The following is a 72,089-nucleotide window of genomic DNA, read 5'->3' on the forward strand; positions in this document are numbered from 1 at the left end:
ATAGAAAAAAGAGACACAAACCCACATGAACATACACAATCTGCAACACCATACCACACCATGACCTGATCAGATGTACTAAGTTTGCCCTCCAAATGTTATCTTTTGATGGGTAATTTCTTTACTCTCCAATTTTATATTTAAATCAGAGTAGAAAGTAGCCAGAGTATTATCCTTTGTAAAATGGGACAATGGTTGTTCTCATATTTACAGAAGTTCGTATGTATTCAGCATAACACTGAGATACCCAAGATGATACTTTCTCTTCCTTTCTTTTTTTTACAAGTCAGTTTATTTTTATCTCCACCAACCTAATCACTGAATATATTAACATATTTGAAAAATAGATATATAGATACTGTTTTCCAAAACCTGTTTTGAATTCCCAATGGAATACTCTTGATGTGTTTCCATGGCACTGGTGCATGATTCACTATGGTTACCATAGCAATAAAATGCACAGTATCCTCTAGAGATATGAAGAACTATTTTTAATGCAACCAATATGATTCCTTTAAAGATTTATTTTATCTCTTAATTAAAATTATTTTTCAAGGCTGCATTTGTATATGTATCCAGCACTGATAATGGGAACAGAAAAGAAAAGCAGAAAATTTTATTAATTTTTCTTGTGTGTTATTAGATAAACAAGAAAAATGGAGGATTAATAATATCAAGTCAGAATTGTCTGTAACTTTTCTTTTAAATGTTGTCTCAGGTGCTCCTTAGATGTTAATTTTCTACATAGTTCCTTATATTGTATACTTTTATAATCATGGGAAAGACAGCAGAGAGGAAGTGCCTGATAAAATATGTGCTCCCCAAAGACCTTTCTCAAAAATACAGTCCCAAGTGGAAAATATTTGCATACTGTAGATTCTAAAGACCTAAAGCTACTGAGATCATGATTACACAAGATATAAAATAGCAGCAGAACCAATTGATTCCTTAAGGCTACAATCCTAGGGAGAAAGTGCCACTCAGCACAGAGGAACTAACCACTTTCAAATAAAATTCTTCTGTTAGTAGTCTTTGATCAGAAGTATTAATTTAAAAAAATTCTAGATTATGTTGAAGATGTTGCAAATAGACAGTACATATTACCACCTCTAGAGGCAATGGTTATTGGATTACTGATATTAAGACTTGTGGCCATAGTCCCTGCCCCCTCTCCTGAAATAAAAATGGTGATATATAATTTAATTGTTCTAATTAGCTGTCAGATTTACTATAGCAAAGCAGTAAAAAAAAAACCAAATCTTTAATCCAATGTATATCAAGATGAAAAAAGGTAAATATTTTCATATGTGATCTAGAATTTATGGTGCTATGAGAGAATACAAGGTTTAACTGCCACTTCTTTTGTGGCTTTTCTTGAAATTTGATTGCTGAAAATTTGTAAAGTAGTGTCTTTATGCAGAAATATAATGTACACAAATATTAAACTTATCAACTTTTCCCTCTAAGGTTGGTGGGGGTGGGGGACAATTACTTAGCATTGTTGCCTAATCAATTGCAGCCTTTTCCCCTTTCTAAAATGTTATGCAATTCCTAGCCACTTTTATATTTTTAATTTTAATCTTGGCCTTCACTTGTTCAATGTTTTATTTCTTTCCTCTCCTGCTTAGTTCTGTCTAGATTTCCCCCCAGTTTATGAGTCCTCTCTCATAAGGGGAAGGAAAAGGTGCTGCTATCCTCCAGTCCAGTGAACCAATATTAGTATAATGGAGGGATGAAGATGCTGGACTTGGAGAAACCCCAGTTCAAGTCCCTACTTAGACATATTGCTTGCAGAGTGAATGTGAACCCTGACTTCTTCAGCCTAACATGTCATCATAGATTACTGTTATGCAGATAAAATAAAACCCAAATTTCCACTACCTTGAGTTTTCAAAGAAAATGCAATGATTTAATTTAATAAGCAATTTATCCATCATTTTGTTCTCTCCCAAAAACATTATCTTGTTTTTAAGTTCATGAAAGAGTGTTTTCATCAGATTGTTATTCTGTACATGAGTGGAACAGGTTGCTGAGGACCAGGATGGGTAATTTAGATGCAGGCAGTCCCTTGGGAAAGCATTAACAAACCCATGCAAGCAAGATACTGGCTGAATTCTCTCTTTGTTCCAGGACCAATGTATATCTGTATTTAAAGGAGAAAAGCAGTGAATGTTTTCCTTTATATCCTAATAACTGTATGTAATACTACTAGCTCTTTTGTTTTCAGAGAACGGAGACAAATTAAAACATGATGAGGGACTCCTTTATTTTATTAACTAAAGTCTTGGTAACTTTTGTTTTCATTCTGTGCATCACTTCAGCAGAGAGCACAAGCAACACCTTTACAGGTGAGTCACCATGCTACAGTTCTAATGGTACCACAGTAGTTTCATTTCAAGGATAATTTTAATTTAGAACCATAGATTTTGTTTGTTATACAATGCAGATGGTCATTCATCCTGAGCCCCAACGCTAATCATGGATTTAATATTTCGAACACTTTGATGTCAATGATTACTATACTTTCAAAATGATATTTTGTAAAAGAGATGTCAACATCTTTTGTCTCACATTCTTTCCATTCTTCTCTGAACTTGGTGAGACTTTGTTTCATTTAAATTTGTATAGAATGTTTAGATGAACAATGTAAATCTTGGAGAAGATTGTCTTTAGTGCTGCTGAAACTTCTATATATATCATTTAGGAATTCCCATTTTTTTGAGCTAAGGGACATATGTAGAGCTTTGAGAGCATGTTATAGGTATTCTCATAAAATGGCTGCCAAGATGACTATTCCAGTTACTAATCAACAGTTTAACCAAAGACAAACTGCTGAGCTTACTCTCAGCTATCTATTTTAGCCTTCCAAATGACCATTTAACATCTCTTTTTATTTTGTTTTGTTTGCTGGGTTGGTGGACACACTTTCAAAGCAGGCATTAAGCTGTACTTCCTTTAATTATGTCTTGTTAATTGTGTATGTATATACCAAATAAATACATTTTGAAAGACAGTACCTCTTGTTAATTTTCATTTTCTGAGATTGGTTGGAATATAGCCAGGCCTAAAAGTATTATTGGAATAAAGATCATACTTTAGACTGATGTTTTGCTTTGAAGCATGATAGTATCCCATTTATCTATTTTAAGTTAAAAGAACTTAACAAACAAACTAAATTAGGGTGCCTGTAGGTTGTCAAAGGATGCCAAAGGACATATCTCCTGATATATGAGAACCCTGTTTGGGATTCTGGATAGTTTTGCCTGTACAGTTTGCCATTCTAGAATCTTATTAGCACATTCCCACTTTACAGAACTGTCTGAAACAGTAGAATGAACAAAGCAATTCTGGTTGAATGCCTTATTTTAAGGGAAAAAAATGAAAAATGCATTTTCTTTTCCTCCAATACTTGCATTGCCTTATTTGTTGTAAATTAATCTTCCCCAACTATTAGCATTCCAGGAGTTAAACATTTCAGCCTCTCTTCCTAATTTGTTATATCAAGATAGATGGAAAGAGGCTATGAGATAGGGAGCTGTAGTTCTTTATTTTCAACTTTAAAAGATTCTTTTTACTGGATGGCTTGGCAATGATAAGTTTTCTGCACTGTTTTTTTCTCCATTAATAATTGTGTAAAAGAGACTGTAATGAAATCCAAAATATTGCAATAATTATTGAGGTTATATTTTATAATTATTCTGTTGAATGAATTATTTGTATTGCATTTGATTTTACTTCAAATTACATTCATGGATTTGTATTATGGATCTGATTATTTAATATACTAGCCAATAACCTGGCATTGCTCCGGTATTTATTTATAAGGGGAAAATTTCCAGATCAAATGTAATTTCTAATGTTGGATTTACCCCCTTATCAGAGGGAGCCCCCTTGTGGAGTACTGTGAAGCCGTTACCATGGCAACTAGTATGGCACAACAAGCTGTATCTTAACAGAACACCCCCCCCCCCAAGGGGTGTTAGGGATGTTTTACCTCCACAGTATTTTTCTCCAGAGAGTAAGTCATCTGTGTACCAAGTTTGATTGAAATTGCTCAGTCACCTCACCTCATAGGATTGTTGTTTTGGGGAAACAGGAGGAGGTGGATATGTTCGTCACTTCGAGTTATCTCTAAAAATAATAAAGGCAGAATACCAATAATTAAATAAATAGGCTTTATTATAACAATACCAATGAAGAAAGATAAGCAGTTTACAGCCACAATATATTTTATACTGAATATATAGTATATTTCAAAAGTAATTTAACCATAGTTTTTCATTGTTTAAGAAAAATCTTAAAACTGTTACTTGAGCAATACAATTTGCCACCAAGGATTGTAAAATGTTAATATTTTAAAGGCAGAGTATTTGCCTGGATTGTCAATGTCAATAAAAGATAACCTGGTAAAATGATAATTAGCCAGTAATTATAAACCTTGTAAATATCCAATAAATTTCCAGTAATTGTAGTGGAAAATTCAGCTCATAATTGAAAGACATTCACACCACATGCACCCATACCAAAGCACATTTTAAATTAGCTTAATGGCAAGCTAAGTCTTGTAAATAAGAGCTATACAGCTGAAAATGCTAATTTGTAAACAAATTTTGCTTAGCAATTCTGCCCAGGGGAACAGTAGTTTTCTGAGAGCTGGGCCTCTAAACTTCAGTGCTTGGTTTTGTTGCTGGATCCTAATTGATGCTAGCAGGATTTTAGACTGCAATTATTGTTAACTTCGATATTTATTGAGAAGTAAAAGTTTTAGCATTTACACTGAAGCAAATTTATTTTGTAAATGGCTTGGACAATGTGGCTTCCAATCAAAATAGACAGAATATAGGAGTATCAATAGCAAACAATAGGTAATAACAGACAAGCCTAAACGATTTATCGTGAAAGTTTTAGGAGTATCAGACATGCCAGCATCAAGAAGAATATACCATGGAACTCTTTAACATGTGTGAAAGCCATCCCAAAGATTCTCAATTGCGTGTGTGTGTGTGGGGAGGGGGAATCTTGATCAAAAAAACTTCTTCAGGAGATTACCATGTTCTGCTGAATGATTGTGTCAGATTTGGGTTGGCTTGCTGTATTAATAGGTATGTAGTTATACACTTATTTACTTTATTTTATGTTCCCCATTCCTGAAGGTTCTGAGTGGATTTTGGATAGTTTCTTTTAACATTTGTCATTTGTTGATCAAACGTGATCTTGCATGATTTCCTCTGGACCTTAGACCATATTCAAAATCATTAAAATATTTATTGAAAGATTACATGTTATCAAACCAATGTCAACTCCTAGTGACCACTGAATGAATCTGTACCTAATATAGTCTTTCTGTTCTTCTAGTGGTGTGTATCGTTTACCACTGCAAGTGTATCCTACCATTGTTCTCTTCTCCTTTGTTTTATTTTTCAGCATTGTGAATCTACAAGGATAACAAAATCTTATGTTAACAATAGTGAACTTGAACAACATTCAGTTGTTTCCAAGTAGTTTGGTGGAAAGGTCTATGCCACTAATTCCATTCTAATAGATCACTCTGCTTTCTTTATTTTAGAGAAAAGTATCTCTTTGCTTGGTTACCATTTATGCAATTATTCTGTGATAAAAAATGTGAGCAAAACAGTTGCATATCAAAAATCATATGAGAAACAAACACCATGTGGAGGATGGATTCCTTGGAGAATGTGCACCACAACCTATTACAAAGAAGAGTACCATCCTATTATGGTCCAAGAAGCTGTGATTGTGACAGATTGTTGTGCTGGGTATGAACGAGTGGGTCTATATTGTTCTTTACGTAAGTATGACACAATGAAAAGACTATGGCCTATGAATTGCAAAACCAATAATATACATTTAATTACAATATAGAGTCAGCAAGTTAGGTCACTTGCAAATATCTGGATGACTTCTAGATAGCAGCAAATAAACTGACTTTTGTGTATTTATAATCTAGTGCTTATTCTTTTCTTTTCATAAAACACATCTAGTAAATATGGTACATATGTAACTATAGCTAGCTGGCTGGCTTATTGATTGATTTGATTTGATTTCTAAAGCTGCCCATCGCAGCCAATGGTTTGTAGTATATTTTGGGTATTGTGATATAGGAAAAGTATTGTTGGCTTTAGAGAGCCAGTTTGGTGTACTGGTTAAAGATCTAGGCTAGAAACCAGGAGACTGAGTTCTAGTCCTCCCATAGGCATGAAAAACCAGCTGAGTGACTTTGGGCTATTTTCTCTCTCTCAGCCCAACTCATCCTATGGGTTTGTTGTGCGGAAAATAGGAGGAGGAAGGAGTATTAAATGGGTTATTTATACCAGTAATAAAAATAAAATAATAAAGGAGGAAGGAGTATATTATATGAGTTATAACAATAATAAAGCAGGATAGGAATACTTTAAAAATACAAATAATTTTCTATGCATTGAAGAAAATATCTGATGTTCCTTAAAGTTGGTGTATCTTGTGGAGAAACATACTGAAGTCCAGGTTTGCTCTTATATGGGTAATTCTTTCCAGTAATAGTATGATTAGGTCATGTATTCATTTCAGTGAAACCTTCTCATGGATTTTATTTCAGGTTTATAGCCATATGTTTGAAGATCAAATGAATTGCCATATTTGACAAGCTGACAAGTTGAATATTAAGTGACTTCCTTCCAATGTAAATCAAAAATCTTGTATGTCACCATTATCTATAAATATTCAGCAATTTTAAGACCCTTCCCGTCATTTTAAATTATTCATTTTGAATTATTTTAAAAAGATAGTACATTCCATGGTAAACCAATCAATAAATAGAAGCTTCAAATCAGTGTTAACTCCTCTTACATTTTATTTGGAGATATTTTTTGAAATATCTGGCCATTTATCTTCCTAGAGCTGAGAGAGTGACTGCTTTGTGCCTAAGGCAGGACTAGAACTCACATCCCCCTGGCTTCCAGCCTAGTGCCTTAGCCACTAGACTAGACTGGCTCCAATATCACATTGTCATTATTACTTAAACTCCTATATTATCCTGAATGTATTTTATGCATTCAGTATAAGAGTACTGTAGCTATTCTCTGAGGTGCATATAAACCTATATGCAGGGGTAGCTTCTGGCCAGTGTTATTGCTGGTTGGCTCGTGCGTGCACATGTGCAGTTCATTAGAAATTGTTCTGCACATGTGCAGAACTAAAAAAAAAAAAAGATGGTGGCAACAACGAATGGGGAACTGGTTCGGAGGCGTGTCCAGCCTGGGTGGCTGCCATTTCTGTGACCCAGGCCAGCATGCCACTACTGGTTCGGGCCAAACCGATAGTAACCCACCTCTGCCTCTATGCCATTTCTTCAGTTTCATGATAAAAAACCTAAGATAAAATAAAATTGTTTTGAAATCAGGCAATGGTCATGTTGCTATTATTTGCTAGTACTTATTAATTTAAAAATAATTAGTTATAGCCTAAAATACATTCATTTAGGTAAATGACATAATATGCACATAAAAATTCTCCTTTGATATATAACTAAGCCACAGAACAATATTTCTATAAGTCCGACTATAGGCATTGTGTTTGTCCTTTCAAAAATGTTTATTAGTACAAGAAATGGCTCTTCCATTATGCAAATGTGCTCAGAGGTGCCTTGAAAGATCAACACTACTCAAAAAATTATATTTAGCTCTTTTTTCCCCTTTCAGTGAAGAGGGGGTATTCAGCAGCTTCTGACCAGTTCTGGAGAACCGGTAGTGAACATTTTGAGTAGTTCCGAGAACCGGCAAATACCACCTCTGACTGGCCCTGCCCCCATCTATTCTCTGCCTCCTGAGTCGCAGCTGATTGGGAGGAAATGGGGATTTTGCAGTATTCTTCCCCTGCCATGCCCACCAAGCCACACCCACAGAGCCGGTAGTAAATTTTTTTGAATCCCACCATTGTCTTAGTGCCAGATACAAATTCTGCCTTGATTACTATTTTCAGCTATTTCATATATTTTACAACTGGGAATTTTTATTCCCAATGTACTATATTTTTCTAATCATTTTAAAGGAGGAGATTGCATCATTGAGTCATTATGACTGACTAGTTGAAATACAATGTAAAGTACTATTTATCAAATTCTAATATTGCACATCCTACTTTAGTTTTTATATTCTGTGCAGGGGTGGGTTCCTGCCAGTTCTAACCTCTTCTATAGAAGAGGTTCCACAAATCTACCATGCCGTTTAGAACCGGTTCCAGCTCCCTCCCCCTGCCCATCCGCACCACGCTTGCCCCGCCTGTCGCTCACTGATTGGCTGGCTCACCAATCGCCCCGCCCACCTCTAAGAGTTCTGTCTAAACCTCAAAGTCTTAAAGCTGTCAAGTTTGAACACTCCTGGGTTTTTTTTTCTAAAGGGTTAGGGGTGCAAGGGTCTTGTAACTTGACAGCATTAAGACTTGCGTGCTTCAAATGCCAGTGTTTTTGAGCCAACATTTTGGTTGCTAAGCAAGAGCATTGTTAAGTGAGTTTCACCACATTTTACAAGTTGGCCATGCCCACCCAGTCACATGACTGCCAAGCCACTCCCACTCAGTCACATGGCTGGCAAGCCATTTCCACCCGGTCACATGGCTGGCAAGCCACTCCCACAAAGCGGGCCACACCTACAGAAGAGGTTCTAAAAAATTTTGAAACCCATTACTGATTCTGTGATATCCTTTTCTTTCCTTCTGTTTTGGCATTTATTATGTGCAAAATATTATGATTTCTCATTTCGTCTCTCTAATTATGCCCCATTTTTCTGGACCATAATGTCCCATTGAGTTACAGAAGACTGTAGAAATTAGCTTTCATGGAATGATATTGATCAGTCATTCCATTATATTGCTAACAAGCCAGTCCTAAAGCAGAGAGTGAACACATATAATTACTGCATAATCAATGCAAAATTATGAATTTAGTTTGTGGCCTTTTCCTTTTACTTCATATTTGGTAGATCTATAATACCTCAGATTTAAAAAGTTTATATGTAATTTAGAAGAGAGAGCCAGTCTTACGTAGTAATTAAGGCACCAGTCAATTCTTGTCACATGCAACCATCTGTTGATCAGAAAAGCAGCCCCTGCATCTGTGGGAAGATGCTAGGAAGAAAAAAAAAGTCATTTAAAATATTCATATATTTCAATTACATTGTTCACCAATATGCATCCATGCCAATTTTCTTTAATTGTATAAACATACTGTATATTTGGAATTCTTCAGAATACGTGTCAATGCTAATAGTAACTCTAGCAGTTGAGACTATGCTAAGGTGACCAGACGTCCCGCTTTTGGTGGGATAGGCATGCTTTGTCACAATTTTTCCCGCGTCCCGCGACGTTTTAAAAAAGTCCCGATCATTTGAGTGGACGAAAGGACATCGGCAGTGTAGCCAGGACCCGCTGTGCGAGGGTGAGGGAAGAGCAGGGCGGGGCTTGAGGGAAGCCGGAGGGAGGGGGCTCGGAGGGAGGGGGGAGCCAAGATGGCGGTGGCTGAGGTGGAGGAGGTCTCGTGGCCTCTGCTGCCACCGCCGCCGCCAAGGAATTGCAGGATAGTGGCTGTGCGCCAGGAGGATGGCCTGCGGGGCTGGAGGTACGCGCTGCCGAACACTAACAGGAGTCGCGGGGCCGGCTGTGTTATTCCAGATAGGATAGAATATTGCCTTTTCCACTTTCTCCACTCCCCCCAATGGCAGTTAAGAATCAGCAAAAAATTGGGGCAGGTGTCTGCGGGAGAAAGAAAAGAAAAGAAAGGAAAAGGAAAGAAAGGAAAAAAAGAGAAGAAAAGGTCTTTTTCTCTCCCATGGTTGTTTCTGCAGGGCCGCTTGGAGGTGTTTTCCCCACGGCGCGCGCGCATTCTCCTTTAAAGTTGCGGGGAGAAAGCGAGAAGTGAACCCCACTTCTCTCCAACGTGTCTGAAACACATAGGGGAATCGCTGCCCTGCTCAGGTTTCAACTTCGGGGGAGTGACTGAGTAAAGGAGGGGAGAAGAGGGGAGAAAAAGGGGTTTGTTGTAGAGTTGATAAAGCTTTAAGAGTTTGGCGGTGAAAGGATTCTGAATGGATCCTGAATGATCGGGACTCAAAACAGCTCTATTACGTCCTGCTTTTTGTGGGGGAAAGAGAGAGAAAGAGGGAGAGGAAAAAAGTTTTGGTGAATGGCCGTAGCCTTCCTCATCTAGATCCTGGAGTGAAGCGTGGAGAACAACACAAAAAAAGTGTTGGGTTGGGTTGTTTTTTTTTGATACTCTGATTTTCGTCTCTCTCGTTACTGTTTTCAATTCAATTCTTTTTTCCTCAGTCTTTTTTTAAAAAACTGAACGCTTCTACCTTCACCCCTCCTCCGCTGGGTTTTGGAGTGGAGGGGAGGAAGAGGTTTTGAGGCGCGGGGATGGAGGTGGTTGCCGCCGAGTCCCCCCGCCCGGGTTCCGGTGGAGAAAAGAGGACAGGGGTGGGGGGATCGGCTGGCCAAGGTGGCGTAATCCCCCACTTTCCAAGCTCACAAACAGCACGGATCTCTCCAACTCTTTCTTGCTGTAAGTATTTTACACTGAGGTTTTTAGCTCCAGCATCCCTGTTTTTAAAATGCTGAAGACCCATCCTGATCCTCCAATGACGTTCCAAATAATGAAATATGCATGGCATGTTGTAGTAAAAAAAAAAAGTTGCCAATTATCATGGTTGAAACAGGATCTGAACTGTAGATCTCCAATTTGCTTGGCATAATGTTTAAAGGACTTTGATTTGAAGAGAAGAGATTTCAGAGGAAGAAATGACTGTGGCTTCAGAGGAACAAGTGGCCGCCTCAAGTTACATGAGCTTGCCATATGTCATAACTACATGCTTGCAAATTATTTTACTTATTGCACCAAAGACCCAGCTAGAAAAAATGATAACACATGGAATCCTTTAGTGAATGCCATGCAGCAGTATGTGTATCAAAAGCATAGATTTACAGGAGCTTAGTAAAAACGTGCTGTAGTACTAATGCAAATCAAAAGCAGAAGAATTTATCCTTGAGGATCTTTACTATTTTCAGCCTCTTCCCTCTTCAGGCTTCAGAATTTAAGGAAAGAGAAAGGGGGAGGGAGGGAGGAAGAGAGAGAGAGGGAGGGAGGGAGTGTGTGCACGGAGGGGAGATTTTCTAAACCCCATTGAATCCAGAGAAGGGGGGGGGAGAGAGAGAGAGAGAGAGAGAGAGAAAGGGAGTGTGTGCACAGGAGGGGGGATTTTCTAAAAGTCCCATTGAATCCAGAGGAAGAGTGTGTGTGTGTTTGTGTGTGTGTGTGTGTGTGTGTGAGAGAGAGAGAGAGAGACTATCACTAAGTGTTGTAGCTTATGATTCTTGATGAATGTATTCTATTTTATTTTTTTTATGTACACCGAAGACAAATTCCTTGTGTGTCCAATCACACTTGGCTAATAAACTACTCTACTCTACTCTACTCTACTCTACTCTACTCTACTCTACTCTACTCTACTCTACTCTACTCTACTCTACTCTACTCTACTCTACTCTACTCTACTCTACTCATTTCTAATAAGAAGTTTAGCTTCTCTCTCTTGAAAATGTAAGCTAGCATAAGGCATTATAATGCAAGCTAGCTTTAGCTTTCAAACAGTTCATTTAGTGACCAAAGTTACAATGGCATTGAAAAATGACTGATGACCATTTTTCACACTTAGCGACCATTGCAGCATCCTCATGGTCATGTGATCAAAATTTTGATGTTTGGCAACAGATTCATATTTATGATGCTTTCAGTGTCCTGGGGTCATGTAATCGCCTTGTGTGACCTTTTGATAAAATATAAAATTTTTAATCAAGTCCCCCCCCCCCCGCGCAATGGTGTCCCTCTTTACCAATCTAAAAATCTGGTCACCTTAGACTATGCTAATGGTACTGGACCAAACTGAAATCAAAATTTGCTAGATTAAGTAATCTATTAATGTGGTTCATAGATATTCATCAGAAAAAAGTTTCCTTGACCTTAAAAAATGCTACCCTGTGACTATGGAGATTTCTGAGTAGATGTTACATATAGTTTCATAGTGATCAAAGAAAATTTCAGGAGAAAATGATTAGGGAGGCTTAGTAGAAGAGATATTCTGAATTTCTATAATACACATGCACAACCATCTCCATCTGGAGAAAAACACTTAGAGAAAGTAGCAGGACTTATAATAGAGCACCTGAAGCTTGCCAAAGATAGATTTAACAAGGTAAACTTATCTTCAACTGCACACAGGTATAGGCTGCCCTAATCAGATTAGAGGTTCTTCATTCTCAGGAGAACTTGCGAATTATTCTATATGTGGGGATATACAGATCTATCTTATTTATTTCCCTAGTAAAGGCTAAACCATTTTCCAGACTGCATAGAGCTAATATTTATGAATAGTATTATCTAGACATATTCTTTATCAACTTTTTCTTTTCATTATTTATTCATCAGTGGACAGTATTAAGAGTGTGTTACTGAATGACTCTTTAATGTTTCCCTTGATATTAAAGTACGTACTTATGTCTGGATTCAAAATAATTAGAAATGAGAGGTGTTTAGAGCGCTTTAGATTTTCCCTGGATGCTATCACTTGAGAGTCTATTCTTTGGATGCTATATTTGTATCTATATAGCATACCCAAAAGTCACTTTAAGTAGCAGATCACTTTGGCCACTCTGTGACTCTCTTTATTCTATCATAACTGAAATCGCTTTATTTAAAATTAGGAGGAGCTTATTAAATACATGATGAATTATATTAATTTAATCAATTAGATTTAACAATAACTAATTAAATTAAATTAAATGGAATTAGAGTGTTGTCCTGGCTTTCCCCCATACTTTTAGAAATGTAGCCCCTGTGTTAACATTTTATTTCTTTTATGGGGTGCTTTTCTCTTTCTTGCCACTATTAATTTTATTGATTAATTAACATATAGGAAAATATTCCCTGGCAAATTGTGATTGGCTGTGATTTTCTGAGATAGAACCTCTCAAGAGGTTTTACATTTATTGCAAATGGTTTGCTAGCAAGCAACAAATGAATCAGCTACATAAAATGTGCACCAGCCATTTACTGGCTTTCTGCATGTAGTAGTTGTCATGGGAATATGAATCATACTGAATTGTCCTTGTCTCATCTTAGCATATCAGGCTGCTTATAAATATTTATCTTACAAAAGCCATAATCTCTTAGTCAGAAAAGCTTTCAGAACATACGACAGACCTGGCAGAGTTCAAAAAATAAATAAAAAAATGCAGTAAATAAAACCTTTTGGAAAAAAGCAGAAGCACCATAACAATACTTTGTATTTCCATTATTAGTACATGGTTTTCAGGAGGTTTTTTGCTGAAGGAAGACACTGACTAGGTAACATTTTTGCAGGGATCTCTGAGAATTGACTTCGCTCCTGAGAATGACTCCTGTAATAATGACAACTTGACAGTCTTTTCAGAAACATGCTAGAGGTTTATGCTACAAGTACTAGACTAGGATTATAATATTATTTGGGCATTGATATTTTTGTTATCAATAACTGATATAGATGCATTAGCTCTCACTTATTTTGTATGATTCTTTTAGCTTGAAGCTTATCTGTTTTGAATTAATTGAAGTTTTGTTAAATTATTTGCATATGGTTGCTTTGTGCTTTTTATCTTTTTATTTTCCTTTATTTCTTGCTTATTTCTAGCAGTCAAGAGTGGAGAATCTTTGGCTTTCTGGATGGTATTGCACTATAATTCCCAGGATAGCCAGAAGTGAGGGATGCTGGGAATTTTTGTTCAGGAACAACTGAAGGGTCACAAGTTTCCCCTCCCTGGGTGCAATTAACTTTGGTGGAAAAAGCCTCACTTCTGGGTGATTAAATGCACTTCTAGAGCTGATTAAATGAAATGCTCATAACTATGCTAAGCATTCTAGCAGAAGGATTCATACAAAATAGCATCCATTGACATTGATATACTCTAGGCCAGGGGTAGTCAACCTTTTTATACCTACCGCCCACTTCTGTATCTCTGTTAGTAGCAAAATTTTCTAACCACCCACCGGTTCCACAGTAATGGTGATTTATAAAGTAGGGAAGTAACTTTACTTTATAAAATTTATAAAGCAGAGTTACAGCAAACCCCTACCGCCCACCATGAAAGGTGGAAAGCCCACTAGTGGGTCGTAGGGACCAGGTTGACTACCACTGCTCTAGGCAAAAGTCATTTCTTAAATGGGGGGGGGGAGTACTGACTGTTTATTAATCATTAAGGTCAAGGGAGTGGCTGACATTCATATTTCTCTGATTAGAGTACTGGAATGCTGTTAGGTCTTGTTATCAGTGACGTACAGATGTGAGAGGCTGGCTTTCATTTTCATCTGCTTAGCTGGCATATAAAGATTACTTGGAACTGGATTTAGATTTCTTCATTGCTGGAAACTTTAGTCACCTAATTTTTGCACAAAACGTTGCTGGCCTGCAAAGTTTCTGATCAAGTCAGATATTTTTTTACAATTGAAATATAATTGCCATCATTTATTGCTCCTTTTATTATTGGTACTATGTTGATTAATAAATGTCTACATTAAACCAGGGAAATTGCCTTAAAATAGTGGGATTGATCTTTGACATGAGATCTTTGATATCAGCTTTGATATCAGCTCAGGAAGGAACTATGGCCCTTTTATGACTTGTGGACTTCAACTCCAAAAATTCTGGGAGTTGAAGTCCACAAGTCATGTTGAGTGCAAAATGCATAAGAGGTCACAACTCTTGCATTGTGATGTCACAACTTATTGTGACATTTTCATGCCATAACAGTTTGTATGAGTTACTACAGTGAATCCCTTCCATGGGCTATTTCACTGCTATTCTGACTCTTAGGAATTGGGGTGAAATTCTAATAATTATTATTATGAAAGGGTTAATATTTTCCACATTATTGAAAACTGATTATATAATTATTAATCACCACTAATGGTAATTCTATGTGTTGTTGCAATCATGTAAAATAATATGATGAAATCTATAAAAATCCAAAATAATTCAGTATAATATAAAAAATCAACTATATTTGAAAAAGGTAAGAGTCAAAAGAATCAAGCAATACATATAGGCACTAAAACTGCTAAACTATCAAAAGTATTAAAATAATCATCTTTAAAAAACACTGGTGGTGCCAAGAAATAAATAAGTTGATTGTCAGAATGAAAACTGAACTTTAGCAGGTTTCTCTGGAGAAGGCCTTCCATTATCAATGTAGAAACCTTTCCAAGAGAGCCCCTTCAAACCTCAAAATCACTTTTCTTAAAAGTTTAGAAAGGAATCATAAAAAGTAAAGAACTAGAAATATACTGGGTTTCCAAATAGTGTACAGCTCTCTACTTCTGTGGATGGAAAGCCCATATTTCAAATGTTTCAAAGAGAGCTGGAAGCTAGTGTGAGAAAGGACCGGCATAACTTATGTAAAGTGTCTGATGCCAATTCAAAACTCTTTTGACTATCTTTTTCACCAGCAAAAGATTTGTTTCATCTTAAAGACAGACTACTATCCAAATAACAATGGTTTCAGGCATGGCATTCAACTTCGATAAGGTTTATTACCCTAATCCAGAAATAATGCAAGTTGCAGCAAGAGCTTCTGCTATTGTTTAATTAAAGATCTAAATCCACATTTAGGTTTCTCAGAGGGGAATATAAATACAGTCTGGACAGAGGTATGGAAGCATGGACTTTATTCTTGCTCTCTCTCTCTATCCCTGCCTTCATGTTTTGCCTTGACATTAGTCATGACTTAGACAAGGTAACAACAATTAAAGAGAGACGGAACACTAGCAGGTGTCTCCAATGGCTGACAATTGACTCTGGGACTAGAACCTATGGAGTTAAGAATATTTTCTTCTCTGCTTCTTCAAAATTCTGTGGAAAGGAACTTTTGAATCTGATGTTCATAGGGATTGGCAAAGTTTGATTCAAAATAAATTCCATTGAGGATGGTTAGGCTCTTAGATGTACCTAAAGAAAGCAGAATCTTGGCCAGTGAATGCAATTTTCTTGTAAAATGTTCTATTTTATAGCCATAAACAGATCCAGCGAGTTTGCTTCAAAACCTGGTGCCTGTCCCATGAAGATAGGGGAAGCAGTAAAGAGTTCATGTGTGTCTGACATGGATTGTCCAGGATATAAAAAGTGCTGTAAGACATCTACGGGAACCCATTGTTCAGATCCTGTTCCAGAAGGTATATTAGTACAATACTGTCATGCTACTTATTCTTTTCTTCTTCGGATATAGGGGAATTGAGGCAGAAGATCTGATTTGTGGGTCTTTACTTCTTGGGCAACCTTGATCTGATATTTCAGGTGCGTTTCAAAATTCTGTCAGGGTTTTCAAACAAAAGAGATCAATTATGATTCAGAATATATGAATCTCATAGATAATTCTGATCGGTTGATTAAATGCATACATTGTCACACCTTGTGAGTCTCAGCAGTTAATCAAGACCACTGAAAATGAGAAGACCACTATGTTAGTTCAGCACCTATGCACTAATGTAAAGTTCTGACTATCACCTGATTGTTTTCTCTTTCCAATTCTAGAACGAACAGTGACAAAATACTGGTATAATGTGTCAGCCCTTGTGAAAACGGATTTCAGTGAATTATACAAAGTAGCTCCAAGACTTCTGAATCATTCACGTTTTTTGCACTCTGTGGTATGAATCAATGGAATAATAATATATAAACTGTACTGTATATTTCTGTTGATGTAAGAAAGCTCAGCCTACATTGGACTGCCACCTACTGGAAAAGAAGTTATAGAGTATATAGTTCCTCTTACATTTCAGATAAACCCCCTTTTTGGTGTGTTTACAGACAAATAGATTGCTTGAACATGAAAATAAATCATTATTCTTAAAATGAATAATGTTGAATATTTATTAAATATTGTTAAAATTGTTTAAAATATATTTCAATGTAATTAAAGTAATAAATTATAAATTTCTGACTAAAATAATGCCTCTTTAATAGAGTTATCCTGTCTTAAGTTAATATTGAAACATAGTTTTTATAGTGTTAGAAAGGATCTAATTTGGATTGCATTGTTTTTCATTTTATGTATAGAATTAAAAGAAAAACTATTTACTTGCCTACAGTGGTATTTTATAAGATTTAAGAAGAGTTTCTTTTTTCCAGATTACTGGAGCATTGTGGCCCATGAATATCTCTGTGTATCATATCCAGACAACCAAGTCAGAAACTTATGCAAACACATTAGCGTCTCGTTTCCTGCTTGGTCTGCAGCAACTGGTTCCATTGGACAATATTTCTTCTTTGCTGAAGAAAATTGTGATCAGAGTATCTGAAGTTATTGACATTGTTGTAAAAGGTTATTATTTCAGACATATTTGACTGAAGAGCAGCTCTATAAAATGGAGAGATTTTTTAAAATTTCTGGTTTACTTTGTGTTTGGATCTTTAGGATTAGAAAACAGGGCCTCTAGTGTGACAAGGCATTTTCTAGGATGTGAGGAGGGGGGGGGGGGGTTAAGAAAAGAGTCAATCTTTTATATACATTATGTGACTCTCAAGTACAGTTTGTCACATGTGATAAACTAAAAGCTGAAGATCACAATACAAATTTATCTTTTGCGACAGCATTTAGTCACATAGTAAAATTAACATTCACATCAAGGACTGCTTTCACTTCAGTGCAAGGACAGAGTTAAATCAGCACCTACACTGTTTCTTAAGGCCTTATTTTGCTTGTTCTTTAATCTGGAGGGAAATGTAGAAAAAAACCTAAAAGTTTGTATAACAAATAATCTAAAACTTATTTCAGCAAATGCAATTATTAATCTGTAGACATGCAATCTAATATTTATCTAGGGCAAATATATCCTGTCTGTAGGGGGACAAGGAGAAAACTTGTAGTTTGATTAGATACCATGGATCAAAAAGGTTACCATTGAGGGTATGGCCAGTCACAACCCCCACAATTTCTGAAAGGTAAACTAGTGAAGCTGCTTCCTACCATCCTCTTTATCTCGTATTCCCAAGATGCTCTGTCATTTTACTTTTATCTTTTGTTTTTCTGAATAACTGGACATATTTCTAATTAAAGCATTTGGCTACAATTGCTGTTCTGTGTCTTGTAAATTACATGAGATCAGAGGCCACAACATGGGTTTTTTTAGCATTCTAATTTCCCATTTATTTTTCTTAATCAAAATAATAAAAAATAAATTTGAGGGGGTGGCAGGAAACCTGCAGATGTAAGTGGTGTGTGTGGTGACCTGATTTTAACATTGGTAAAGCGGGATACCATTGACGGGGGGGGAGGCTCGGAGCACCTGAGCTGGCACCGCGTTACCCCTGCCTCCTCCTCCTCCTCCGCTGTGCTTTGAGAAGCCATGGCGCCTTTTTTTCCGGCTCCCGCCCCCTCTGCTGGCTTCCTTCTAGCTCCCGTGGCCTCCTGGCTCATGTAGTCCCCACCACACTTTTCTTTGCAAAAAGCGCCCCCTCCCTTTGCAAAAGTGTTTGGGGGTGGGAAGGAGAGAAAGGCAAAGGTGGACCCATTGCCTTGCTCCTTTTTGTCTAGGGCAGGGCTCCCCAAACTTGGGCACTTTGAGACTTGTGGACTTCAACTCCCAGCATTCTCCAGCTGGAGAATGATGGGATTTGAAGTCCACAAGTCTTAAAGTGCCCAAGTTTGAAGACCTCTGCATGTCTAGGGCAAGGGGGAGGGGGGCCCTCTTCCCTGCCCCCCATTATTCCTTTAGATCCTTCCTCACCCAGAAGACAAAGGTGTAGATGAGGAGGACGCTCTTCAGGCAGGTGATGACTGGCTTGGTCTGCAGCCTCCATGATGGGGATGCCATTGTGCCGAGCCCGGATGCCGCCACTCCGCCGCTTGTCCAGACCAAGCCAGAATCCCAACTGTCTGGACGGAACGAGCCGAGCCTTTCCAGAAAATGCCAAAACACACACACACACACACACACACACACACAGAGAGAGAGAGAGAGGGAGGGAGGGAGGGAGGGAGGGAGGGAGGGAGAAAGAGAGAGGCATCTTCTCCCAGCCAATCACAAATCCGGTCGGACCTGCCAAGCCTGTCCGCTCATCAAAACAAGTCTGGGGAGATCCTTTGCGGGTGGCCAGTTCTAGCCGCCTGCAAAGGACCTCCCTAGCTTCCAGAGCCTGTGACGGTAGAAATCACTGCGCGGCAGTTGCAAACTGCTGCGCGGTGTTTTCTTGCCATGTGCGTGGCCGTGCGAAAAATTGGGATTTTTTAAAAATGCCACGGGATGCGGGACAAATTATTAAAAATTGGGACTGTCCTGCCAAAAGCGGGACGTCTGGTCACTATAGTGTATTCAGTAGATTTCCATAGATTTTCACAGGTGTAGGTATGCTTGTCTTGTTGTATTTGGGTCTTTTCCCATGTAAGATTGAGATTGTCTTGGCAACGTTTTGGTGAGGTCTCACTCGCCATCTTCAGGCTGGGTTTTGGGCTTAAAGTGTGATCTAAGCTGCTGTCTTTCTATAAATCTTGGTGGAGGGGTGTGGAGTGCTGGCTTTGTTTCAGTTAGTGGAATGATTGGTTGTGTGGTTGTATCATGATTGGTAGATTGGTGCTGGCTGTGTGTCCGTTGTTGTTTCATATTTTAATGGCCTGGGTGGTGGGTGGGGCTCGTTTGTAGACTAGGGCTGGTTTCTAGATGTCTGGTAGGCGGGAAGTATCATCACGTTTATTCATGTTGTGGGGGTGTTTCTCTATTTTGATAGCTTTCATAATTATTCTCTTGTTGAAGTGTTCAGTTTTGGAGATTAACCTGGTTTCTTCAAAGTTAATTTCATGTCCTGTAGCTTTAAGGTGCTGGAAAAGGGAGAAAGTTTTTTCTTTTTTTCTGACTGTGTTCTTGTGTTCTGTGATGCATGCATTTATTCTCCTGTTCGTTTGTCCTATGTATGTTGCAGGGCAGATTTTGCATGGTATTTCGTAGACTCCTTGGTTTTCTAGCTGGATTTTGTCTTTGGGGTTTCTTAAGATGTCGGCTATTTTTGGGTCAGTGTTGAAGGCTGTCTTGATATTGTGTTTGTGAAGAATTTTGCTGATTTTATCTGTGCTGCCTTTGATGTAAGGGAGGAGGGTGATGCCGTTATCCTGTTCTGTGTCTCGGTTTTTTGGGGGGAGTGTCCCTTTGGATTAGGTTGGTTATTGTTTTTGTTTGGAATCCGTTGGATAGTAATATGTTTGTGAGTGTGTGTAATTCAGTTTTCAGGTGGTCTTTGTTGGCTTGCGTTTGGTTCCGGAGATGAGGGTCTTGGCTACAGAGTTGATCTTTGCAGGGTAGTGATGGGATTGTGCATTTAAGTAGCGGTTGGTGTGTGTTTTTTTCCGGTAGAAGTCCTAGGGAGCCATTGGGTTTTTTGTAGATTAGGACATCCAGAAAAGGAAGTTGGTTGTTTGCTTCTATTTCCATAGTGAATTGTATTTTGGGGTGTAGGCTGTTGAGATGTGTGAGGAAGTTGTCCAGTTTTTCTTTCCCGTGTGGCCAAATCATGAAAGTGTCATCAACATATCTAAGGCAGAGTTTGTGTTTGTGTTCAGATTTATCTAAGGCGTTAGTTTCAGAATGTTCCATGTATAAGTTTGCGATGACGGGTGAGAGAGGTAATCCTTCTATTTGTTTGTATCTTTGTCCATTATGGATGAAGTATGTGTTGGTTAGGCAGTGGTTGGTCAGGTCCAGGATGTGTTTAGGGGGGTTGTGTTTGTTATCCAGACCATTTGTTATCCAGACAACCATTAAAAAAACCCTCTCTTTTTATTCCTTTTCCTTGCTTTCAAAGAGCAGAGCATCAATGGAATATCCTTTGAGTTCCAGTGTTTATCAAAAGATACAAAGGGATATATTATCTGACGTTGAACCATTTTGGGGTCATTTTTCACTAACACATCAGAAGTAATAGGAGGATAGGTAAATGTTAAAAGAAGGCAGAAATAAATGTGCTATATAACAAACCATTGTCTCTATATTGTCTCTACATTCCACAGCTGGTTAAATATTGCACCTAGCTTTTAGGAATACCTTTACTGGCTTGTGGTTATGTTTCATTATTCTTTTCTTTGATCCAGATTGTGATCATGATATACCCAACATTTTGATTAAAAATACGCATTCTTCTAATTTGTTGAGAAATTCAAGATCTGCAGAACCTGAAATTAATGTATCAGTAGATTCTGAATGTGGTAAGTTGCTTTATATGTTAAAATTCATTTATTTTAAAAATTTGTTTTCTTTAGGGCCTGTAGGATCTACTTTATTTAAGCATGTTTGCTCTTTTAATTGTGTCTACACTATCTTTTATTTAGTATTTCTCTGTATATAAAGGAACCAATGAATATTTATGTAAATGAAACAAATTAATGGACCTACTGACACATTTTGTTTGTAAGTATAGCTTACTATTTCAGAACAATAGATTACTGTTCAGTATAGTTTATCAGAAAGCTTTTGCCTTGAAGACTTTCTTAAAATCTTAAGATCATTTGAAAAAGTTAGAGTGATAGAATGAAGTGCTGAAGCTGAGATCTTTTATAGATTGTTGCTTAAAGAATGTTAATGGTTATCGTAAGATGTCATATATTGGTGCTTAATTTCCTGACCAGCAGTAATAGGAATTTCAGTTTAATACATTTAGAAGGGATCAGATTGGAGAAAACAGTAAAAAAAAAAAAGCTTGCTTGAACATTCAGATATATGGTACTAGTCAGTGGTGGGTTTCAAAATATTTTAGAACCTATTCTGTAGGTGTGGCCTGTTTTGTGGGAGTGGCTCAGTGGTCATGTGACCGGGTGGGAGTGGCTTGGTGGGAGTGTGACTGGGTGGGTGTGGCCAAGTTGGAAAATGTGGTGAAACTCACTTAACAATGCTCTTGCTTAGCAACCAAAATTTTGGGCTCAATTGTGATCGTAAGTTCTCTTTCCCTTTCTCTTTCTTTCTTTCTTTCTTTCTTTCTTTCTTTCTTTCTTTCTTTCTTTTCCTTCCTTCCTTCCTTCTTTCCTTCCTTCCTTCCTTCCTTCCTTCTTTCTTTCTTGTGTCTCTCTTCCCCACTTATTTTCTTTCTTTTCCTTCCTTCCTTCCTTCCTTCCTTCCTTCCTTCCTTCCTTCCTTCCTTCCTTCCTTCTTCTCTCTCTCTCTCTACAACTTTCTTTCCTTCTTTCTCTCTCTCTCTCTCTCACACACACACACGCACACACACACACACACACACACACCATTTCCCTCATGTCTGCCACTGACAGCTCTCAAAGAAAAGGAAGGACTCCTGCCTTGGGAAGGGGTTGGACTAGATTACCTCCAAGTTCCCTCGCATCCTTCTATGTTCTCTGTCCCATTTAGTCACAAACAGCCACATTCACTTTAAAGTTGGTCGCAAACACCACTCACCCTGCACGTGCCCTGGTCCCACTCAAGGAGGCGAACTGTGGGATGGGGGAAAGGGGGGAGTCTGTGGCTCCACGTCTGTGGCTCGATCTTCTTCCCTGCCTCGATTCTGCTGGCGGGAGGTGCTGCTGCTGAGGTAGCGCGGTGGTAGCGGGGGAGTTGGGGCGCTGCCTGCCCAGCAGTGCAATCCACAGCGAGCCCAGAGGGGCATGGTGGCAGCGAGGGCAGCCGAGCGGGGGCAGCACTTTGGTGGGTGCTGAGTGAAGGAAAGAATGAAGAAGAGCCGAGTTGAGGGGGAAAAAAAGCTCTGCCGGGCGGGGGAGCAGGGTGGGTCGCTCCATGGTGCGCTGGTCCTGCCGCCACAGAGCCTTTTATTATTTTTTTTCTCTTCCCCTCACAAGATTCGCACCGACAGTGGCAGGAGCAACAGCCTGGTGTGCGCTCCTGATCCAGCCTGCCTGAGAATCAGGAGGGGAGTTCGGCTGTTTGAAAAGCCCCACGTGGAACTCATCTTCTGTTCCTTCTTCTGCTGTTTGAACAAGGCGGGGTGCGCTGCCTTGTCTTTTACAGCCACCTCGTTTCCAACTGGGGGAATCCATGTCAAGGATTTCTTCCCCCCAAATTGGAAATGAAAAACTGTGAAAGACAAGGCAGCGCACTCCACCTTGTTCAAACAGTAGAAAAAGGATCAGGAGAGGAGTTCAGCTGTTGGAAAAGTCCTGCATGGAACTCCTCTCCTGTTCCTTCTTCTGCTGCCTTATGGCACCCTCTGCAGCCCACTCTGCATGGAGTTGAGTTGGGGGCAGGCAGCCCTTGCTAGGGTTTCCCTCTTCCTCCACCCAGCTCTCCACCTCCTTCTTTGCTTAGGCTCTCCACTGGGTTTGGGGGCTTCTGCCCCTCATGCCACACTTTGCAAGCATGGCGAGGCAGAGAGAGAGAGAGAGAGAGAGGAGAGAGGAGAGAGGAGAGAGGGAGAGAGGGAGGGAGAGAGGGAGGGAGGGAGGGAGGGAGGGAGAGAGAGATCGAGAGAGAGATCGAGGGGTGACCAGGTGGGCAGGGGGAGCGAGTGGGGGTGGGCAGGCCAGTGGAGGAAGCATTCCAGTACGGTGCAACTGGACCAACTGGTACTGAAAGGCACGGTAAATTTGACCATCTGATAATGCGTATCATACCGTACCTGCAGAAACCCACCCCTGGTACTAGTCTTCAAATAGTTTAAGTTTCAAAATAAAGACACAATTATTGAACCACTTGTTTCCTTTTTCTTTACTGTGCCCCTAACAATCTGAATGGTCAGCTTTTAACCTGACCATTCAACCCTTGGGGCCAACAGAAATAGTTCATTAGTCCCATATGTTCAGTGGAAACAATCCTGATCTTGAGGGACACATGTGATGACATTTTCACTTTGCTAGCCTTCATGTGAAGGCAAATGTACATTTTTTCTGTTGAATTTAGTGGAACATTTCTACATGTCCCAACTGCACAAAGAAATGCACCGGAAGCTCTAGAGCAGGAAAAAATAAACATTTGAACATAACATTTATAATGGAAGAAATGAGCTGCTTGGGAAATTATAGCCAAATAATTATTTTAGTTTAATCCTGAAATCTGAATTTTGTGTGCATTTGTTAGACTTGAATAAAATAAGATGAGTTGATTATAACAGAACAGGTAAACTGATGTCTGGGCACTTTTGAGTAAATGTCTTTTAGTTCCAAGAGGAAGACTAACTAAAAATTGATCTTTTACTTTCCAGAAATGGTGACTAGTATTTGATAGACTGAACTTTCAATCAGCTCTAATGACTAGTTTCATTCTCCCCTTCTTTAGCCAAATTACAGCAAGAAATAGAACAGGCCTCATCAGTTTGTAAGATTGTCCATGGTATCACCTCCAACAAGATGGGTGGCATATAAATTTAATAAATAAATAAATAAAATGTATACTACTTGCCGACTAGCAAATGAACTTAGTGGAACAACCACTTACTTATTATATTAATGTGAAATAGAAAACACAATTCCCTAGCCACTTAGGTCCAGTCAAAATAAGAGTAAAAGCATCTATTTCAAGATAAACAACTTGAATCGTAAATAGCTTAGTGTTTAATTTCATTCCATCGCAAACATGTACACATTTTCAGAAACCACACAAAAGGCTGCCCTCCTAAAGACAGGGTGTTGTTGTTGTTATTTTGCATAGCATCCCAATTAGGAATGGCAAATAGAGCACCTTTTATTTCTACCCTAAAGGTTGAGGAAAGAATTTCTGTCCCTCAGCCAAGAATCAAATTCTGCATTGACTTCATTTATTGCTAAAAGGAAATACTAAACAAACTATTTTATGCAATTAAAGTGCATATCTATCATTCCTTAGCCATACAAAATATGACTGAAAGTATTTCTTTCCCTCAAATATGATAACACTCACACATTTGTTGTTGTAGATCCTCCTTCTATTAGAAACCACAATATCTTCAATGTAACTAGCAGCAGTTTTGAAGCATCTTGGAGTATTAATTCTTCGCAGAACCATTCGTTCCGAGTAGAAGTGTACAAAGGCAAGGAACTTGTTGAAAGAATGGAAATCACAGATATGAAGCTAACTATGTTAAATCTAGAAGCAAGTGTAATGTATACAATGTCCATCAGCTATGAAGCTTGTGGTAAAAATGTTACCTCCAGTAGAATTGTGAAAACAGGTACAGTATCAATTTTATTATTACTATTTTATTCAATTGAAAATATTTTTCTAATTTGTTAATATGTTTCTTAAAAAGCTCCCTAATTTGATCTGATAGTACTGTAAATCTGAAGTGCCTTAATAATTAGTGTCTAATTAAGATTTGGGAAGCATGAATGTTTTATTAATTTGTCTGTTTTCATATGTTTTACCTCTCATTGTATCATGGTCTTAATATGAGGATTTGTTCCATGAATTAGGAAAGTGTCTTCTTTGGTGCATTAAACCCTGTGAGGGTTCTTTGATTTTATTATTTTTAAAAATCAATTATTAAATTTATTATACTGCTTCTTCCAACATTCAAGGTGGTGTACAATAATTTTTAAAACTGTAACAAGTTAATATGATTAAAATCAAAACCAGAATTAAAATTAAGCATTTAAAACAATGAATAATGTAAAGCTTGGTAAAAGAGATGTATTTTTATCACCTTCAAAAAGAGATGATAAAACAAATGTCCTTAGGGAGCATGATTCACAGACCTGAAGCCACATAGGAAAAGGCCCACTATTTCACCATGCCTGAGAATCAAACATCTTCAAAAAAGTCTCTCCTAAGGAGCTAAATAAGTAAGCAGCTTCATAATGGGAAAAGCAATCCTGAAAATAATCTGATTTTGTTTGATTAGGTGTCTGATGCACTCAGAGATTCCGATGACATAGAGCAGGGGTGTCAAACTGGTGTTCCATGGGCCAGAAGTGTCACATGCAGGCCACGCCCACCCCAATTACATGAATGGGGAAAACATTGTGAAATCTCATGTGACATAATGAGTTTGACATTAATGACATAGAGGATGCTCTATAATTACTGGCTGTGGGAGAGATTGTTAAAAAAAAGTCAAGCTAGTGGCTGCAACTACAGTGTTTCTCCAAAAATACTACATATCCTCATAATACAGCCATGCCACATTTTTCTGGTGGGCAAAAATATAACCCCCCGCAAATAAGCCCCCTGGGCACCTCCGGCCAGGCAGAGCATCGCTCATCAACCTAGCAGTATCCCGAAGGTGCCAAGCTGCGGGAATCTGGGGGGAGGCAAAGGTGATCACGTTGCTTGGCTCCTTCGGATACCGCTAGGTTGGTGAGCAGCGCTGTGCCCAGCTGAAGAGGGGGTTGCCGGTTTTCTTGTGAACAAGCTCCCAAAGAGCTGGGCACAGCCTCATGGGCGAATGGCTGTGTTGCGCTGTCGCAGCAGCACAACACAACAGCCATGAAGCGACCACGCTCACAAGCAGCCACCCAGCAAACCCACTTTGTAGCCGGGTACAGCGCCATTCACTGGCATTTGGAAGGTGCCAAGCTGCAGGAGCTGTGAACCGGCACTCACGCGGCTTGGTGATACCCTAGGTCAGTGAATGGCGCTGTGCCTGGGTGCAAAGGGGGTTGCCGAGTGGCTGCCCATGAGCATGGTCACTTCATGGCTGTTGTGTTGCGCTGCCGCGACAGTGCAACACAGCCATTCGCCCATGAGGCTGTGCCCGGCTCTTTGGGAGCCCGCTCCCAAGAGAGCAGCTGCCCAGCAATCCTAAAACAATAAACCCCCTCCCCATAATAAAGCCCAAGCCATATGTTGGTAAAAAGAAAATAAGATCCTGTCATATTTTCGGGGAAACACGGTATGCACTTGAAGTCCCATGATTTTTTGATGCATGTTGCATACATGTCACATGTAAGAAAGGGGCAAGAAATTGATTGTATAGTTGTAGCTCCTACCTCCCCTGAACATTCTTGTTTAGTTCCCCTTTGAATCTTTTCAACAGGTGAAGTTTGAGGAGTATAGTGAACAAGGAGGTGTAACATGGGTCCTGCATTATTTAGAGCTTGGAGCCTACTTACATGGAGCAGTGCATGAACAGGGCTAGCCTCTGTTTCATTTGTATAATTAATTTGTTTCAGCTAACTTAATATTTTTTTCATGCATAAATGAAAGGAAATATTACTCTGTTATTATATTTATACTTATTATGAACAAAATGTTGTTATTCAGGTGAAATTGTGGATCCTGTTACTACACAGGGATCAAATGTAACTGATTATACAACTACCACACCTTTCTCAAAGGCAGAAATACAGGAGGTGTCATCTTTCACTAAGTATACTGAAGCAACAGTGCTGCCATCTAGTGGCATCCAGGAGTCAAGCACTCTTTCAGCAGGGAAGACATTGGCAACATCTCAAAAGATGAATATATCAGGGAATTTCAGGAAGAATAGCACCTTAAATAGCCCAGAAACAGTTACTTTGGCTCCAAAATGGTCGGGCAATGTAACAATCTCAAATGGAACTGTAGCTGAAGAGAGATGGACCACCCAAGATCAGCAAAACTCTTCAATGACATCATCACCTGGAGTTTCAAACATAGAAAACTATTCTTTTAAGAGCAATGAACCTACAGTGGAGGCTAGCACAACTCGCTTCTCAATTGAAAGAAGTTCTGAGAATGTTATAGCCGTGAATGTAACTGAAAATGCCAAATTTCATGCTTTGAACCATACCCTTGATAGGCACATTGGGGGAACTAACAGCTCTTGGTCTAATGAAAGAAACAGTACAGCACCACCATCTTCTTTCAAGAAGAATATGGCAATCTCCCTTGCTACAGATTTGAGTGGTGAGTATACCTTTATGTTAGCATTGACTTTAAAAGTAATAGGTTATTACAATGAGAAAGGCAGTGGGGTTTAGAAAATGGACGCAAATGGCAACAAGCCGGAGGAGTGGTTCCATCTAAATAAAATAAGAAAAAAAAAAGAACATGGAAGTTCTAATATTTTCGTGGGATTTAAACAGATATATAGCGCAACCAGTTCCCTTGTTTGTAAAATAAAAAGATAAAGGTTTCCCCAATCTGGTTGCGTTTTACTCTAGGGGTTGGTGCTCATTTCTGTTTCCTAGCTGAGAGAGTCTGAAGATTCTTCTGTGGTCATGTGGCCAGCATAACTATATGTGGAGGTGTGCAGAATACTGTTACCTTCCCACCAAAGTACTTGCAATTGTGTGCTTTCAAACTGCTAGGATGGCAGGAGCTGGAGCAGGAATGGCAACTCACCCCGTCACACAGTACTTGGGTCTCAAATTGCCAACTTTCTAGTCAACAACTCAAGCATCTTAGCAGTGAGGCCACTGTGCCCCCTAAAATAGGTGTTCATTATTTGCATAGAATGCTGATTGCCTTGGAACTAACTATAATTACATGAGCAGGGTCATAATAGAAGAAAAGTTTTCGTACGATTAACTATTCTTCCAAAATTGTATCATTTGTTATTTAGGTTCTTATTTAGCCTTGTCCAAAGATTAACCAGATAGGTATCATCTAAGCCAAACATCCCCAATCGTTCTGGCCCCATAGACTGGCTGCGGCAATGGTGACAATGATGGCAGTAGTGGTGGCGGGTGTGTGTGTGATTTTGCATGCACAACCTAGATCCTGCGCATGCGCTCACCCATCACTTGCACAACCCAGTTCCCAACAGACCATGGACTAATACTGGTCTATGGAACCAGGATTTGGAACTCCTGATCTAAACCCATTTTCTAGTTGGGGCCGAGAAAAAAATCCAAGCAACAGGTTTCTACACTATCAAATATTCTTTTTAATAAAGCATCAAATTGTTCATAAAACAAATGTGATAGATAATACTAATAATGGATTCAGTTGTTTCCCTTTGTCTTTTCAGCGGTATTTCCAGCTGAAAGAATATTTTTTTCCAGTGTGATGAATACTAGCTTTCAGATTTCCTGGACTACACATTTTTCAGCAAATACTACTTTCCATTTTCTGCTCTTTGAGCAGGAACAGCTGATAAAGAAGATTAAAACCCAAAGCTGTCATCTGAATATTTCTGAACTAAAACCAGGAACTTTGTACACTGTTAAAATAAAGCCAGACTTTTATGGAAATGAAAGTAAAATCGTGCAACGTAAAATAAAGACAGGTAAAGCAACATAAAATATCATAGTGTGCATATACTTCTGCAGAAGTCCATAACAGAAAGTGTTACCTTTCCAATTTATCCTAAATAAATATCAACAGACATTTAGTAAACATCAGATGTCTAGCATACTAGCATGCTATTGTCTTTCCAAATATCCTTCCTATTTATGGAATCAAGTTTAGAGTGATTGCAACTTGTGAAAATGTTCCCCTTGATTATATTTGGTGTTTTTGGAATTTATCAAGAAAATAATCAAAATTATTGATTTTTTGTAAGCAAGGGGTAGGTGAATATCCAAAATAATTAGAATATAACATAATAATAGTTATTTTCTAAATATATCATATTTGCAGTTATAATTGTTGATATATGCTAATCATCAACAATTACATTTCTTTTTTAACATAGAGGGATGAAGAAAGGACTTTGGGGTTCTTTTTTTGTTTTTTCTATTTTTAAAATAATATATTGTGTAGGATAAATATTGTTAGCTATTAATTCAGACTATTTGATTTAATTTGCTAATATTTGTACATAGTATATGATGAATGTTATATTTTAATCTTCATCATTATATTGTTTTCACAATTATTCACAATCAAAATAATTTCAAAATTATTTTATTTGTTCAAAAGAGAAAAAACTGTTCTGCACTTCTTTGATCGTAGATACAAAACAGTCAGATGGTAAATATCACTTGTGTCTCTAAATGTAAAGTTGCTTCTTTTCAGTTGCTTTTAAGATATTCTTTTGATTTTCCATTTGAAGTGTAGAAGTGACTTGGCATAATGTATTTGATGTCTAGAACCTGCCCACAAACTGATTACTCGTATTTTAACTAACAATGCTTGTCTAATTTTGGTCACCTTCTCATATCTTGCAGCTGCCCAGAAGTTTAATGGGACAATTAGGATAACGAATCTGAACTATAGCTCAGAGTTCAGCAACTCAAGAAGTGAAAAGCACCAAAATTTTTCAAAGATGTTTCTTAATGAAGTAAGATGATGATACCTTTTAAAAAATGAAGAATGTAAAAATGTATAAGGGACATAATCAGATACTTATTTTATTGAATATGATCTAGGATATCCATAATGTCTCATAATGTGGAGTAATAATTCTATGGCAACGTAACCTTAAGTTGCAACTTGCAAATCTGAAATAGGGATAAAAATTACAGAACTAAAAATAGTACGAAGTTGAACTTTGTGCTCAGCTTCAAACCCACAAATTCACTGACTGAAAAGTGAATGTGGTGAATAATACCAATTGCCCATATTGCCAGAATCAGTCCCTGGATTTGCTTTATTTACATTCAGCTGGCTGGATAAGAATGAATTGGATTGGATTGGATTTATTACATTTATATGCCGCCCTTTTCCCCGAAGGGGACTCAGGGCGGCTCACAATTCAGTCAGGGAAGGGGATACAGACAGGGGGATAAAAAGACGAACATAACAATATAAAATTTAAAAAACACACAACAACCATACCATTCGAGAAGGGGGGCAAAGCTCTTTAGCCCCAGGCCTGTCGGAGCAGCCAGGTTTTAAGGGCTTTGCGGAAGGCCTGGAGGGTGGTGAGGGTTCGAATCTCCATGGGGAGCTCATTCCAGAGGGTCGGAGCAGCCACAGAGAAGGCCCTCCTCCGGGTAGCCGGCAGTCGGCATTGGCCAGCGGATGGAATTCGGAGGAGGCCTAATCTGTGGGATCTAATTGGTCTATTGGAGGTAAGTGGCAGCAGGCGGTCTCTCAAGTACCCAGGTCCAATACCATGAAGGGCTTTATAAGTGATGACTAGTGCCTTGAAGCGTATCCGAAGACCGATAGGCAGCCAGTGCAGCTCGCAGAGGATAGGTGTTACATGGGTGAACCGAGGTGCACCCACAATCGCTCGCACGGCTGCATTCTGGACAAGCTGAAGTCTCCGAATGCTCTTCAAGGGCTGCCCCATGTAGAGCACGTTGCAGTAGTGAGCTGTTTGCACTCCCAAATTTCCAGTTGGCTACTTGGGAATGGCAGTGTGAACACATAAAGAGGATGTAAAGTTGCTTACAGATCCCATGTAGTGTATATGAGTAAAGCAAAAGTCAAGAGGTTGGCATAAGCCTATCTCACATGCATTAACGGAACTGTGTAATATAGAGGAAGAGACACATTTTTTTGGGAGAACAAAGCAGCCATTTCACATTCTTAAAGACTTAACAAAATAACAGAATAATTATTCAATCATTCAAGAACAACTGTTACTGCAACAGAATTTCTTGTACTGGGCAACAGGAATAATCTTGGGGAACAAGGAGGAGGAGCTGCAAACAACAGAATGGTCAAATGAAAGAAATCTGGGTCCAGGTCTGCAACCTAACTGAACATCTCAGCAAAGATCCTCCCTAGTTCTCATGAACATAAAGAGAGTGAAGGGTGAAAAAGTTTCAGACTTACAATATTCTGTTATTACAGTGGTACCTTGGTACTCATTGTTAATTGGTTCTGAGAGGTGCAATGAGTACCAAAAATGATGAGTGTCAAACAAATGTTTCCCATAAGGAATAGTGTATTAGTCACAGGGCAGTTGACATCAACAAGTTCTAGCTTGTGCAAAAGAGACAAAATTTTGACATCCAAATGTGCAGAGTACCATATTTGTTGAGTTTTAAAGCAGTCAAACGCTGAGATCCTGCCTTTGGTTTGGTTTCTAAGTCTGGTCTATCTTGAAGGGCTGACATTTCTCCATTCCTTGTCTAGGTCAATAATAAAGTTTTTTTCCCCTCTCAAGCCCTCTTCTCACTTTAAAATATTATGGAGGATCTCAAAAGAGCTTTTCTTGCATGGGCTATACAGCTAGTCCTCAACGTACGACCACAATTGAGCTGAAAATTTCTGTTCTTAAGTGAGACATTTATTAAGTGAGTTTCCCCCCTTTTTAGGACATTTTTTGCCACAGTTGTTATGTGAATCATTGCAGTTGATAAATTAGTACCATGATTGTTAAATGAATCTGGCTTCCCCATTGATTTTGCTCATTAGAAGAATGCAAAAAGTTATCATATGACCTTGGGACATGGCAACGGTCATAAGCATGAACCAGATGCCAAGCATCTGAATTTTGATCACATGATCATGGGGCTGCTACAATACTAAACAGTCACTGTTGTAAGTCGAGGACTACCTGTGTTTATCAATATTACCTTATTAAAAATATGCATTTGGTGCTGCTACCACTTCTCATGATTATTTGATGGGATCTTATATTATTTTTCCACATAGGCAAATAATTTTTATTTTGAGGATGCTTGAGATGATCCTGGGAGACCCTGAAGTGTCCTAGGACTACTTTAGGAAACATTAGAAAACACAGATTGAGGCTATGAATATGCAACTAAATTGCATATTGCTTGCAATAACAAAGCAAGTATATGCTTATGGAAATACAGGTTATCCTTGATTTATAATAGTACATTTAGTGACTGTTCGAAGTTACAACAACACTGAAAAAAGTGATTAATGGCCATTTTCCATACTTATAACCATTGCAACATTCTTATGGTCACATGATCAAAATTCAGGCACTTAGCAACTGACTCATATTTTTAACTGTTGCAAAGTCCTGGGATCTTTTGTGACCTTCTGACTAGCAAAGTCAATGGGGAAGCTACAGTCACTTAACAACCATGTTACTAATTTAACAACTGTAGTGATTCATTTAACAACGGTGGCAAGAAAGGTTGTAAAGTGGGGCAAAACTCACTTAGCAAATGTCTTGCTTAGCAACAGAAATTTTGGGCTAAACAGTAACTGTGATCATAAGTCAAGGACTACCTGTAGTCTACCATCTCTATATGCTAACTTCTTTATTTTGTTTTTAAGAATACCCAAGGCTATCCTCAGTTAAATAATTAGAAAGGTAGTTCAACGACATTGGTTGGTTATTGAGAAATCTTGTTGGATGCAACTTCATCGCATCTTCTGAATGTTCTATGTGATTTTATTCAATCATTAAGTAAGTCAGTTTGGTCAAGTGTTTTAAGGCATCAGACTAGAAAGTAGGAAACTGAATTCTAGTTCTGCCTTAGACAAGAAAGCCAGCTGGTGGATTCTTGGCTAGGCACTCTCTTAGCCCAACTCACCTCACAAGGCCATTGTGGGGAAAATAGGAGAAGGTAGGTGTGTGGATATATTTGCCACTTTGAGTTGTTGCATAAATATAAAAGTGGGAAATAACAAACAAACAAACAAATAATTTTCAAAAATCTGTGTGTCATCCTTCAAATCATGCAATTAAAATAATTCTCAGAACAAATACATACACAAATTCATGACTCTGTTTTGGTAACAGGTCCGAACATCTTTGCCTCCTAATATTCTTCAAAAAATGGATGCTGGTATGATTAACATTTCAATAGTAAGCATTATCCCAGGAAGCATTGTGGTCAATTTCAGCCTCTTGATTCCAACAGACATGGATGCAAGGAATGTTTCTGAGTCTCTTCTTGAAGCTTTTCGAAACAGCAGCCTTTTCAAGGTTGATAATAGCAGTCTTTCCATATATGGTAAATAATAGTTTCTTTTAATTTCATAGATTAATTTTATAAGCGGCCAAAACTCAGACCAATATTCTCCAAGGGCAGCAGAATTCCAAAATGATATTCTAATTATGTTTACTTCACTCATTATATTTGCATACAGTATTTACTTCTTATGAAGTTTGTTTGATTTATGAGTTACTCATGAATCGTAGTAAGTAGTATGGTATTAGAATGATGTTCATTTGAAAGAACAAAAGTACTGACATTTTAAGTATAGAAATAGCAAAGTATGCTAAATAATAGTCACAAACTCATGTATTACTTCTCTCTTTTATTATATATTTAAAAACAGATAACAATGAATGTGAGAGAGAGGAAACAGATTGTTCTCCTAATGCGTCCTGCTACAATATTTATGGGTCTTATGAATGCAAATGCAAAGAAGGATTTGTCAGTGTAAATGCTGAGAGACCTGGGAGAAACTGTGAAGGCAAGGTTTCAATGTTTATTTTCATTTTCTTCCAACTCTGCTATTCTTATTGCCATGTTATTGTTGTGGTCCCCATGCAAAGGATTACATTCACTCTCAGAAGTTCTTGTTCATGCAGTGGGCAAGATCCAGTTACTTGAACCTGTCACTTCCAAAGGCCATTCGAACACCTGTAGTTTCTTCAACTTGATTTGGCTGTCAATATTGAGGTAGCCACAAATCTTTTCTAATGAAGTACTGACTTTCAGATACCTCCACTACTGATCACTAAGGTTGCCTTTAAACCTGACATGGCTCTTCTTGGGAAGAAAAGTTGTGGATGGCATTGGGAGACATTGGATGCCACCCACAAGGGCCATTACTAAGAATCCTAGAATTTGCAATCCACACATCAGACTAAGACAGGGGAAGGCTGTCTTAGCGACTGATGTACTGTTCTTTAGTGTCATCCTCCTTGTCAGGAAAATAAAAGGGGGTTGTAGCTGACTGATAAAGGAAACTTTTTGAGATGGTGGTGAAGCTAAAAATTCTTTTACATTGGTACTCTGATAAAATTGACACAGGAACTGAATGGTGTTGAGGGGGCTGCAGATGGATGGTAAGTCCATCTTCTAGCCCAGTGGTCGGAAAACTGCGACTTGCGAGCCACATGTGGCTCTTTGGTCTCTTAAGTGTGGCTCTTCCACCGCTGCGCCACCTCACATTCCTTGTCTTCCAGCCGTGGCCCCACTCTGTGGAAAACATAGGCGTGTGCACAACCTTACAGCCTGGAGCAGGACCAAAGCCCCTCTCCCAACTAGACCTTCCTCCCTCAGAGAGCTTCAGGGGGAAGCTTCTGCAGAAGCCTGGGTGAGTGAGAACAGGTTCCCGCCGTTACAAAGTCTCATAGACTATAATTGTACGGGCTGTGCGCACACGCCTATGTTTTCCACAGCGTGGAGCAGTGGCGAGGCTCTGCCCGGCTAGTGATGACTCCAGAGGTCATCCAGGAAGACAAGGAATGTGTGGGGGACCCCGCCCCCCACAGATTGTCTCCGGAGTCATCGCCGGTCATGCATAGCCTCACTGCTGCTCCATGCAGTGGAAAACATATGCCCACGCTCACAACCTGTACAATTACAGTCTCTGACACTTCGTAACGGTGGGAACTTGTTCTCACTTGCTCGGGCTTCTGCAGACGCTTCCCTCCAAACCCCTCCGAGGGAGGAAGGGCCAATTGGGAGCATGGAGCTGCGGCCAGAAGACGAGGAACAGGAGGGCAACCAGCTGGGCCTCGTTCTTCTGCAGAGGACCTGTCCTCGAAGAGGGCAGATGTGGTGGCATCTGTCTTGGAATGTTCTGCAGAGCCCAACAGGGAAAAACGTCGCTGTCAGGTACTTTTAACCATATATTTTGGTCCTATGACTGCAGAATGCTGCAAAAAAACCATAAATGCAGGCCAGTTGTTGAGTGTTTCAAATGTGATTGGAACACTCAACAAGGTGACTACAGTATGTGTGTGTATGAGTGTGTATGAGTGAGAGAAAGAAACAGACAGACAGAGACAGAGACACACACACAGAGTGAGTGATTAAGTGAGTGAGTGACACACACACACACACAAACAGTGACAGAGAGAGAGAGAGGATGGGAGGATAGAGAGACAGAGACAGACAGACAGAGAGAGACACAGAGACCGAGCAAGTGAGAGACAGTCACACACAAACCTGACTTACCCAAACTTTCCAAGGAGATGCAAGGCCATTGTTCACATTCGTGTTTGTCAGTCATTATCATGATTTAATTTTATGGATAGTGTAAGGTAAATTGTAAGGAATTTAATTTTATCAATAAATAATATCATTATTAAGTATGATATCAAGTTTAATCAACGTACCTATAGTTCAACTAAGACTTAAAACTTTAAGTAAAGTTTATTAAGTTAATTTTAGGGAACATTGTGGAGTGAAACAAGATGTAGTGTCGAGGATTGAGAAAGGTACGTTGAGATGGTTTGGACATATAGAGAGGATGAATGGGTTCCACCACAAAACCGTGGTCGACTAAAGCGCGCTCGACGAAACCGCGTACCTGACGTCATCACAGCGCGACAAAAAAAGCACGCTGTGAGCGCTAAAACTAAAATTAACCCCTAAACCTAAACCTAACCTCCCGAAACCTAACCCTAAACCTAACCCTAAACCTAACCCTTAACCTAACCGTAAACCTAACCCTTAACCTAACGCTAAACCTAACGCTAACCCTTAACCTAACCCTAAAAATAACCCTAACGCTTAACCTAACCCTAAACCTAACCCTAACCCTAAACCTAACCCTTAACCTAACCCTAAACCTAAACCTAACCCTTACCTTAACGTGAATTGGCTTGCTTTCAAAGCGCTTTTTAAAGCGCCCTTTTTTCTCTGTGGTCGCTGTTGTCGCGCTGCTGATGACATCAGCGACGCGCTTTAATCGGGCGCACTTTAGTGGACTGCAGTTTTGTCGTGCCACGGATAGCAATAGCAATAGCAGTAGACTTATATACCGCTTCATAGGGCTTTCAGCCCTCTGTAAGCGGTTTACAGAGAGTCAGCATATTGCCCCCAACAATCTGGGTCCTCATTTTACCCACCTCGGAAGGATGGAAGGCTGAGTCAACCCTGAGCCGGTGAGATTTGAACCGCTGAACTGCTGATCTAGCAGTAGCCTACAGTGCTGCATTTAACCACTGCACCACCTTGGCTCTTGGCTTGGCTCTTGGATGAATGAAAGGAGATAGATGAAACAAGTATACCAGACGAGAGTGGGAGCTTTGTATTTGTATTTGTATTTTTGTATTTTATTAAATTTATATGCTTTGGGAGAGTTGGAAGGGATCGACCTCAGCGAACGTACGATTGAGGACGTTTTTTAGCAAAGGCCAGTTAAGGAGTACCCTAATTAAGTTAATAACAATGTACCTACCTATATAGTTTAAGTTTTAAAAAATTGGCTCTCAAAAGAAATTTCAATCGTTGCACTGTTAATATTGGGCTCTGTTGACTAATGGGTTTGCCGACCACTGTTCTAGCCAATCTTCCCTTCAGTGAAACAGGCTCCCAGTTTCTCTTGAGAAGGAAGAAGAGGAGGAAGGGGGAGGTTAGGCTTTGTTTGAGTTTTGATGGGCTGACCTGCTAGCAACACTATGCCTGTGTCCTGATTCTTTTCACAAAAAGAAACAATCTAAAAAAAGGAGAGGTTATATTGGATGCTTGTATTTAATCCTGACCTGGAAGAGGTTCAACTCATTCCTTTATCAAAGAAAGCTGTAAGCAAACATAAGCCTAAGGTACTTGTAATTATATGAATTAATAGAGTCAGTAGTCCTTTTCAAGAATGATCTGCAGAGTTTCTAACATTATAACAATGCTACTGAAGTAATTAAGTGGTAAATGAAAAAATATATTAGACATCTTACTGCTATAATATAAAATTCTGATTAAGTATCCTCCTCGAATGAAGCTTGAATAGATTTCTATAAAAAAAAATCTCTAGCTGTTCATCCCTTTCAAGTAATTAAAGTAATACTTTAGAAACATATAAAAAAATATCCCAGTGAATTGATCGGGCATAAGAGCTGTAGTGGTACAGTAGTTAGAATGCAGTATTGCAGGCTAGTTCCGCTGACTGCCTGCAATACAATCAGTTGAGCAGTTTCATTCCCACCTGCTCAAGGTTCCATTCAACCACTTAGAGAGGGCTGTAAAGCACTTTGAAGCGGCTTATAAATCTAAGCGCTATTGCTCTTTCAAGTGATTTCTTTTTCTCATTGGATAGGAGCTTTTATCTGTCTCACTTCAAAGTTTATTCAGTCCGCCTTGGGAATGACCTCTCATAAACACAGTATGAAAGTTAACAGTTATGTAACATTATCAAAATTTGCTAGAAAAACACATTTCACTTGCAAGGTTGATCTGACATCATTGAGAGATGAAGATTCTTTCACAGTTGTCAGTAAAGCTCCCATAACTTTGAAAAATAGCTTATCAGAAGGGATAAGCCAACATACAGCTGTAAACACACGTGTTTCTAAATACATGAACTTTGACTACATTGGTGGATTGGGATAAGACAATTATTTTATGAAAGAAGATAGGTTTTTTTTTGTCAATTTACAGAATGGGCAAGTTTGAAGCTGAGACAGTGAGTATCCATTGGCTGGCATTCTCTGTGTTCAGCTAGCTCAGGCTGAGCAACATTTGGCTTGAATATGCACTCTGCATATTTCCAAACGGGAAGGCTTCTTGAAGGATAGATCTCAAAGTTATATTTACTGTAATTCTTTATGGGGAAAAATGAATTATACAATGCAATTTTCAATAACTTTTCTCTACTTTATAGTACTTTCTTCCAGCCTTAGTTCTGGAGATGAACGGTCAAAGGAATGGAGCAGCACAACTTTACCCTTGACCTATCCATCTACTTCAGACCCCATGCCTTCATCTGCCAAAGATAATTTTTCTATTAGTAGTGGCAGAAGCTTGGAAAATGCAACTGCCAACACTACAATTAATAAGCAAAATATAAATCAAAGAACAAACATTAGTGATTTACCTCAGAATTCGCCCTTGATTAAGAGTTCTGCTGCTGGTTCAATTAAGGAGGCAGTTCAAGTACTGTGTGAGTTTGAAAAAATTGTCGTCTCCATTAAGAAGAACTTTCTGCACCAGCAATCTATCCCAGAAACTTCCTTGTACCTAGGGAATCCTCGCTGCAATGTAACTTCCAGTAATTCTAGTCATGTGGTACTTCAGACAGGCTGGAACGAGTGCGAAACTGAAATACAAACTGTAAGTCTGTTACTCTACAATAAATTAAATAAATTCTAATTAAACATTAAGAATAAATAATTTGAAATAATTAATATAAGGTTTTTAGAATTATTAATGATGAATAGTATTACATGTCATTCCACTTTCTTAATAAGAAAAAATCTTATTTTTTAATTTCTAAATTCTTAGAAAAAAGATGATAATAACAAAAAATTATTCATATGTTATCCATAAAGACCACATAGCAGGACAGGATTTGGGCTTTGATTCACAGTTTAAACAAATTGTTTCTGAAATGTATTTCTCATTCTTTTCTGTTACTGTAATGTAATTCTTATTTTTTCCCAAGGATCTTCTACATATTAGATTCCTCATCTGAAATCAACTAATTATGAATAGTTTAACTAAATGAATAGAATACAATCCTTGTATAATCAGCAGGTCCTGAATGGTTCTTCATTTTACTGTTTTGCTTACTTTATAGCCCAGCCTACACGTATCTATTTTTTCACAATCCTGTTTGCTATCTTTTAAACTAAAAATAATAATAATTACAAATTCAATATATCTTTCTCTGTTGCACTTCTTTTACAGAATACCACACACACCATTGCAAGAACTGTTCTTCGCAATGATTATTCTTCCCATGGGATTATCTACCACTTAAAGATTTCAAGTCAAATTCATTGTATCTTTCAGAACAATCTCTTAACTTCATCTGGATATACTTCAGAAGGGTAAGTAACTTTTTAGGAAATAAGAACCAATTACATTATTTTAGACATCAAATAATTGTTGTAAAGGTCCAAAATACAGAATTTAAAGGATAATTTCTGCAAAAGAGAGTGGGATATTCAGAGCTGATCTTCATTTTAGACATTGTATTAAAATATAGGTAACTCAACTGCGATTTTTATCTTTTCATGAACAACTTATTTAATATCTGGAAGTAGCAATAGGGAGAAATTACAGGCTTAGGGTTATATTTCCAATTACCAAAAGAGCCATGGTGGCACAGTAGTTAGAATGCAGTACTGCAGGCTAATTCTGTTGACTGATGACTGCCAGCAGTCCAGTCGATTGAGTCTCACCAGGCTCAAGGTTGACTCAGCCTTCCATCCTTCCAAGGTTGGTAAAATGAGGACTCAGATTGTTGGGAGGAATATGCTAACTCTGTAAATCACTTAGAGAAGACCGTAAAGCACTATGAAACTGTATATAAGCCTATTGCTATTGCTATTTGCAAGACAGAGTAAACTTTACTTACATGAAATATTTCAGGTTTATGAAGATTTGTAGTCAAATTACATCCTTCTAAGAAATTTCCCTATAGAAAGGAGTAAAAATAGTAAGACAGTCCTAATAAAGTATGTGAAATAGATTTTTTAAAAACCAAAAGCTTTTAATTTGTTGACACCGATATAGTAATCAAATTCTAATAATCTTTGATTTTAATTATTCACATTCTGTTAATATTTATGCAACTGTCTTTAATTTTTTTTAGACATTGCACAAGTAAAAAGTGGTATCTTTTTTATTTCCTTGGCTGAAAACTGAACAAGGGGGCACTTTATTCTTTTGTAAAAATAATAATGTTTCTGTGCAGACACAGGACATAGTTTATAAAACTAGTCTACCAATGTTAACAATGGCTCATTGTCTTTCAGAATTTATACCATTTTTGAAGATTTACATGGATCTGGACATTTCTTAACAGAAATGCGATTGCTTATTGGCAATTCTCCAATTCCACAAAATTTCAGCATCTCTGGCAGTGATAATATAGTAATTGAGGTGGGAGTTCAAACAAGAAGCAAGAAACTCAAAGTGGTTGTTAGCCAATGTTGGGCAACCCCAACCAATAACTCAATGGATCCTCGCTCATTTCATTTTATACATGGCGGGTATAGTATACACAATGTATTAAGATGTTATTACAAACCTTGTGAATAATAAAGACAAAAAATTTATAGAGTGGTATCAGCTTTTATAATCTTAAAGTTGAAACACCGGCAATGTAAATCTACTCTTTTTTGTAATGGTGACATTTCAATTTATTAGTTAATCCAAGCTATTATTTCTTGGCTTCAGCCTCTTAGCTGCTAGGTATATTTGTTTTAATTATATTCATATACTTGGTTATGAAAATTATTTAGATAATATTTATAAAATGGGGAAACATTTCAGAAGAAATGCATTCTGAATTTTTGGTTTCTAGTTTTAGTGCTTGAGCTGTTCCATCATTCCACATAGATAATTTTAGCAATCAAATCGAAGAAATGAAGAAGTAGGCTAGGGTAGGAATGAAACGAAAATAGGTGAGAAAAACCATTCCTCTTTCTAATATACATGTCTGCAGACTTTCAGTGAATTAAATGCAGGTATATGTTATACCAGTGGCGAGGTTTGCTTTTACAAACTTCACTGTTTGAGAAGTTGGCGAAGGTAGAAGCAAGGGAATTTTGTATATGTGTTGATGGAGGAGAGTACCTGTCAGGAAACAGATGACAGGTGGACAATGGCTGAATGTCTGAGTTGAAGTATCTCAACTTGGGGAGCTGCTTCTTGGTTACTTCTGCAGTAAGAAGGAGAGGAAGAATAATGGCTTCGGTCTCCAGTGGGCAATTGTATATATTATGAAGTATGCTCAAAGAACAATATGATGCTATTTTTTATTTATTTATTTATTTGAATTTATATAAGTCACTTGTTGATGCATATCCCTCTTAGATGTCATCAGATCTCTATAAAACAGAAGAAATTTATAACTAGTGAAATATGTTTCTATCTTTACTAGAACTATCAGCCATTTAATAGCTGCAATGGAACAGCATTACTTTGATACTCTCTTTTTGGAAAATAACCACATTTTTGTCTGATTATAAATAGAACTGTAAATCCATATAGATCAAATTCTATGCTTCTTTAAATGTTTAATTGAGCTTTCTTTTTCAGTTGTCCAGTTCCAAATACAAACACCAACGTGATTGCAAATGGGATAGCCAACCGAGCCCGATTTAAACTGAAAATATTTTCATTTGTCAATGGTTCAGTGGTTTACTTACATTGCAAAATCCAAATTTGTGTTGAACTTCCTAAAAGCACTTGTAGAACGGTAAGGAGTCTTGCTCAGTTGGAAAACAAAATGATTTTAAAAGAAACAGAACGATTGTTTTGTCTGTTCCCAGAATATGGTACTTTATAAACCAAAACAAAATAGTACAGAGGTCAGAGATAAACTTAATCCATAATTTTCTTCAACAAAAACTGGAAATGCAATAGTTAACAAAAAGAATATTAAGTGCTATGTAGGCTCAGTGGCTAAGACACTGAGCTTGCCAATCAGAAAGGTTGGCAGTTTGGCGGTTTGAATCCCTAGTGCCTTGTAACAAAGTGAGCTCCCAGCTTCTGCCAACCTAGCAGTTCGAAAGCATATAAAAATGGAAGTAGAAAAATAGGACCCACCTTTGGTGGGAAGGTAATAGTGTTCCATGTGCCTTTGGCATTTAGTCATGCCAGCCACATTACCACAGAGACATCTGGCTGTTCAGCTTTGAAACGGAGATGAGCACCGCCCCCTATACTTGGGAACAACTAGCACATATGTGCAAGGGGAACCTTTACCTTTACCTATACTGTTTGCTGTTATTTCCATTTTGGTGTTTATCTACATAAGAATCTTAAATGATTTTACAATGAGATCATCATAAGATTCTAATGTAAATAAGCTTCGATCTCTGACAGAAATTCTGCTCAGCAACACAGAAATTCTGTTAAGCAACAAATCTTATGTATAAATGCTTAAAATGCTAAAAGTGCTATAAATACTTTGAACGCTGTCATTGAAGCAGATAGAGGGCTGTGGTTTTTAGAACTTGCTGACTTCTATGGGAATATATAGCAGCTATAGAGAATTTAGCATTTTTGGTTGCATCCTAAGTCTGTGATTGCAAAGAGATTTATAGGTAGAAAAGAATCATGAATATTATTCCCTTTAATGTTAGGTAGCATAGGAGGTCTCAGAGATGTAAGTAACCTCAGACTTGAAGTTACTATATCCTATTACACTAGACACCCCCCCCCAAATTCTATCTAAGAGTGCCTTCAAAGTTATAACCTGATAACTTGACTTATATATGTGATTATATGGCAATAGTGTTTTTAAAGGATCTCTAAGAGGTTTATTACCTATTAGTCATAACGTAGAACACATTTATTCTCAAAATAGTGATTTCATAAGTGTGTTTCATTCTTGCAGAATTGCCAGGGTTTCCGTTTTTGGAAAACAGGTGAAATTATTGATACACCCAAAACAACTTGGGGTCCCCTTCGCAAATTCAGTGGTAAACCACTAGGTAAGTCAGAGCTTCAGTAGGAAGTCACCAGGTAAATGGTTTAATGTTGAAAGAGAGCACAGAATTATTGAAAATGGACACGCTGTGAGTGCAACCTTACACGGAGTCAACCAAGAGAAGCCAGAACCTTTCTACTACAAAGCTCAGCGTAGGAATGGGCAAATCTGACAGGCTTAGTTCTTCTTAATGCCGCATCATTAGAAATGCATTAAGTTTGGGATAAGGGTAATTTGGTTTGTTTCCACTTCTTCAAACGTGTTGCATTTGGTTAGTTGAATATAATAATTACTCTAAAAGTTTCAATTAAAATGTTTAAATATTGTGCACATTTCTCAGAACTGTACGTTTTCTTTATCATTTTGTGTATGTCCAGTTTTTGTAAATGAGTTTCCATACTGATTTTTTAAACATATTTTTTATGTATGTAGGCCTTTTAGTCCAGATTTCTGCCTAGGATTTATATTCTGTTGTTACTGATGAGGTTCATTATAAAATTTAAACTACAAATCTCAGCTGCTTACTGTTTCATTTGATGTGTTGGCTAAAAATCTGAAAGTAAATAAATGTGCATTCAAATGTGGACTAAATGAATTTCTTCCCCAATCCCAAGTGTGTGTGTGTGTGTGTGTGGGAGGACACACATCACCAAGTGAAATCTGATACTAATAATGCAAGGACATCACTTTCTCCTTGCTCAAGCTCCATGATGAGAGGCATCTAGTAGCTAGAATTCATAGCTACAATTAGACAACCTGTGACATTGGATCATCATTTCACAGTTATTTCCTTACCAGGTTCCTCAATGCCTTCAACAATGGCAGTGCTTCATTGTACTGCTTTCCTGGAAAAGCTCTTAAAAATCAATATATTGTTTCACTGGAAAACTTGTTAAAAATTTAGGGAGATATTCAGAGATGTAGCTGCCTTGAATATAACCTGTGTTGAACTGTACAACACAGTCAAACACCAGGAGTTGACCACAAAAAATGTTTTATGACACTTTGAATTATTATGTCATAAAATGTTTGCAATCATTTTTATATCGTAAAACTGTTTATAAAATTTGCCAAGTGTGAATTTTATGGGAATTTTTCGATTCTGAGTGTATTCTGAAATTAGCCCATTTGAGATACATTGGTTGAAAAATGATTGCTCTGTGCTGCACCATTTCAACCAGTTAAAGGTTACACACAGACAAACAAGAGTTTTAGTACTATATAGATGCTGTTAAGTTGCCCGGTGTGCTACACTGTCCTTAATGAATGCTCTCCCATTTTTCTGCAATCTAAAATCATGGTAGAACTGAATACAGCTTCAACAATAAGTATATATCAAAATACAGCAAAATATGGTAATCGTACTGTTCTTCAACATCCTACAGAGAGATAATTGTATGTGTTAGATCGGGTAATGGAAAAGCACACTCCGGCAAAAGGCAACAACAGCTCTTTATTGTAACAGAACAAGTATGTACAATCCAGCAAAGGTTGAGTCTGACAGCAGTCCTTTTATAGGGAGCTGTCAGACCCTTCGACCAATGAGAAAGTGGAAACCACTATAACTGAAGCTAGTATCTAACACCCCTCCCCTCTTAGATGGAGTAATCCTACTGGTTATATAGTCACACAGGTAGGCGGGCTTTTTGGTAGCTCTGCCTGACCTGCGCAGTTCAGTTGGAGGGTGTTCTTCAGACAGGTTGGATGGACCTGTTTGCTCTGCAGCTCTGCTTGGTGGAAGCTCCTGGAACCTTTCACAGGCCACGGCTGGAGCTTCTAGAGCCGGTTCACTCGAAGCTCACTCCGGGCTTGCAACACAAGAAGCTAAGTATCCCAATGACTTCGGGTTTGAGTTGGCTATGGAAGGAGTGACATCGTGCTCCTTTTGGGTAGGGCTTTCGATAACTTAAGCAGGAGTTACCTCTGGCTGCCTAGGAGTGGAGTTGGAGAGGCAGCTATGGAGTTGGTCAACGTGCTTTCTCCAATTCCGACCATCCTCGAGCGCTACAAGATAAGAGCGAGGCCTGGTGATGCCTATCACTGTGGCAGGAATCCACAGAGTCCCCCGGCGTAATTGTGGGTGTAAACTGAATCCCCTACACTAAAGTTCCAAATTTTGCTTGTGGAGTCAGGGGGCGATGCGGCAGAATAGTTTGGGTGTAGCCGGTCTAAGTGGGACCTTAGCCGATGACCCATGAGAAGCTTGGAGGGGCTTCTCCCTGTAGTGGCACTTGGCGTGATGTGTTGAATTAGCGAATAGTGGTCAATCTGTGTTTGCCAATCTCCCAGGCCCATCTGGAGAGGGCCTCTTTTGCAGATCTCACCATTCTCTCCGCCTGACCATTGGAGGCCGGATGGAATGGCGTGACCAGGGCATATCTGATTCCCTGTACTGCTAAGAAGGTCTCGAATTGCATGGCCATGAATTGGGGCCCGTTGTCAGAGACCAGGAAATCGGGCAGGCCATGTGTGGAGAAAAGTCTCCGTAGTACCTTGATGACTGCTTCTGCCATAGTGGAAGTTATCAGGACTACGTCTAGCCATTTCGAGTAGGCGTCCACAATTACGAGGAATGTCTAGCCATGAACTGGGTCAGCAAAATCAATGTGTACCATGGTGCTTGAGGTGGCTCCCACTCCTTAGTGGGCACCTCTGGGGGAGCTGGTTTGGACTCCTGGCACGGTGTGCAGGTAGCCACCCATTCTTCAATCTCCCTGTCCATGTTAGGCCACCACACATAACTCCTGGCCAAAGACTTCATCCTGATAATTCCAGGATGCCCTACGCACAAAGCCTCTAATACTGCAATGCGCAGTTTATGTGGAACAACGACCCGGTCCCCCCCCACAGCAAACAGCCATTGACAACAGACAATTCCTCACGCTTACAATGGTATATTTTGAATTCAGACCCAACAGGCTCCTTGGGCCACCCCCTCCACACCCAGTTCAAAATTTGTTTGATGGGGGAGTCTTTTGCAGAGTGGTGGGCAACGTCACAGGATGATACAGGACCAGTCTCCAAGCAGTCAATGAGAAGGACTGGCGTCTCGGGGGTAGGGTCAGCAAGATGTTCTGGCAGCGGGCAACGGCTCAAGCCTCGGTGTGCCCCAAAGTGGAGCCTGGTCAGTGGATGAACCGGTAGAAGTAGGCAGCTAGGAAAATGGTCCATTTGGTCATCTGTGAGAAAGTAATACTGGAGTAGGTCGGTCCCCAGCCAGCAACCCTAGTAGTGGTTTGTGGTGTATAATTAGATCGAAATCACGGCCATATAGGTACTCATGGAACCTTTTTACTCCATCCACTGCAGCCAAAGCCTCCCAGTCCAGCTGGCTGTAATTCCGTTCGGCAGCGGACAAGGTCCCAGAGTAAAAGGCTATGGGAGCCTCGGTTCCGTTGGGCTTGTGGTGGCTTAGGATGGCTCCAACGCCAAATGGGGATGTGTCACAGGTCAGCAGCAGTGGCAGGGTCTGGCTGTACTGCACCAGGAACATGTCCGCTGACAGGAGTCTTTTTACCGCGGCAAATGTGGCAGCCTTAGGTCTGCCCCAGGACCACTTCGCGTTCTTCGCCAGGACATGATGTAAGGGCTCAACAACGGTGGATTTCTGTTTAAGAAAGACAGTGTAGAAATTAAGGAGCCAGAGGAACGCCTGCAGCTCGGTTTGATTATGAGGTATAGGGGTATCCTGAATTGCTTGAATTTTTTTCATGGTCGAGTGAATTCCAGAGCCGTCAATTAGGTATCCTAATAATTCAACCCTTGGCACATTAATTTGGCATTTTCTTTTTTGAGACGGAGGCCCTTGTTTCAAATTTTGGTCAAAACAGTTAGCAAATGTTTGAAAAGTTGCGCCTCATTTGCAGCCGATACCAAGATGTCGTCAAAATAGGGGACGACTCCTAGAATCCCCTGCAAAAGCTGTTCCATGATGCTTTGGAACAGTCCAGGGGTGATACTAACTCCAAATTGCAGGTGGTGACGTTTGAATGCACCCCTGTGTGTCACAATGGTGCCATCTATAGGCAATTATTGGTATGCCTGTGCCATGTCCAATTTAGCGAATAATTTGCCGTGGCCTAAAGAATGTAATAAATGCTGTACAGTGGGTACAGGGTAAGCGCTTTATTGTAACACTTTATTGATTGTGCATTTATAGTCCGTGCAGATGCAGACAGACCCATCTGATTTGACAAGTGTCACTATTGGGTTCTCCCAGCATGCGTGATCAACCGGCTCTAGGATTACCTGGCCTACGAGCTTGTTAATTTCCAGATCAATATTTGGGCAGAGAGCGAAAGGTACTCTCCTGGGTTTTAGCCTTATTGGGGCTATGTTGGGGTCCAAATTAAAAGAGATTGAAGTCCCCACATACTTACCCAGACCGGTGCTGAAGACGTCCTCAAACACATTAAAAATTGCTTCAGCGCTCTCATCTTTCAAGGCGTTGACACCAGTCACTTCTAGGCCCAGGGCTTCAAACCAGTCAAGCCTGAGGAGGCTCTGCAGGTCACTGCTGACCACCGTCACTGGAAGCTGGGTGCTGTATTTTTTGAATTGCACCCGGAAGGTGCCCTGGCCCACGATGGGGACCCGATTCCCCTAGTAATCATGATGGCGGATGTCAGGGGTGCGTAGAAGCTGCTTCTTCAGGCTAGGGATAGCCTGCTTTAGCGTGGACCATCGCATGATGGTCAGTGATGACCCCGTGTCGATCTCCATTTCGCATGGAGAGTCCTCGATGAGGACTGTGACCTTCAGTTTTTTTGGCCGCCTAGTGCAGACTTGGCCGATGGAGGTGTGGTAGGTGACTCTAGTGTCGCCCTCTGAGTGCCATGGTGGCTTCTGCCATGCCCCTTGGTTGGGTCTCTGCTGGCGGTTAGCTCGGCTTCTTGGCTGCCAGGTCGCCGTGGGGTGCTCGCTTCTGCAAACTTTGGCGATGTGCCCCTTTCGCTCACAGCCCTGGCATATAGCGTTGCGGATATGGCAAGCCAATCGGGCATGGTCTCCTCCGCAGCTAACGCAAGGCGGGAATCATGGTTCGAATTTGTGCGCCGGCTTGGTGCGGCTACTGCGCATGCGGCAGCTGTCATGTTCTTCACCTTCTCAGCTCTTGGCCTCTGCAGCCTTGCGAGGTACGCATGTATGCTTTCACGCAGCTTGTGGAGTGTTTTGGAGCTGCAGGGTTTCTGTTGACTTGACGGCTGATTCTGATGCCCTGGATTTGTCCAAGGCAATTTGTAGAATGAGGATAGATTTGGCAAATAACCTCCTCTGTAAATTAATGTCCCGCACACCACATATGATGCGGTCAAGAATAAGCTCATCAAGGTCTCAGAACTCACAGTACGTTGCGGCCTTTCGTAGCATCACAACGTACTTGTTGATTGACTCACCTTCCTTCTGGTTGCGAATTTTAAATTTGTGCCAGTGGATGTGCTTAGATGGCTTGGGAGCGTAGTAAGTTCTCAGCGTCTGCTGGAGCATGGACCAAGCGACTGATTGTGGCGGCGTCAGCTCTGACAGGTCTTTGGCAGTTTTGAACACTTTCCATCCATAGTAACTGAACGTGTTCTTCTTGCGGTCTTCAGAAAGGCCTATGAGGTCATTGTCTTCGAGGAAGCAGTCGAACCTCAGCATATGCGAGTCCCAGTGCTTTGTGACTGGATCATATGGAGTCAGTGGGGGATGCATGGCCATTTTGTGTTCTGAGGGCATTTTGAGTTTGCCACTCAAAAATGGGTGCTCAAAGCCGCGCTGAGCTCCGGGCTGGATTTACTTGCTGGATTGCTACATTCTTTTTGGTTTACCTAGTTGCCTTCCAATCCCACCCTCGTCACCAATGTTAGATCGGGTAATGGAAAGGCACACTCAGGCTAAAGGCAACAACAGCAATGAGATTAAACCTCTGTCCCCGCTGGAACAGAGGACCTTGATGGAAACCACTATAAATGAAGCTAGTATCTAACAGTATGTAAGGAATATTTTACTTTTAGGCCCTCCAGTCAACCTCTTGTGATGCTACCTGTCCTCTAACAATCTCAGGGTTAAGGTTAGAGTTTCTTGTTTTTCTGCTGGGAGGCTCTGTCCATTTTAGCTCTCTTAGCAGCAGTAGCAGCAGCTCATTTCAAAATACAGAACACATACAAAAGAAAAACTGGAATCATTCTAGCAGTGAAGATGAGATTCCTGCAGAACACCATATAGGCAATCTATGGTATCGTGAGTGATAGAATAAAATAAACAAATCTCCTTTCCCCTAGCAACTAGGGGAGCTCTTGCTAATCAAAATAAACTACCCTAGAATTATTTGTAGCTAGTTTTTCTCTTTCCCTCCCCTCCCCTTCCTTTCTATTCCATCCCATTTCATTGTGACTGATACTTAGAAACTGCCTGGACAAGTCCCTGCAGGTTTTCAGAAGTAGTTTGCCATTTCCATTTTGACTAGCAAAAATGGCTCGTCGAAGGTCAGAAGGCTTTATGCCTAAGCAGGACTAGAACTCATGGTCTCCTGGTTTCTACCTGATGCCTTAGCCACTGCATCAAACTGGCTCTCAAAGCTAGTCTAACTTGACATAAAAAAGCTCAAAATGTACCTTGTAATTGATTGGTTTTTTTTTTTACAGCTTCACAAATACAGCTTCATTGACCATAACAAGAAGAAAATAGATTATTTCTACAAAATGAGATCTATTAAGACTGCAATTTTCTCTGTGTCATTTATCATTCTAAATTACAAATAAACTACAATTATCTAAACTGTACAGATTACAGTAAATCCTTTGTAATGAGTTTATTTCCATGCATATGATTGCACTCCTGCAGTGAGGCAGTATTATAATGATCTGATCACATTTTATATAATAGCATTCAATTTATAGCAATGGTAATTTTTTCAATTTCTTTTGCTTCAGCTGGATTAAAGGAAAAGAAAAAAAGTGGTATGGGAGTAGGCTATATCGTCCTCATTGTTATTGGCGTACTTGTTCTCGCGCTGGGAATAGCAGGACTTTTGGTCTGCCGATACAAACACAAGGCTGGGACCTATGACATCAAAAGGAGGACTGAGTGTTTTAACTACCGAGCCTTCCATGATTGAAATACATGTAAGTTTTGCTAATTAGTGAATTATTTTTCTCAACAGCTAGCTTCCTAAGTCCCCCCAAAATCCACTGAAGTGACTGTTTAGAGGCTTATAGCTACTATTAAATGGCTGAGGGAAAACAAGGAGTCCCGTCCTTCTTTTGCTTTGCAACTGACTAGAGTTGGTCCTGGCTTTATTCTCAGCCTAAATAACAAGTGCAGGAAATCAGAGTCCAGGCAGTTCAAATGAATATATGTTTATTGTATGCTAATGCTCTCTACATGAATCTGAACTACTAACAGTCAAGGCAAATTGGTGGTAGATAAGTCAACAGAATTCAAGGTAGGCTGGATGTAGATCTCTTGTGGGTGCGAAGGGACTTATGACTGGTGACACATTTGACCCCTCCCTCAGGCTCAGCCTGGTCATCTCCTACATTAACCTAATACTGACAGCACAAGTGGATTGAAAGATGATAAGTGGGCTGCAAATGTGATGTCCTGTAACTCATCAAATGCACTCACTCCTTATTTTCTCTTGGCATTCTAGCTGGAATCTTTCTATAAATATATTGGTCCATGAAATGCTGGAGGTGAAAGGCAGAACCAAAGCAGCTGATACTCAGATTATCGGGCCTCTGAGAACTTCTTATTACATTTATGTTGCTATTGCAAACCATTTGCATCATTTCAAGAGGGAAGAACATTCACCAGTGATTTTGTAATTGGATGTATTTTTGCTCTGCCTCCCAGTTCCACAATTAATATCACTTGCTTTTAAAAAGGTAGAAAACTTTTAGCCATGTAAGAAAGTAAACCAAACATGTTCTTTGATCAGAATCTTCCTTATATGTACTGTAATTTTTAAATACTGAATGGATCATACAGTGCAAAATATCCCTTTCTTAAAACTCATGTCTCCATGAAGTTGCTTCTGCAGATCTCTAATTCTTACAATAGCTTTCAATCCAACATTCAACTTCACACATCTACTTGGCAGAAAACTTATTCATTCAATTTCCCTTTGGATAGTTAGCCTGGAAGCTCTGAATGTGGACTTGAAATGAGGGAGAGAAAGAAAAAAGGGAGAGACAAAGGAAGGAAGGGAGAGAAAGAAAGAAACCAGAAAACACTATCGATTGTAATACAATAATACTTGGATCTTCAATGATTTGGATATTTTTTGAGTCTACAAAATTTGCTAGAATTTTGCTATAGGAACGGCCTTTTAAATTTTTTACAATGCTTAATACTTCAGTAATTGTAGCAAGTAAAATTGCTGCTATAAAATAGATTGATTTGGACAGACTAAGAGCTAAAAATAAATACAGAAACTTTGCTGATGTGCTTTTAGAAACTGCTGAATTTTGGGTATGTTTATTATAAATCTTCATTCCAAAGAATGCTATTTGTCTTATAAACATATAGGAAAGAGGAACTATTTTTATAGCTATTGTTTTTGACTTTCTATATCATACTAAAATTAAGTGAACATTACCACTATTGTAGGTGATTTGTGAAGTGGGAAGAGCTGAAAGAGAAACTGAACAATTTGCTTTCAATATATGCCAAATAAAACCACAGTCTTCAATTAGATATACAAAGCCTGTATACTTACCTTTATGTCTGCTACTTTAATAAATACATTTTGTAAATTTATTTGCAGTCTTTTATTTTAAATACTACTCAGTTATTCAAACCTGAGAGATTCTTTTATACCAAATCTCCTAATTCAAATTTAAACTTTAAGGTTATACCTCCCTCTATGAAAGCTTGTAAGTATTATTTTAATCTCTGTACAGAGACACTCATGTAGATGGACACCTGAAATGAATATGACCTATGCAATCCTATAGGAATAATTTTGAATGTGGTATCATGTGATAACAGCCGATCAGAATAGCTCAATTAGACTGTGCTTAATCCATTATTCAAGTGCAAACAGGACACCGGAACAGAACCGCCGAAGAGGAATACAAAAGTTTCCATTTGTCGCAACCAAGAGTCATCTATTTCAAAGAAATGTATATTTCTTATGCTACCACTCAAACTCCCCCTATTAATGCTACTTTTTGCCTCACTTAATGGCTTTTGTGGGGTTTGGGTGAAAGGTTTTTTTCTTGCTTCCTAAATATGTCTCTTTTATAAATTGTGCAAGATAGACATTTTAATCTTTTTTGGACCCTAAAAATTCATTTGTATGATTTCTGACTTTTGTATCCAATATCAAATAGCAACAATACTGCTATTTACAGTGCTTTACAGACCTCTTTAAGTGATTTAGAGAGTCAGCATATTGCCCACAACAATCTGGAGCCTCATTTTACTGACCTTGGAAGGATGGAAGGCTGAATTGTGCCATGAAATACAGGTAGTCCTTGTTTACTGACCAAGTTAAGATCAGCAAGCTGGTTTCTAAATAAAGCTATTGCTAAGTGAAAGCACAACTGTCCTTAAAATCTTACTTCAGCTTTCCCTTGCTTCACAGAAATGTAAAGGTCATAAATGCAAGGATTGGTCACAAAGATATATTTCCATCGCTGAAATAATTGTGAATTGTTGTTACATGAAGCACACTATATGAGGAATATCTATACTAGAATCCTGTTCTGTTACTCTGTGGGACAATAAAATAGGCTCAAGTTAAAGGCCAATGATTTTAGTATACAGAAAGTTTGTTTCACAAGAGAAGAACATGCAATTGTATAGAGCCCTATTTCTCTCACAACATAAGAAAGCTTTGTATTTATTATGATGTTTTCTATGCCCAAAATATTTTGCTTACTGAAAAAAAAGTTTGCAATTGCTTAAGCTGAAAATATGTTTTTTGTAAAAGACAGAAAGGAGTAGCTAACCCAATACAATGCCACCAATACATAATGCTAGACATACAGTGATAAAGAAGTGTTTGGTTTTACTAGAATAAGTACAACAAACAAATTTAATACATTCTTTTATATTTATTCACAATTTTACTAGCCAGACTAGGCCATTGGAACACTAGCTTATATAACTAAAACATAATCATTACTGTGCCTATATTGTGAATAGTAATATAACTATTATTATTAGTAAAGGACATGGAGTAAATCTAAGGTGTTCAATGGATATTAAGAAATGTTCTAGATCATGAAAAAATGGCATTTTTAGCCAAACAATAGGCAAGTGTGAAATAATACATTGACACCTGCAGGAAATCCCAACAGCCAATACAAATATTAAATGAAAGTTCATTTTAATTGATATTCTATAGTTGGTTGCGAATGCCTGACTCTATAATTATAATCTGGAGGACTTGCCATCAATACTATGTTTCCCCAAAAATAAGACAGGTTCTTATTTTCTTTTGACCCTCAAAATAAGCACTTGGCCTTATTTTCATGGTGGTCTTATTATTTTTGGGAAAACAGGGTAGCTCTTAAAATTGCTTTGCAATCAAGATGACTGTGGACTGTCCCCACTTGTGAAGCCTAGTTGGAGATTTTGGATGGTGCTGCACCCCATTCCTTAACGTAGTATGCTAGAGGGCCACACACCAACGCAAAATGTAGTTGCCTCATCTTTATACTGATCTTTAATTCACTTAAGTTCCACAAAAAGAATCAACGGGGGGATGACGGGTGGGGGGGAACAGTGGCAGAGCATATCACGTGCAGAAAGTCACAGGTGACCTCTCTGATAGGACTCAGAATCTGACTATAAATTTAGTGGATACCTGCCAATAAAATACCTGTTTAAAATACTGGAATCAATGGATCAGTGGTATGACTCAGAATATGTCTTACTGTATTTTATAGGTTAGCTATCACAGGATAAAGTCGTATGTTCTACTTTGGCAGAGATATGCTATTTAATAATACTGCAATAGTGTATGCTATGTGCTAGTCCAATATTAAAGTTGACTAATAAGTTATTAGTAAATTTATAACTTTAATAGATAAAGTAGTTTTGTCTATGGAGATTCTCAGTCATCCAGGTCATGGTTGTCCCAAAGGTGCTTTTTCAAAAGGTAACTGGACTTTCTGGTTTTTCTTTGAAGACATTTTGCTTCTCATCCAAGAGGTGTCTTGTTAAGGCCATCTGGAAGTTTATGTGTGTCATCAGGGTCACCTGAGTGGTATAAATGGGTGTGCAGCCTTCTTGAAACTGTTGAAAGGACAGTGTTGTATGTTGGAGATGGATGATGTTGTATCCCTCCTGCTCTGTTGAGAGAGGGCTGTTCAGTTTTGACATAGATGGCCTCTTTAACCCCTCCTTCAAACTAGCGGCTCTCTCTGTCCAAATGTGGACATTGCTGTTTTCAAGAGTTGCCTTTGTCTTTTAAATGTAGATGGACTGCTAAATTTTATCCTGATAGGTTTGTTTTCCTATGTTGTGCCATGTGTTTATATAGTGGTTTTTGGCTCACTGAGTTGTACTGCATATATCACGTTGCTCAATTTGTTTCTGGGTATTTTATCCTCCTTGGGTGGACAAGTTTCTGCCTTAGTGTATTCTTCGTTTTGAAGTGTACATGTATGTTGTGTTGGTTGAAAATCCTCCAGAGATTTTCTGATATTCCTGTAAAGCATGGGATGTTGTCTGCAAGACTTTAAATCATTCCATTCCCCATCATCCAGTCAGAGCTGAAGAAGCTTCTTGGATGAGAAGCAAAACTTCTTCAAAGAAAAAACAGAAAATCCAGTTGCCTCCTGAAAAAGCAACTTTGGAATAAAGTACTGTTTATCTATATTATATTATATTTCTTCTTCTTCTTTTTCTTCTTTTTTCTCCTCTTAAGGAATATTTTATATAATTTTGTTATTTTGGTGTATCTTGGTATTTTGCTTATATTTTGTTTTCTAAAATAAATCTTTATTTTTAAAAATATAATACAAGTAGATACAAGTATAGAACTGTCAAAAAGTAAACAAATGCTACTTAAATAAGGTTTCCTTTGCCAAGTTAAATCCTGGCTTAACATTTTATATCTGCTTATGTCATTCCAGGGTATTTCAAGTTGCCTGAGAAACTGTTCTTAAAAATGTAAATAATGGCTAAGATATTTAGGCAAGAATAAAAAACAGATCTTTGTTACCTTGATGAATATGATTTCACTTGTAAAAATATCAAAGTTTTCTTTCAATAGAAATTTAATGAAATTGGCTAATATTTTGCACACTACCTTGATACAGACCAAAATTAGAGTGATTTCTATAACACTGCATTTGAAATGCAGATCTAAGCAAAATGGAAGTCAACATTTAGTATGTTGGACTAAAAACCCTATACAGTAGCCCTTGACTTACAACAGTTTGTTTAGTGACTGTTCAAAATTATAATGGCATTTTTACAACCTTTGCAGCATCTCCAGCATCTTGTGATCAAAATTCAGATGCTGAGCAACTGGTTCATATTTATGACAGTTGCTGTGTTCCAGGGTTCTGTGACCAACCTTTGTGACCTTCTGTCAAGCAAAGTCAATGGGGAAGCCAGATTTACTTAACAACCAAGTTGCTAACTTGTCAACTGCAGTGATTCACTTAACAATTGTGTCAGAAAGGTCATAAAATGGAGCAAAACTCACTTAACAAATACCTCACTTAGCAGCTGAAACCTTTGGCTCAGTTGTCGTCATAAGTCAAGCACTACATTTGTAGTGTTTCCCTGGAAAATAATCAATTGACTTTAAGATATTATAAGAAAAGATTATTTATATAAAAAAAGATCTTTTATTTAATAAAAGAGAACCAAGAGCAAAAAAATATAGAAAGAAAAAAGAAAGTAACATATCAACTCTTTCTATCCACCTTTCTTTCTTTTTCTTTCTTTCCTTTCTTTCTTTATCATCTATCATCATCTACCTCTTATATAATCTGCCTGCCTGCCCGCCTGCCCACCCGCTCATCCATCCATCCATCCATCCATCCATCCATCCGTCCGTCCGTCAGCAAAAACTTAATCCCAGCCACATGTCTGGATTTGTATTCCCTATTGCAATCCCAAAGAAATTTAGTAAAAAGATGTGAGTTTAGCAATATAAAATTTGGTTATTGAAAATACCTTCCTTTTGCTTAGAAGTTCTCATAGAGCACAAATTATGACTTTTTATATTAAGCCAAAGCCAACTCTTATTAGGAATTACTTAGGGCTCAATTATTTATTGCAACATTGATTTTGTGAAAAATAATTAAACATCATTATTAATGGTACAGACCTACAGAGCATTAATTTGTTAATCCACCTTTTTGTTAGTTCTTTTTTTTTTGTTAGACTCTGCAATTTTTTGTTAGAGTATTAAATGATTGTTTTCATCTTATACACTACAATACACTAGCAGAGTTGGAAGGGACTTGGAGATCTTCTAGTCCAACCCCCTGCCTAGGCAGGAAACCCTATACCCTTTCAGACAAATGGCTATCCAACATCTTCTTAAAGACTTCCAATCTTGCATTACTACATGTCATTTCAATCTACATGAGAAGCAAAATGCACATTGATCACTGCTCATCTAATGGAATTTCTGAACACATTCCATTCCATTCAATTCAGGTTTCCTCACTGTTTGCACAAAACTTCACAATTGGAGCAGGAGGCAACCAGGAACTGGTATAATGAGAGATGCTTCAATATTGACCTCAGTGCAGTGGCAGCCTGGACAGGCACATTGGCAAAGTTTGACTTCTGGAATAGATTCAGAAGAATCAAAACTCATTGCTATTCTGGAGTTGTATAGATTTATTACCTTTGTTGTGCAGGGTTTTTCGGGGGGGGGGCATGGACTCCCAGGAGAGTTGGTATAGCTATTTGGTAAGAATAGTTCATATTGGGAAGGACCTCCTTCATAAGGTTCAAGCTTTGTGAATTTCCTGCAGGAGGATGAGCCTTTCATATCTTTCAATACCCTTACTCCAATTTTGGCAAGCATTTATGAGAACCCAGAAATTTTGGCAAGTGACACATAGAGGTTTCAAGACAATATGAAGAGCTTCAGTGAACCAAATTGCATTGCTTTTTTGCCTTGGCATATAGAACCAAATACTTCCTGCAAGAGAGGCTGCTCAAGTTGAACCTACCAGCTTTTAATGTCCAGGGTGCAATATAATGTCAACAGAAGGATTGTTTGCCAAAGGTTCTGGGAGAATTATCAATGTGGTGACTACAGATATCAGCATAATCCTAACCTGATAAGCAGTAATTTCAGTGTACATTTGTTTACGCTGTTTACCTCTGCAAATATAATCATTTGGCATAAGTGGTAGATAATAAGATGAAACTTGAAACATTTATTGAAAACTAATTTAATGGATTGATTAAAGATTCTATTTTTCTCTATTTCTGTAAGATTGACTTATAGCTGACAATAGTATTTGGGCTAGAATACCAAGTACAGGTTATATCTGAATATTACATATAGTGATATAATAGTGGGATGAATAGTACCCTGTGTGCAAGAAACACAAAAATAGCACAAATGAGATAAATATAATGTCAACAGAAGGATTGTTTGAAATACTGTAAGTACAGCCAAAAGTTCTGAGATAATTCTTCAGTTGATCAATGCAATGACGACATCTATGTTAGCATAATCCACACAATAGAAGTTTCAATGTAAATTTGGGATGATATTATGTTTACATCTGCAAATATTAACATTTGGCATGGGTGATAGATAATAGATGGACTTTGAAACATTTATTGAAATCCAGTTTTATGGCTAGCATACCTAGCATGAGTGACATCTGAGTATTACAAATAATGAGGTAAAGTGCATAGTTCTATGTATACAAGAAAGACAAAAATAGTGTGAATGAGTTGAATAGTCTAAAAAGTTTAATTCTGACATGTTTCCCCCCCCCAAATGTGGCCTTCATTGAAAAAAGTTGTAACTCATGTTGATTCTGAAATATTAGATATGCATATTCATTATTTAGAAATTATGGGTTTTTAAGTGAAGATATTAGTAATCTCTTTAATATGAATCAGATCTATCTACAATGGAACAGTTCTGTCTCCCTTCAGTGTCAATAATTTAATAAAGAACTGAGCAAATTAAAATGGTGAAATTAGTTAGGGAAGTATTTTTCAAAGAAACTTTGCCACCATTTTTTCCACATGAGCCGACCTCCAACCTCCATGCCCCTCCCCTCTGGGAAATCCAGGAAGGAATACTCACAACTTCTCTAGCCAATGTATTTCCTGGAGCTCTATGGTACTGGGTCATTTTTTCTTATAAAAGGAGGTAAAAGGGCGGGGGTGTGTGTCTGTTTTCTTGCTTTAAAGTTTTAATATCTTCAATGAAAGTACTGAGACACACAGAGAGAGAGGGTTAGACAGAGTGTCTTTTGTCTTGCCCCGATTAGGATTTCTTAAACAAATCCACTGAGCTTTCAACATGAAGCCAGAAAATTGGGACTTTTTAAAAACGCCCTGGGACATGGGACAAATTGTTATAAATCGTGACTGTCCCGCCAAAATCGGGACGTCTGTTCAACTTAGTTTATCTGTCTTGCATTATACACACCAGCACTTTTTCTTTGAACCTGGATCTTCTCTATAGAAAGTATTTAATAATTATTTTGTTTTTCTGTTTTAAATTATTATGCCCATTCAAAAGACAAAATGAATAATAATAGTCATTATGAACTTTTAACATTGCACAATACATGGTTCATTTGAAAACAGACAATATTATCCAAAGGAATATGCAAAGAATTGCCCACACACAGAAAATAGACCCCCCCAAAAGGAGGGGGGGAGATGGAAATTAATCAAGGAGACGAGCAAGCTGGAATTAAGGGGAAACTTCCTAACAGTGAGGACAATTAATCAGTGGAACAGCTTGCCTTCAGAAATTGTGGGTGCTTCATCACTGGAGGTTTTTAAGAAAAGACTGGACAGCCACTTGTCTGAAATGGTATAGGGTCTCTTGCTTGAGCAGAGGGCTGGACTAGAAGGCCTCCAAGGTCCCTTCCAGCTCTATTCACTTCTATTTTACACAATTCAGAATAAGCGGAAACTAATGGTATATGATGGGTTCAGAATCATATAGCAATACATTTGTATTGTTGCTATGTTGGCAAATCATAATAGCCATTTAATATTACATATTTATTTATTATCCAAATTTGTATAGCCACTCAACTCACATATAGGTAACTCCAGCCAATTTATAATATTAAGAATGATATAAAAGGACATAGCACACACACAAAGACCCATGACAGCAGTAACACAGTCAAATCAACCACTTGACTGGATCCATTTCCATTCATGATCCCCAGGCCCACAGACAAAACCATGTCTTCAGGGCCTTCCAAAAAAGCAAGATAGAAACCAATAAGCACAGATTTCAAACAGCAATACTGACTTAACAAAATGTTAAAACAGCATGAAGTAGAAGGCTTTAATTAATTTAACCTACAATTTTCCAAGCACTCATAGGCGAAGCTGCCCTACAATAAAAAAGAAAATGATTATTATCCATTTTTGCTCTTCTTTCATCCTTAAATTTGGATAATTATGGATAGGGAAGCCTTACTGATCATGTGTTATATATAATTTATACTTATGTTATTTGGTATATGTATATAAAAATCTTATGCTTATGAAGATATATAGAAACTCTTTATATATCTTGAAGATTTGCTTGGGTATGAACTAGAGGAAAAGCTATACTGGACCTAATTCTTACTAATAGAGAAGAAGTGATAGAGGGAGTTGAAGTTGCCAGAACCTTGGTTGAGAGTGACCAAGTCGTACTGGAATTCAATAAATTGCAAATACAAGGAATAGAATGTAATCCAACCAGAGTCTTAAACTTTAAAAGAGCTGATTTTAACAAACTCAGGGCCCAAGCAAAATTTCATGGGTTAAAATTCCTAAAGGGAACAACAACTCAAGAAACATGGGAAACATTGAAAAAAGGGTCATAATATCCCAGTCCAACACAATACCATTAAAAAAGAAAAATAAGAACTCCCAGAAGAAACTAGCTTGGTTGCACAAAGATCTCTCTGATAAACAGAGAGACAAAAAGGATAAGTACAAAATATGGAAAGAGGGGCACATAACTAAGACAGAATAGCTGCAATTAGCAAGAATCTGCAAAGGTGAAGTCAGGAAAACAAAGGCTCAGAATGAACAACGACTTGGAACAAAAGTCAAAAATATAAAATTTATATTCTTTCAGCATATAAATTACAAGAAAAAACTCAAGGAAATAGTTGGTCCAGTAAAGAGAAGATGGCAAAAAAGTAACAGGCAGTAGAGGGAAAGCAGAGATGCTTAATTCATTCTTTGCATCAGTCTTCACTTGTGGTGGGATTCAGCAGTTCGCACCAGTTTGTTAATCCCCCCCCCCAATATGAAAGTGGACCCTGGGTGCTGCACTGTGTTGCAATGGAGAAGCAATGGAGAAACGGGCAACAGAGTGTCGGGTATGAGGAAAAGAGGAGGGAAAGTGGTCTTCTCCTTCCCTGGCACCAGCCTCTCTGTTACCCATTTCTCTATTGCAGCACATCACAGTGCTTTTGGGGGGGGGGGTAATTTAACAACTAATTCACCCAGGGTCAGGTTGGCTGTTGTGGGAGACTCATCCCAGATGTGTGGCGGAGCTGGACGATGGGGATAAGTCATTCCTCTCACGATAGCCAACTTGACCCTGGGAGAAACGGTTGTTAAATTATTTGAATCCCACCACTGGTTTTCATCCAAAAAGAAACAATAGCCCAACCTAACAAAAACATAACTGTAAAAGGCAGACTAGAAATAAAAATTAAAATAAGCAAGAAAATGATAAGAGTACACCTGTCTGACTTTGGGATGACATAAATCACTGGGACCTGATGGATTACATCCCAGAATTCTGATGGGAGCTGGCAGATGTTATCTCAAAACCATTGTACCATATCTTTAAAAAATCCTGGAGCACTGGGGCACTACCAGAGGAGTGGAAAGGAGCTGATGTGGTTCTCATCTTCAAAAAAGGAAAAATAATAGAACCAGGAAACTACAGACCAATACTGGATACTGGAAAAGATAATTAAAAAAATGATCTGTGACCATCTAGAAACAAATAAAGTTATAACTAATATGTTATATACTATATAATATATAATATAATTATATATATAATTATAACATATAATATGTTATATACTAGTATGGGTTTGTTAAAAACAGATCATGCCAAACCAATCTTATTTCATTCTTTGACAAAGTGACTAAATTAGTAGACCAGTGAAATGCTGTGGACATAGTATACTCAGCAAGGCATTCAACAAAGTGGACCACAACCTACTTCTTGATAAACTAGAAAAATGTGGGATAGACAACATCACCACCAGACAGCTATGTAACTGACTGACAAACCATACTCAAGGAGTATTCCTTAACAGTACTGTATCTACATGGGAAGTAAGCAGTGGGGTACCATTAAAGCCAATAATCTTCAATATCTTCATAAATGACTTAGATGAGGGAATAGAAGGGAAACTCATCAGATTTGCAGATGACACTAAACTGGCAGGAATAGTTAACACCGCAGCTCAGGATCAAAAAAGACTTTGACAAACTTGAACAATGGCCCTATCTAACAACATGAAATTTAACATGGAGAAAAGCAAGGTTTTACACTTAGGCAGGAAAAACCAAAGGCACAAGTACAGAGTAGGTAAAACCTGGCTCAAAAACAGCAATTGTGAGAGGGATTGTGGAGTCCTAATGGATGGTCACTTAAATATGAGCCAGCAGTGTGCATCAGCAGTCAAAAAAGGTAATACAATCTTTGGTTGTATAAATAGAGGCATTGAATAAAAACATGTGAAGTATTAGTATTGCTTTATAAAGCCTTAGTAAGGCCACACCTGGAATACAGCATCTAGATTTTTTCACCACATTACAAAAAGATGTTGAGCCTTTGGAAAAAGTGCATAGAAGAGCAACTAAGACAATTAAAGGTCTGGAGACTAAAACATATGAAGAATGGTTGCAGGAATTGGGTATGGCCAGTCTAGAGAAAAGAAGGATTGGGGTGACATGATAGCAGTGTTCCAATATTTGAGGGACTGCCACAAAGAAGAAGGGGTCAATTTATTTTCCAAAGCAACAGAAGGCAAGGCAATGGGTGGAAACTACTCAAGGAGAGAAACAACCTGTAATTAAGAAGAAACGTCCTAACAGTGAGGACAATTAACCAGAGGTTTCAGAGGTTGCATAGGTTGCTTCATCACTGGAGGTTTTTAAGGAAAGACAGGACAGCCACCTATCTGAAATGGTATAGAGCCGTGATGGCAAACTTATGGCATGCATGCCACTTGTGGCACATGGAGCCCTCTGTGTGGGCATGTGAGCTGTTGCCTAGCACAGCTCCACGGCATATGCGTGTGCAGCTCCCACCGGCTAGCTGATTTTCGGATCTACCATGCACGTGGGAGATGGTGCATGCATGCACAGGGGGCAGGGGGAGCATGGGAGGTGCAGTATGCCCCCCTGCTCTATTTTTGGCACTAGGAGTCTTCAGGAAGGGCCTCCAGAGCCTGGGGCAGCCCATTTTCGCCCTCCCAAAGGCTCAATGGAAAGCAATAGCAATAGCAATAGCAGTAGACTTATATACCGCTTCATAGGCCTTTCAGGCCTCTCTAAGCGGTTTACAGAGAGTCAGCATATTGCCCCCAACAACAATCTGGGTCCTCATTTTACCCACCTCGGAAGGATGGAAGGCTGAGTCAACCCTGAGCCGGTGAGATTTGAACCGCCGAACTGCTGATCTAGCAGTAGCCTGCAGTGCTGCATTTTAACCACTGCGCCACCTTGGCTCTCCAGAGTCTGGGAAGGACAAAAAATGGAACTTCCAGAAGTCCCATTTTTCTCTTTTCCAGTCTCCAGAGGCTTTCCTTGAGCATCTGGGAGGGCCAAAACGGGCTTCCCCGGTCTCCAGAGGCCCTCCCTGAAGCTTCCTGGTGCCAAAAATAGAGCATTTTTCCAGCCACTGGAGGGCCTCTGGAGTTTGGAAATGGGCATGTTTCTGGCCTCCGGAGGGCTTCTGGAGCCCAAGGGAGGTTGTTTTGACCTCCTAGAGGTTCATGGAGAGCCTCCAGAGCCTGGGGAGGGTGAAAATGGAACTTCTGGAAGTTCCAGAACTTCCGGAAGTTCAGAAATGAGCAAAGGAAAGAGAATAATTTTAAATAAATAGAAATAAAGAAAAGGAAACAGGATTTGAGTGTTACCTACTTTTAAAAATCTCTGCATTCTAATAATGAGAAGATGATATTCTGTATGGTCTAGATCTGTGATGGCAAACCTATGGCACACATGCCACAGGTGGCACGCAGAGCTCACTCTGTGGGCATGCCAGCTGTCGCCCCAGCCCAGCTCCACCGTGCATGTGCGCACACCTCCCACCAGCCAGCTGGTCTTCAGGTCTCTGCCATGAATGCATGGGGGTGGGGCGCATGTGCAGGGGGGCACTCACAATACCTGAAGATAGAGATAGAGAGATAGAGAGATAGAGAGATGGAGAGAGAGAGAGAGAGGGAGAGATGGAGAGAGAGAGAGAGAGAGATAGATAAAGAGATAAAGAGATAGAGAGAGGGGGAGGGAGAGAGCGAGCTGGGGGCTATGTTCTGATGCCTGAGTCTGTCCTTGCCATTGTGCACTTGTCTTTCTGCAAGGAGGAGGGGGAGCTCTGTTCCAGAGCAAATTCAGGAGCTGAGGTGGCCTGGGCACCAGTGGCAACAGGTGCATACCTGTCTTTTATTTTTAGCTTAAGAACATTGTCAATGCATATATAAACTATTACACATGAAACAAATATAATTTTGTAGCACTCTTGTCAAATCAAATCATTATTCATTACTATGTATCATTCAGAAATATTGTCCTTTTGTTCTTAGAGAAGTGAAATACTTATTTTAAAATATATCTTCTTGTGGTTTAGAAATGGTGAAAAAAATTGGCTGCATTATCAGCCAACATCAATGGCAAATTAGTCAGAATTATCTGTTGAGATTCCAAGCCTTGTGTGTCAACTTTCTCACGGAAGACTCAATGTTTATAGGAAGCTGAATGGTCAACAGTGAATTAGCGAGTCCAGGTTAGAACAAACTGATTCTAAAGCATAAGCAAATATGCTTGAACAAATTATGTCCATAATCACAGAGCTTATGGTTCAAATAAACTGTAGTGTGGGAAAGAAATTGAGTCCTCCCTTCACATATTCTTCCTTCTATAACTCAAATCAAAAATTAAAATAGGCTCTAGGCCAGTGATGGCGAATCTTTTTCAGCACCGAGTGTCCAAATTGGAACACAAATTGGAATGTGCATGTGCCGGAGCGCTGGAAACCTGAAGATCAGCTGGCCAGTGCACATGCCTGTTTTTTGGCTGTTTTTCGGGCTGTTTTCTGCCTGTTTTTCAGGCCGTTTTCCACCTGTTTTCCAGTCCTGAAAAATTGACCTGGAAACTGGCCTGAAAAACAGCCCCCCAAAAGGCCCAGAAATGGCCTGAAAACCAGCCCAGAAACTAGCCTGAAAAACAGCCCGAAACCAGTCTGAAAAACAGTCTGGTTTTTTGGCTGGTTTTTGCCGATTTGGAGGGCATTTTCAGGCTGTTTCCCAGCACTCTGGCACTCATGAACACATGTGTACCAGAAACCAGAAGAGCAGCTGGCAATGGTGCATGTGCCCACAGAGAGGGCTCTGCATGCCACCTCTGGCACAGGTGCCATAGGTTCACCATCACGGCTCTAGGCGGTTCAAAGTGCAACAGGAAACACTAAATGTAATAGGATGCAAACTTCATCTGACTTAACCTGAGAGCTCTTTAATCCAGAAGAGAAACAGCTTCCCCTCCTACTGCCCCAGCAAAAAGTGCCCTGTTTCCAATCAACAAATCACAGCTCAGTAGGATACCTGCTTTTTGCGCATGTGCGAGTTTGTAAATGGCCGGAAGCTTCTTTGCTCTGGTGGGATAGACGAAAAGAATATCAGAAAACACCATGGTCTCTATCAGCGAGCCCCGCGAAAAAAGGGCTGAACGGTAGAGTATGACCTGGGGGATCTGGCGAGATGATCAACTGGGGGATTGCTCTCTCTGGATGGTCGCCAGCCTGTGCGGTTGCTGGTGGTTCCTCTTGTCTTGGTGGCGAAGATGGCGGCGCCTGGTGGCTTCTAATATCGCCAGCGCTTTTGGCCTTACTTTCGGACTTGGAAACTCGGGAGAAATTCTGGAGAACTCCTGGGATCGCACTGACACTATCCTGCCAACGAGGGGGTGGTCGGTGGCCGGTCCAGACGGCGCCAATGGGATCAGGAGGCTAGCTCTGCTGCCGCCGCCACGGCCCTCCCAGCCCCCCTCCCTTGTCTTCACTGTATCTTGGCTTGCAGCAGTCCGGGCGGCCTTTGCCTCTGTTCTTTGCGATTGGGAGAGCCCTGGAAGCCTTGGACCCTTCGGCTGTATTGGCTCGTTGTCTGTCTCCACGGGGTGGGGTGGCTGTTTTGTGCAGCGCTGGACGGAGGTGGACAGTTGATCTTCTTTACCATCGTTACGACCCCTTCGGGCGCCCACCCCCACCCCATTTGATCGGACTCTTTCCACATTGCAGCCTCTTCTTTGCCCCTTTTGTGGCTCTCCGCCCTATTACTTCTACCACCTGGCTCTCCCTGCTTATGAACGTTGGAGTGTTTATGAACTTTGGACTGCTTATGGACTTTAGACTTTGGATTTTGGACTCCTGGATTCCCAGACATACGATCCTGTTTCCCTGTCACGACCGCTACCACCTATCACTACTTTAGAGACACCATCTCAACCACCCAGACCTCTGCCTCCCTTTACCACACTGGGAGAGAAGAGAAGACGAACTATTTCCTCTGCATCCCCTTGTCATCGACTTGACCTTTGTATCCCCACCCCACGAACTAACAACCTTACTTGCACAACTTTAATACCAATTTAATATCTGCGCAACTCCTCCCCCTTCTTCTTCTTTTGTATGTGGAGTGTATGTGTTTGCCTGTGAGTGAATGAACCCACCTTTTTTTAAATTAGTGTAATTATTCTTATTGTATTGCTGTATCTTTTTAAACTATAGTGGGGTATGTTTGTGGAGAATGCTTGGTTGGTACGTATGAGGGGATTGAGAGTGCAGCCTGGAGCCCCCTCCACTGAGTGCAGAAGCAGAAGTGGATGGGCCCCCGGATCCGTCTCTCATCCCAGAGTGTATGATTTGAATGGCCTGCCAAGTAGAGCGGGGGCCTTGAGAGGCAGAGGGGGGTCTATGGGTATGGGGGTGGGCCTGAGCATTACGGTCACGACTGGGAGGGGCAGGTACAACGGGAGCTTCAGGACTAGCCATTACTGGAGAAGGAGGGTTCGCTACGTCACAGCGATCCCTCGTTCCGGCCCTGATAGCTCAACTCGGGAACCAGGTGGCATGGGAAATCAGGGCCCTGGTCTCAGGCTGCTGCTGCTAAATGCCAGGTCTGTGGTTCATAAAGTTCCCCTTGTCCGGGACTTACTATTAGATGAGGGGGCAGACCTGGCATGTATTACTGAAACCTGGCTGGGCCACAAGGGAGGAGTCCCCATCTCAGAAATGTGCCCAGAAGGGTTTCAGGTGCTCCACCAGCCACGACACCAGAGAAGGGGTGGAGGAGTTGCAGTTATAATCTGGGAATCATTAGTTCCTCGCAGGATCCCTGCTCCAGAGAACATCGGATGTGAGTCCCTCCTTGTGAGGTTGGACCTAGGGAGTCAAGTGGGCTTGTTGCTGATGTACCTACCTCCCAGCTGTGTCACAACAGCCCTGCTGCACTCCTAGATTCAGTAGCCAGACTGGCGGTTGAGTTCCCCAGACTAATAGTACTGGGGGATTTCAACCTGCCATATCTTGGCGAACGCTCTGATGGGGCGCAGGAGTTCATGGCTTCCATGGCAACCATGGACTTGACCCAAGTAATTCAGGGTCCGATTCATGTGGCGGGACACACGCTCGACCTTGTGTTTCTCTCAGGGCAGTGGAGACGTGATCTGGAATTAAAGGGGATTGAGATCTTGCCCTTGTCATGGACAGATCACTTCCTGTTGAGGCTTGATTTCCGGAAGCTACTCCCCCACTGCAGGGAGGTGGAGCCAATTAAATGGTTCTGCCCCAGGCGCCTGATGGACCCTTTGGGATTTCAGACGGAGCTTGGGGAGATACCTGACTCCCTTGCCTGGAATACCGCAATGGCCGGGGCTCTAGATTGGATTGTGCCTTGTGGCCTCTCCATGGCAGTGGATCCAGGAGGGTGCCTTGGTTTACCGAGGAACTCCGGGAGATGAAGCACCAGAAGAGACGCCTAGAATGACGCTGGAGGGCTAGTAACTCCGAATCTGACTGAACACTACTAAGAACCTTTATTAGGTCTTATTTAGTGGCGATACGGGTGGCAAAATGTGCCCATTTTTCCACCCTTATTGCCCGGCCACCCTGTTTAGGATAACTCGCTCCCTCCTGAAAGAGAGGGATGCGAGTGAACCCTTACAGGGAAGAGCTGAGGAATTTGTTCAGTTTCTGTCGGACAAAGTCACTCAGATTCGGACGGACCTGGACTCTATTTGGACAGACCTGGACTCCATTTGGACAGTGCCAGCAGAGATGCCGAGGGAGAGCCTTGATCAAATTTTGTGGAGTGAGTTCCAGCTTGCCACTCCTGAGGAAGTGGACAAGGCCATTGGAGCGATGAGTACCAACACCTGTCTACTGGACCCTTGTCCCTCCTGATTGGTTTCGACCAGCAGAGAGGTGACACGAGGCTGGATCCAGAGGATTGTAAACACCTCACTTCGGGAGGGGTCTTTCCCGCAACCTTTGAAGGAAGTGGTGGTGAGACCCCTCCTTAAAAAGCCTGCTCTGGACCCAGCTGTCCAGAAAAACTACCGTCCAGTCTCCAACCTCCCATTCCTGGGGAAGGTTGTTGAGAAGGTGGTGGCCTCCCAACTCCAGCGGACCTTGGATGAAGCGGATTATCTAGACCCCTTTCAGTCTGGTTTCAGGCCTGGTTACTGCACCAAAACCACTTTGGTCGCACTGACCGATGACCTCTGGTGAGCTAGGGATAGAGGGCATTCCTCTATCCTGGTGCTTCTTGACCTCTCAGTGGCCTTCGATACCATCGACCATGGTATCCTTCTGCGGCGGCTGGAAGAGGTGGGAGTGGGAGGCACCGTTTTACGGTGGTTCTCCTCTTACCTCTTTGACAGGTCACAGTCGGTGTTGATCGGAGGACAGAGGTCGACCCCTAGGCCCCTGGAATACGCGGTGCCGCAGGGTTAGGTCCTGTCCCCCCTCCTATTTAACATCTACATGAAGCCGCTGGGTGAGATCATTCGGCGGTACGGGATTAAATACCACCAGTATGCGGACGATACCCAGCTGTATCTGTCCATCCCATGCCAACTCAGTGAAGCTGTAGAAGTAATGTGCCAGTGCCTGGAAGCTGCCAGGGTCTGGATGGGAATGAACAAGCTTGCGCTCAACCCTGACAAGACTGAGTGGCTTTGGATGCTGCCTCCCAAAAATAGTCCAGATATTCCACCTTTAAACCTGTGGGGTGAAATCTTACACCCCTCAGAGAGGGCCCGCAACTTGGGTGTTCTCCTGGACCCGAAGCTGACACTAGAACATCATTTGTCAGCTGTGACCAGGGGAGCTTTTGCCCAGGTTCGCCTGGTGCACCAGTTGCGGCCCTACCTGGGCCAGGAGGCACTCCAAATGATCACTCATGCCCTTGTCACCTCAAGGCTCGACTACTATAACACGCTCTACATGGGGCTGCCCCTGAAGAGTGTTCGGAGACTACAATTGGTCCAGAATGCAGCCGCGCGAGTGATATTGGGTGTACCTAGGTACACCCACATTACACTTATCCTCCATGAGCTGCACTGGCTCCCGATTGGTCTCCAAACACGCTTTAAGGTGCTGGTTATTACCTTTAAAGCCCTACATGGCCTAGGACCTGTATATCTCCGTGACCGCCTCCTGAAACATACCTCCCAGCGCCCAATAAGATCGCACAGGGCGGGCCTTCTCTGAGTACCGTCGACTACGCAGTGTCGTCTGGCGGCTCCTCAGGGGAGAGCTTTCTCTGTAGCTGCCCCAGCCCTCTGGAACGATCTACCCCCTGAGATCTGGACCCTCCACACTCTCTCGGCCTTCTGTAAGTCTATTAAGACCTGGCTGTTCCGGCAGGCCTGGGGCTGTTGATCTAGATCAGTGTTTTTCAACCACTGTGCCGCGGCACACTAGTGTGCTGTGACATAGTGTAAGGTGTGCCGTGGGAAAAACACTTTATATATAGTCAATATAGGCACAGAGTTAAATTTTTTTAACATTTTCTAATGGTGGTGTGCCTCGTGATTTTTTTCATGAAAAAAGTGTGCCTTTGCACAAAAAAGGTTGAAAAACACTGATAGATTGACCTTCAGCCCCATTAAGATCGAGTGTATGTTGTGTCCTTCTTTTAACTTGTTTCTGTTTTGTATTTTAAACTTTTTTAAAAAAAATATTTTTAAACTGTTTTTATGTAAGCCGCCCGAAGTCCTTCGGGATTGGGCGGCTTACAAATCTATTAAAATTGTAAATTGTAAATTGTAAATGTGCTGTTCCCTCTCCGCTATTTTAAATGCCATAATCTAAAATTAAATCTGAAGGACAGGACTAAAGCAGAAGAAAACTAGAAGTACAAAAATGTGTGTAACTAAAATTGAAGTAAAACTTTCTCTGGGACACCCTAGATTTTCATTGTTTTAAATGGAAAAAAAAACTTCATCTGTGGTTTTTCCAGAGAGCTATTTCATAAGTTTCTGGTCAGGTGGATGGAGGGAATATTTGAGATTTTTACAGTTATCTTCTAGATTATTTTTGTACTTCTTCAATTAAGAGGTTAATTTTCCTAGATTCAAAAGTTTATAAGAAAGGGCTTTAAATAACCCCTCCCCTACCCCTAACCCCACAATTCTATTTTCATTAATTTGCCCCATCTAATAATAAATAAACATGAAAATATCTGGCAGCATAGTTTGGATGCTGTTGTCTGCCAAATTGAAGGAGACAATAAAATGTATTGTATAACTATTATCAATACTTGAATCTTTTCCCAAGGTCCATTATTTGCATTGCTGATTTAGTCATTGCTGAATTTTGGTTCATTGTTAAAATACCACGTGTTTCTAGAGTGCTATTTTTCTCATGCTCAAGCATTTGCCTATGACTAAGCCAGTGAACATTTGCCATTGCCTGGAAAAGAAGAAGCTGTCATCTTAACTGCTGCTTTTTCCAAGTCCAACCCTGTGCTGCCACTATGTGACAAACAATTAACTGTGAGGTGTTATGAATGCTTCTAGAGAAATGCGTATTCAAACTCCATTACTTCTAGAGAAATGCATATTCCACTTTCTATGGAATTCTCTGAGTAATATCTCTATCTGGAGTCTTCAGCATCAACCGAGGAATGTATTTCTTTTTAAAAAAATTTTTTTATTTTAATTGAACAAAAACACACAAAAAATCATCCTTCATTACATCTTGTAGAAAGCATGTCGATTGGTTACAGATAACTTTTGTGCATTTCTTCCACAGTCATTACTTATAGTTCATATTAGATTATACACTTTAAATCAAAAATCTTTGTATATTTTACTATGAATGTATCACAATTCTCATTTGACTACAATTATTTGAACATGCTTTTACCTCAAATCATTCATACTTAAAGACACAACCACATAATGGCATTCATTAGCTATTTCAAAAAGTCCTCCAATAACATTACACCTTTATAACATCTTTTAAGTAAAAGTCAATTAATAAAGTTTCTAAACCTTCCCCCCCCACAACCAAGCAATGTATTTCTTATTGATTCTATATGCAGAATGCCTTCCTATGTTTATATATAAAACAGCTTTTTAGAACTTGTCTATATTTATTTAATACTCAAATTTGCAAACTTTCTTGAATCAGTATGTATAAAAAGCAAACTGAACAAAAAGGTTTGATAATTTGATGAGTGGTATATGGCTAGGATTCTTGGAACCTTGTTTAAAAGTCAACATCACATAAGGTTTTAAAAGATCCTACATGACTCTTTACTAGTAGGCTTATCATAGTCTCTTTCAAGAAAGGAATATTATATTTTATTCCGATTTACCCTAATGTGGAATGTCATGTTTTAGATTGATTTCCTTTTTGCTTTGATGTATACAGCCAAAAAACTTAGTAACAAGACACATTAATATTGAGCATATGACTCCTTAGACTATAATTTTCATCAATTCCAGCCAATAGGATAATGGGAGTTAACTTGAAAATATCTTTAGAAGCCACCATACTGCATAAAACTATCGGACAGCAACAGAAAACAATCTCAGTCATGAGAGGTTACCCAACATGTTTACTAAGTTCAAGCCTAAAACTACTAGGCTAAAAAGTTAACAAGGCAGCAGGAGTACCCTCAAGCCATCATCCAGCCCCAGGATTTATCATACTCTTAGACCCCTATGCCATCATCCAGCAGGTCCATCTGGGGCAGTACAACTTCATCCAAAGCCAAAAGTGGTAAACCTCCAGATACAAAGGAGTCTCCTACCCATAGTCACTCCATTTTATCAGGATTTGTTTGAACCTGTTGTCCAAGTTCCCACAGACTCCAAGCATCCTGAAAGGACATTCACTGCATCACTTACT

The 72,089-nt window shown here is 39.7% G+C and overlaps 1 protein-coding gene across 1 annotated transcript; it reads left to right on the forward strand.

The window, feature by feature from the left end:
• The first annotated feature begins 5,632 nt into the window (after window positions 1–5,632).
• Window positions 5,633–52,042, forward strand: UMODL1 (uromodulin like 1). The gene is made up of 18 exons (XM_014061595.2): window positions 5,633–5,809; window positions 16,085–16,246; window positions 16,605–16,720; window positions 17,202–17,394; window positions 21,151–21,264; window positions 24,912–25,166; window positions 27,197–27,820; window positions 28,887–29,144; window positions 30,028–30,140; window positions 33,480–33,693; window positions 34,022–34,159; window positions 38,519–38,967; window positions 39,544–39,686; window positions 40,617–40,853; window positions 41,905–42,064; window positions 43,208–43,304; window positions 50,215–50,406; window positions 50,934–52,042. The coding sequence occupies exons 1-17, from the start codon at window positions 5,695–5,697 to the stop codon at window positions 50,397–50,399; spliced, it is 3,573 nt and encodes a 1,190-aa protein (XP_013917070.2). The 5' UTR covers window positions 5,633–5,694; the 3' UTR covers window positions 50,400–50,406; window positions 50,934–52,042.
• Window positions 52,043–72,089: the final 20,047 nt, after the last annotated feature.

This window comes from Thamnophis sirtalis, unplaced genomic scaffold (assembly GCF_051295495.1).
Source record: "Thamnophis sirtalis isolate CommonGarterSnake01/CBP01778 unplaced genomic scaffold, rThaSir2_p1.2 scaffold_8, whole genome shotgun sequence".
NCBI classification, from domain to species: Eukaryota; Metazoa; Chordata; class Lepidosauria; order Squamata; family Natricidae; genus Thamnophis; species Thamnophis sirtalis.

Excerpts from the sequence above, each read along its gene's own strand:
- UMODL1 (XM_014061595.2), top strand. The coding sequence starts at position 5,695 with ATGTGCACCACAACCTATTACAAAGAAGAGTACCATCCTATTATGGTC. Across the intron at positions 16,721-17,201 it reads CACGTTTTTTGCACTCTGTG|ATTACTGGAGCATTGTGGCC; the intron begins GTATGAATCAAT and ends TCTTTTTTCCAG. Across the intron at positions 30,141-33,479 it reads CAAAGATGTTTCTTAATGAA|GTCCGAACATCTTTGCCTCC; the intron begins GTAAGATGATGA and ends TTTTGGTAACAG.